General features: G+C 42.5%; 1 protein-coding gene and 1 pseudogene across 1 annotated transcript; both read left to right on the top strand.

The window, feature by feature from the left end:
* Nucleotides 1–28903: 28903 nt before the first annotated feature.
* Nucleotides 28904–29559, top strand: LOC132534777 (transcription initiation factor TFIID subunit 10-like; annotated as a pseudogene).
* A 20730-nt stretch (nucleotides 29560–50289) lies between these two features.
* Nucleotides 50290–51702, top strand: LOC132534685 (tripartite motif-containing protein 75-like). The gene has a single exon (XM_060179152.1). The coding sequence runs from the start codon at nucleotides 50290–50292 to the stop codon at nucleotides 51700–51702; it is 1413 nt and encodes a 470-aa protein (XP_060035135.1).
* Nucleotides 51703–72089: the final 20387 nt, after the last annotated feature.

Genomic DNA, 72089 nt, shown 5'->3' with positions numbered 1-72089 from the left:
CTGGCCTGTAGTGTTTGTATGGAGAAATCTACTGCTAATCTTATGGGTTTTCCTTTGTAGGTGACTCTTTGTTTTTCTCTTGTAGCCTTGAGGATCCTTTCTTTATCCTTATTCCTTTCCAATCTAAGTATGATATGTCTTGGTGTCTTTAGGTCTGGGTTAATTCTGTTTGGGACCCTCTGGGTTTCTTGAATCTTTGTGTCTTTGGTGTTGTCTAGACTAGAGAAAATTTCAGCTATTATGGCCTGGAGAATTCTTTCTTCCTCTCCTTCTCTTTCTTCCTCTGGTAAGCCAATAATGCATATATTGTTTCTTTTGAAGTCATCCCATAGGACTCTGTTGTTGTTTTCAGCATCTCTTAATCTCTTTTTGAGATCTCTTACTTCTTTTTTAGTTGTCTCTAATTCATCCTCAATCTTGCTAATTCTGTCTTCAGCCTCATTGATTCTATTCTCTCTGCCCTCTACTGCTTTCTGGAGTTCATCTATTTTGTTGCCCTGCTCTGATACTGTTTTAGCTTGTTCAGCTAGTTGCCTTCTTAGCTCAGCGATTTCAGCTTTCAGCTCTCTAATAACCATGAGATAATTAGAATTTTCTTCCATATTCTCATTTGTTGTTGCTGCATTTCTGATTACAATTTTTTCAAATTCTTTACTCACTCCTGTTATTATTTCCTTAGCTAATGTTTGGATGTTGAACTCGTTGTTTTGTGCTTCACCCTCTGGAGGACTTTTAGCTGATCTCTTGTCCTGGTTCGAGTCTCCAATATTTTTTTCTTGTTGTTTTAACCATTTTATATATTATGTTATGAGTTCCCTTTATCAGTACTTTTCAAATTATTGATAACTATTGCCTGGATTGACTTGTGTCTAAGTAATTTAATTAAAGGGTTTACCATGGTGGAAGTTAACAGTTTTTTCAATCCCTGAGTTGGAGCTCAGTGGTGTAAAAGCCTCTTTTTTTTTTTTTCTTCCCTGTAGTCTATGGGAGCCTGAGGGCTTTTAAACTGTCAATAGGCTTCTTAGCTTAATCACTGACTCCTGACCAAGAGATAAAGCAGAGTGTGGCAGAGATAATCCAGTGGTTATGCAAAGAGAATTTCACAGCCCCTCAGCTATGCCACCAAGGTATAGGTCTTCTCCTGAGTTTCCCGGTTAGATCTCTGTCCCCTGGTGTCCCTCCCTGTTGCTGCTCCAGATTCTGAGGGTAGTAGCAATGGAGACTCAGAGTTGCACTTGGTGAGTCTCTAGGGAGTCATTTCCTCCCTTAAGCTGTCCCCTTGTTGTGGAGCAGACTGGAGGTGGTGTCTCCACTGATAAACTGTCGAACTGTTAGCAGTCACTTAATCTCTCCTTAGGCCCCTCTCTCCTCTCTGTCACCAGCCACGCGTGTTTGTACTCACGGGTGATTTACTGGATTCCTGTGGTCATTCTAGTCCTGTCTTGTTTCGGTCCGGGTGGTCTCCTTTGGTATTCCTAGTTGATCCGGGAGAGGAGAGTCTGGTGTGAGATTGATTAACAATTAAACTGCTGATCTGAGGAGAGGATCCCATACGGCTTTGCAAATGCAACTGTGAGTCTTCATTGCTACTGTCCATGTAGGCTGGAGCAGTGGCAGAGAGGCCCTGTGCTGACATCATGGGCACAGACCTGTTTGGGCAACTCAGGAGAAGACATATTACTTCCAGTGGTCTGGAATTGGGACTCTATAGTGGCAGCCTTTGCACATTATTCTCCTTTTGAATTCAGACACATTCAATAATTTCCTCAGAAGCCACAAAGTACAAACAGGATTTGTTTAGAAATTCACAAGGCCAAGGCCTGCTGAATTTCTGGGTTCTGACTAATGTCAGAGAAAATGAATTGGGCCTGGGGCTTTGGACCCTTGGGGCATGGGAGTATCTTTGCATAAGCACTGTGCTATCTCTCCCCCACCCTGTTTTATCTTGAGATTAGGAGTGAATAATTAAACTAAAAATAATCTATTTATACTTTAGATTCTAGGCATCCATAGCCAACTGGGTGGATAAAGAACAAAAGAGGGTTTAACTGTCTCTGCTTGGCAGGGGTAGATAGCATAATGGTTATGCAAACAGACTCTCATGCCTGAGGCCCCAAAGTCCCAAGTTCAATCCCCTGCTCTGATAAAAAAAAAAAAAAGTCACTGGTTTCATCTCAAGGATTGAGACAACATTGAAGTAACTGTTAATTTGTGTAACTGACCTCTTTAAGGACATTACTTTTTCACAAGTCAATCTAGGCAAGTGTGTTTAGTGGATTGAATATTAGTGAGGAGTGACCTCATAAAATACCATATACGAGGAGACCACCTGGGACCGCAACAAGACAGGGATAGAATGACTTCAGGAACCCACACAATTACTTGTGAGTGCAAACACCTGTGGCTCCTGGACAGAGGAGAGCCTAGGGAGAGATTAAGTCTCTGATATAGTCTAGCAGTTTACCAGTGAGAAAACACCTACAGTCTGTTTCACCAACAAAAGACGGCAGAAGGGAGGACAAGACTCCCCTAAGACTCACCAAATTCAACTGTGAGTCTCCATTGCTACTGCCCTAAGAATCTGAAGCAGCAGTGTGGAGGTGAGGATGTGTGGTGGGGGAGGCCCTGTGCTGACACCAGGGGACTGAGAATATCTAAAACTCCATGTCCTTGTGGTGGGGCTGTGAGAATCTTTTTGCATAACCACTGGATTATCTCTGCCCCAGTCTGCATTACCTCTTGGTCAGGAGTCAGTGATTAAGCTAAGTAGCCTACTTATAGCTTAAAAGCCCTCAGGCTCCCACAGCCTACAGGGAAGAAAAGGAACAAAAGAGGCTTTTAAGCTACTGTGCCCCACAACTGTTGTGATTGAAACAACTGTCAATTCCCACAACTGTGAACCCTTTAATTACCTAACATAGACACAAGTCAGTCCAGGCAAGAGTGATCAGTAATTTGAAAAGTACTGAGTAAGGGACGGACCTCATAGCATACTATATAAAATGGTTAAACCAACAAGAAGAAAGATTGGACAAATGAAGCATGGCAAGATTCTAGCTAAAAGCCTCCCAAAGACTGAAGCACAAAACAATGAGGTCAACATCCAAACAGTAGTTAAGAGAATAATCAAAGGAGTTAGTAATGAATTTGAAAGAATTGTCACCAGAAATGCAGAAACAACAAAGGAGACCCCAGAGGAAAACACCAATTATCTCAGGATTATTAGAGAGCTGAAAGTTGAAATAGCTGAACTAAAACCACAATTAACTGAACAAGCTCAAATAGTATCAGAACAGGGTAACAAAACAGATGAACTTCAGAAAAAAAGTGGAGGGGAGAGAGAATAGACTCAATGAGGCTGAAGATCAAGGATGAATTAGAGACAACTAAAAAGGAAGTAAGAGATCTCAAAAAGATATGAAGAGATACTGAATACATTAACAGAGACCTGTGGCATGATTTCAAAAGAAATAATATATGCATTTTTGGCTTACCAAAGGAAGAAACAGAAATAGAGAAAGAAATTGTTCTTCAGGACATAGTAGCTGAGAAGTGCTCTAGTCTAGGCAACATCAAAGACATATAAGTTCAAGAAGCCTAGATGGTCCCAAACAGAATTAACCCAGACTTAAAGGCACCAAGCCACATCCTCTTGAGAATGGAAAGGAATGAGGATAAAGAAAGGATCCTGAAGGCTTCAAGAGAATAACAAAGAGTCACCAACAGAGGAAATCCCATAAGGTTAGCAGCAGACTTCTCCACATAAATGTTACAGGCCAGAAGAGAATGGCAAGATATCGATCAAGTGCTCAATGACAAGGGTTTTCAACCAAGACTACTCTATCCTGCTACACTGTCATTCAGACTAGATGGAGGCATAAAAACCTTCTCAGACAAGCAACAGTTGAAATAATCAACTATCATCAAACATGCCCTGAAAGAAGGCCTGAAAGGTCTCCTATAAACAGTCACACCACCATCAAAATGCCATCTATCAGAATGCTCCAAAAATCTACAAGAATGACACTAAAATATGTTTATCTTTGATATTAATAAATGTCAATGGCCTGAATTCACCTATTAAGTGTAAAACACATCTGTTAATTCCCTAAATATGCTGTATACATATTGAAACAAAATAGAAAATAAAGCTGAATCAATACAGCCCTCATACTACAAATGCTAAAAAAAACAAAGGGCAAGAGACTGACATCCTTTAGTGATGATTCTTTAGTCTTTACCAGTCCACCCAATCACCTGGGGCCCAGTTCAGGGAGCCCTGGGATTCCCACATAGATATAATAGGCCTATACCTCAAACAGATCTGTCTCGCCACTGTCATTGGTCATCTCAATCAGGGCTAACATACTGGACCCCTTTGTCAGCCCCTATAGGACCTTGCCCTCAATATGGATCAACAATGGTAGGAAGTGTTCCATTCCCCAAAGGGAGGTTGGACAACATACTCCCCCTATTGCCAGAGGACAGTGGGTCCTGAAATTTGTGCAGCCTAGAGTGTTCCTAGCCGTGGCCACAGAATGTAAGCTCAGACCTATAGGGATGCAGACTTTACATAGGCTTGTATGATGACTATGGGCTCCTGATCAAATTGATGGAGTTTACATTTACAAATAGTATATTCTTTCCCCAGAATTGGGAGCTATCTCTTTCCTGATCCAGCTCTCTAGTCCTTTTTCCAACTATGATACCATCTTCCCAGACAAAAACCTGGATCCACCTGCATATTGGATGTCAGGCTAAGGCAAACCCAGTAAACTCATGGGCCCTCTGGAACATACCTAAAACAGACCTACAAGTTTTTTGGTTTTTTTTTTTTTTAATTAGACCCCAAATCTTTATCATTAATATTCTTGCCGTTAGGCTCAAGATTAGTCAACAATTTGTTCTGCATTATATTTTTACTCTTTCTCAGCCATCAGGGTCCAGGTGATACTATGATGCCAACCCAACTTCTATGGAAAAGGCCCCCAGCATGTGTCTTGGAACCTCTCCTCCCCAGATTCCTGCCCCTCTAAGGAAAGAGAGAGACTTGCTGGGAGCTTGCCAATTCCTATGTTCAGAGGAGAAGCAATTACATAAGCCAGACCTTCCACCTTCTGCACCCCTCAGTGATCCTGGTTCCATACTCCCAGAGGGATAAACAATAGGGAAGCTATCAAGGGAAGGGACTGGATATGGAGCTCTGGGCGTGGGCATTATGTGAAAATATGCCCCTCTTAACCTATAGTCTTATCAATATTTCCATTTTATAAATCAAAAAATTAAAGAACAAAAACAGTCCTCATGATTTCATTTCAAATTAGTTTATTTGCATTTTTAATAGGTTTACCCAGAACTCTGCTCAGATTTTGTCTATGGTGCTGCTGGGGGGTTGAATGTGGGACCTGGAGTGTGAGTCATGATAGTCATTTGAAGAACCATTTTGCTGTCAGCCAAATCAGTGAACTTCCAAAGTTCTACTCTTACAGTGGGAGTCCTAGAATCGTCTAGGTGTTGTCTTCACATTACAGACAGCAAAGGAAGCCAAACCACAGTTCATCCAACCGACCCTCTTACAACACAGATTCTAATAGGATTAGTCTTGTCTCACAGAAGTCTTCAATGAATCCTGAGTATCACCTGTGTCAGATTGATGTTCTCCCCAGTTAATTAATGTTTTCTGCTATAATTAAAATTGAGTCAAGGCTATAGCATGGCATTATAACATCTTTCTCACTCCTGTGAATATTATTCTCAGTTCTGTCTCCCAAAGTACATATAAATAGAATTTATATCTTAATCAAAACAAAAAAAGGTAATAGACTATTATGTGTAGTGTAGAGTTGCTGACAGTTTTAGAAACAAAATATATGAGATAATAGTATTATATGATCTTTTAAGATTTTTTTCCCTTTAAATGAGAGATACAGAGAGAAGAGCGACAGACCAGAGCACTTCTCAGCTCTGGCTTATGGTCGTGCTTGGGACTGAGGGATTGAACCTGGGACCTTGGAGCCTCAGGCCTGAAACTTTCTTTGCATATCCTTTATGCTGTCTGCCCAGCCCTGTCGTATATGTTTCTTAACCTAGCAGGTGGCATATTATTTGATGCAATCAGTGAGCTATTGTTTATGTTTTGCACAACTTCTAAAATGACAACAAAGATGGATAAGTAAGAAGACTAATCAAACCAAATAAAGTGATGTAGCAGTGTTGCGGGAGGTAAGACTAAAAACAAACTTTGGAAACATTGTATTTTACTTAAGAGATGCTAATACCCCAATTGTCGGCAAAAATTTTGAGGTGAGAGTCCGCAAGGGGAGCATCACTAGTGGTGAAGCAGTGTGGAGGTGCCGTTTTTTCCCTCTCTCCCTATCTCTCCATTCTAGTTCAGTTTCTCTCTGTCCCTATACAGTAAGCAAGTAATATTTTCAAAGTGGAGATGTCTGTCTCCCTCTCCTTGCCCATCTCATAGATTCTGTTTCTCTTTCTTACGTCCCCCCCTTTCTTTCGCTCTTTCTCTATGAGACAAAAAAAAAAGATTACATAATTGGTGGATTGGTATCACAAGCTCTGTGCCCTAACAATAAGTCTGGTGTCAAAGATAAATGAAAATTATAGAAAAATATTAAGAAGAGCTTAAAGAACATAAAAGACTGATCATCTTTCATGTCATTTATATATGCCCAATCAGCTTATTTTAGAACTGAACTCAGCTACTTAATGTGATGGCATATGTTAGGTAAGTTTATGTTGAGCCCTGATCTAAGTAGTTTGCAAATAAATACTCCATCATGTGAAGGCACCTGGCAGGCATGCCTTTAGAAATGTTCTTTGGTGATATATCCATGAGCAAACAAACATGTACTTGGTCTGCATGCCACTATGGCTCTGGCCCATGGCTGTGCCCATTTGCCTGTTTGAACTATGAGTTTGTGGTGGTGTTCGGCGCTTTCCTAACTTTTTTTTAGGCGTGGCACCCTCTATCTGTGTTTGAAACAGTCACTTAGCTTCCTGGAAGACTGGAGTACTGGAACAGGGGGTGAGGTGCTTGGTTGACTGTACAGGTTACTATGCTGAAGGAACTGGGTGCAAGCCCGGGTCTCCAATTGCAGGGTTAACGAGTGGTGAATCAGTGCTTCAGGTGTCTCTGTCTCTCTCTTATTGCCAGCTTCCCTCCCACGTGCCGCGGTCTTTATCAAAAATAAGGGAATGAATTTAAGAGAGTTTGAAAGCACTTACAAATCTGGAAAATGTAGGACAAGAGGAGGTATGTTAGATCCATAAGTACCACTATAGTCGTGACATGAGAATTTCACTGACTCCAGTCAAAAGATCTTAAACATCTTCACATCTTATTTTCTCAACATTAATATTATTTATTGAGGTTAGGAAGGGATGTGTCCGAGTTGAAATAGAATAAAAACCAAAAAACATTTCCTAAAATTTAGTTAGGATGTCAGAGAGACAGTCATATTTTTAAGTTGATACATTTTTTAAGTAACAGAATACAGTGAAAAGATGAGGGGAAAAAGGAAAGAAGGGAGAAAGAAAGAAAGGAAGGATGGAAGGGAGAAAGAAAAAAGGAAAAAGGAAAGAAGCAAGGAAGGCAGGGGCAAAGAAAGAAAGAAAGAAATGTAAGTGAGAGGGAGAGAGGAATAAATAATGAGAAAAAGAGAGAACAAAGCACAGAAGAAAGAATGAAAGAGAAAAAGAAAATTGATTCTTATCCTCTAATATAGAGTGGAAAGGAAAAGAGGTGTGACAAGAACCTTACAGCCACATCTAGAATCTAGTACAAGGACAAACACCTAATGAGTGAGCATAGTGAATAAGGACACCAAAACATCTTCAAAAACCATCTAGGACATATGTAAAAGAATTAGTAAGGAGCTAAGAAAAAACCAAAGATGGGAAGCATTTGTATGATACTCAAGATATGCTGCTACCCCAACTACTGGCAACCATTCTGAGGTGAAAGTCAGGAGGGGGACATCACTACTGGTGAAGCAGTGTGGAGGTGCCTTTTTGTGCTCTATCCCTAGTCTCCATTCTAGTTCACTTTCTCTCTGTCCCCACAGGATAAGCAAGTCAGAAGGTCTTCAACATCTTCACTTCCACTTTCTCAACACTGATTTTATATCTTAAGGATATGAAGAAATGAGACCAGTGCCTCAAGCTGGGACATGTGATGCTTGGGAAGCCCTCAGGACTCAGTGTTGATTTATGTACCTGGACACTTGAGAGACTGCAGACACATTGATTTTTTACTACTGATTATTCCCAAATAATAGTCATCATGGAGAAATAGAACTAAAAAGCATTAAACGAACTCTAAATCTTTACTCGGTGTTGACATCAAACTTTAATTTAAACAATTTTATAGTTGAACACTTGACCAGAAGGATGTGGGAAGAGGAAGACAGAGCAGGATGGGGGAAAAGACATGGGATTGAGCAATTGGATGTCACTGCACTCAGCTGTGCGTGCGTGTCTTTAAGCTTGAAGAATGCAGGGCAGGTAACTCCTGATAGAGTTAACGTCCAAGACTCTTTATTTCCTGATCAGATGTTTAGAAAATCACTTCTAGAATGCTAACTGTTGTACAACTCACTATAAATCATCGCTATTTACAGGCAAATGAGGTAATTTCAGGGGTCATTCTTCACAACCTCCTGCTGCACAGAGTGTAAGAGGAAGAGAGTCTGGGCCCAGGCAGAAATAAGGCTTCAGTGAGTCATCAAATGTCTGCCAGACAGAATGGATGTGGGAGTTGTCACTCAAGTTGTAGAAGGAAATCTGCCCCAGCTCCCAGTCCAGGTAAACTCCAATGCCTCTGGGCTTGGTCTTCAAAGTCAGAACAGCAGGACGGGCACCTCCTGCCACATAGTCTCCATCCTGCAGTTGAATGGTCCAGCGCTTCTTCTGAAAGAGGGGGAGCTGCTGCAACCTGCCAGAAGGGGAGTGGCTACACACCCCTATGGCCCAGCTAGGCTTGTCCTCTACCTGCACCTCCCAGTAATGGCAGCCTCCGCAGAACTCTTCAGAGCCCAGGACTTCGAGATCAAATGGAATTCCCTGCTGTCTTTGGAGATGATCTTCACCCCTTTCCTTCAGCAATGTCACAGATTTCTTGTTCTTGGACACATGGAGATTAGGGTGTGCAGTGTGTGGATCCAGAGTCACATCTGCTCTGAATTTCTCCCTGATCTTCTCCATGGCTGACTGCAGTGGAGGCAGACCACACAGCGGCCTCCTTAGCTGGACAGAGTAAAGAGCTGGGGGCTTCAGGCTCCCATATCTGTCATGGATCCTCTTGACCTCGGTCAGCATATCCAGATCTGGCAGCACACTCTTTTCTGCTATGTCCTTGAGCAGAGCCTCAGTGCTAGAGATGTTGTCCTCAAAGGCAGTGCTGTTGGTGTTGTATCTATGCTGAACACTCTTCTCTTCCTCAGCTAGGCTGGAGAGAGCTGCCTCATGCTGCCTGTTCAGAAAGTCTACAGTGTGCTTTAACTCAGAGGCTAACTTCACCCTCTTCTTAGTCACTTGGTCTCTCAGTTCCTGGACTCTTCTGTTTTGCCTGTCTTCTTCTTCCTGGAATCCTCCTTTATACTTCGTCAGGAGACTGCTGTACTGGGTGATACACTGTCTGTAGTAGGGGGCAACCTCCTCCACAGACCCCACATGGTGGTCCTGGTGGTCAGGGGGCTGAACACAGTCAGCACACAGCATCTGTAAGTCCTCCTCACAGAAGAAGCTCAGCACCTGGTTGTGCCTCTCACACAAGTGAGGGCCCTGCTGCCTCATCTCGTTCCTGCTGCTGTGGAGGAGCTGGCAGGTGTCAATGATTTTTGCCAGCTGGCTGTTGGCAGTCCACTGCCTCTCTTGACAAGGGTACCTGCAGAAAGGGCAAGGGAATCTGTCCTGATGATCTTGCCATGATGCTTGCAGGCAGGCTTGGCAGAAGTTGTGCCCACACTCAATGGTGACGGGCTCTCTCATGTAGTCCAAGCAGATGGCACATGTGGTCTCGGCTTGGATTGCTTCCAAGATTCCTGATGCCTCCATTTCAGCTCAGTGGGAAGGGCTGGAACACACTCGTTTTCTTCACGGCCTTTGGCTCTGAGGTTTCTCTCAAGACACAGGCTCAGGCCTCTCTTTCCCGGTGCCGAGGATCTCTGGAACAAAGGCAGGCCCTGAAAGTGGCCTCAGGTGCCCAGCTTCGTGCTCAAAAATCTGTGCACCACCTACAGTTTAATTTCTGTGAGTTTGTTAAACTGTTGCAGTCATGTGAAATTCAGCTTAGCAATTCTCCTGGATGAAGGCAATCAGGACACCCAAGTCTCAACTCTACCTGAGGAAGAAAATTAAACAAAAATGGAGCTTTCTTTCTTTGTTTCTTTTTTTTGAAACTCCTCAAATATTAACTGAGGCAACCAGTGAAAGCTTCTCTCCTGCCCACAAGACAACTCCACTGAAAACAACCCCACAGTTGTGACTACATCTGAGGAAAGTAGATAGGCCTGGCCTGGAGACTTTGATTATATTACTGTAACTACTTGTTGAGGAATTATTCAGATGCAGTCTATGCCCCCATGTTTTACCACTTTTTACCACTTCCTGTGATATTCTCGCCGTTTTCAACCAATCCTGTCCTGACACGACACCCATGGTTGTTGCCCAATAAAAGCCCTCCCATTCCCCCCTCCTCGGCACCTGCCATCTCTCTCTCTCTCTCTCCGCCGGGTGGTGAGGTATCAGGGACGGCCATTTTCAGCTGACTCCACATGGCCTGAGCCACCCTCTCCTGATCCAATAATAAAGATTTCTGTAACCTATTTGCTCTAGATCTCCTCTCTCTCTTCTCCGCAGCACAACAACTACTCACTTGGTAACAACTACTCACTTGGTAATAATAATATATAATATAAATATATATATTTAATATATATAAATAATAGACAACTACTCACTTGGTAATAATAATACATAATAATAATAATAATAAATTCTTACTCATGAACCTTTGTCTAAGACTATAAGAAACTCTTTCCATTCCATTGCCTTTATTGACTTCCACTTAGGTCTCAGGAAAGTAAATGAGCTCTGGTACTTGATCCTCAGAGGCAAAATGAAATCTTCCACACTAATCTACACCCTGGAGCCATTTCCACCCACATCAACTACATAGTTCTTCTTTCCTTGCATAGTTGACCCTGGTATATTGCCTTTGTTGACTTCCACTTAGGTCTCAGGAAAGTAAATGAGCTCTGGTACTTGATCCTCAGAGGCAAAATGAAATCTTCCACACTAATCTACACCCTGGAGCCATTTCCACCCACATCAACTACACACGATGGGACTAGGTCTGAGGAAAGCAGATGAGCTTTGATTCATGAAATCTCCCATGAGAATGTACACCCTAGAGTCCTGGGGAAAGGATGGGAGCCCGAAGTTTCCACAGCCTCCTTACCTGGGCTGGTGACTCTTCTCTCTTCAAGGCAGGTCTTTGGCAGGCTCCTGAGCTGTGTTCCACAGGCTGGAAGTGATGAGGCAGTCTGGAACTGAAGTGTGCTCTCTTTGGATGTCACCAGAGTATTTATGTGTAACCAGTGGGTGGAGCTTGACACCCACCTTCAGTAGCTATTGGCTCAGCATCAGGGTGTGTGTGTGTGGCTGGCCTGAGACTGAGAGGATTATGAGTTTGGTTGTGGGAGGGATTCATTCCCCTGTATGGGGATCAGGCCTCCCTACAGATAAGGAGATTTACATAATACACCTTTGCATTTCTCCTTAATCCCCTCAATGCCCCTTAACACAACACCTTCTGGGATAGTATATGATATGATTAGGTCTCCCTGCAGCTATGGAGATCTACACAATCTTGTGGGCTTAGACACCTGAGAACCTTGTGCAGGTGGCCTGCACTAACCCCTTATGAGACCATCAGCATCTAGGGCAGTCTTTATCACGTTTCTCCACACCACAATCCTGAAGGCACAAAGACCTTTCCAATAACCTCTCTGGTGCCCAGGTATATAGCTGGAAATATGTTCGGGTTGGTCCAATGCTACAATCATTTGAATTTGATAAACAGAGATGAAATATGAGCTTATGTCAGGGAATCAACATGTTATTACCTGAGAATAATACACATGTTCCCATTTAAATTATAAACTCTATTACAACTTTTCCTCCAAATGTACTCACACTGAATTCCAGGTTAATTTTATATTATCTATAGCTGAGATGGACAATGTGCTGCTGTGTGTCTGTGTTACTTTCCACATGACATGACATTTTGGCCTGGCACTCAGAGCACAGCTTCTTCTTGTTGAATAAATGTGCAGTCAGCATAGATGCAAGACATAAAGAGAGAGAGAGAGAGAGAGAGGAAGTGAGAGAGATATACACAATATCATTCTTGCCTTAACAGGGTTGAAATGTGCAGAAGAATGAATCTGAACCACTTTATCTCACCAGAAACAAAAGTCAACTCTAAATGAATCAAGGGCCTGGATGTTAACCAGAAACTATCAAACACTTAAAGGAGAATATTGGCTTAACACTTCCCATCTAAACTATCTATCAAGGGCATCTTTGATAATTCAAACCCAATAGCCAGGAAGACAAAATCAAAAACAAATCATTTGGACTGCATCAAATTGAAAAGCTTCTGCACAGCAAAAGAAACCATCACCCAATGAAAGAGAGACCTCACAGAATGAGTGAAGTTTTTTTTATATTTATTTTATTTATTTATTCCCTTTTGTTGCCCTTGTTGTTTTATTGTTGTAGTTATTATTGTTGTTGTCGTTGTTGGATAGGACAGAGAGAAATGGAGAGAGGAGGAGAGAAAGACAGACACCTGCAGACCTGCTTCACCGCCTGTGAAGCGACTCCCCTGCAGGTGGGGAGCCGGGTTTCGAACCGGGATCCTTATGCCAGTCCTTGTGCTTTGCGCCACCTGCGCTTAACTTGCTGCGCTACAGCCCGACTCCCATGAGTGAAGATTTTTACAAGCCATACATCAGACAAGAATCTAACAACACAGATATATAAAGCGTTAACTAATGTCAGCTTCTAAATAGCAAATGATCCAATCCAAAAGTGGGGAGAGCATAACATCAGATAATTCACTACAGAAGAAAGACAAAAGGCCAACAGACATATGAAAAATTGCTCCAGGTCACTGATTGTCAGAGAAATGCACATAAAGACAACAATGAGAATCCACCACATCCATGTGAGAAGGCCAGGCATAAAAAAACCACAGCATCAACAAATGCTGGAGAGGTTGTGGGCACAAAGGTACCCTTCTGTACTGCTGTAGGGAAGGTAAATTGGTTAAACACCTGTGGAGTGCAATTTGGAGAACTTTGCCAGTCTTGAAGCTGACCTTCATAATGACCTAGTAATTCCTCTCATAGGGTTATATCCTAAGGACTCAATCAAAGGCATCCAAAAAGATACATACATTCACAGCTATGTTCATAGCAGCACAATCGGTAATAGCTCAAATCTGGAAGCAATCCAGGTGCCCAACAACAGATGAAAGCCTTAATCCACTCAATGCCCCTTAACACCAATTTTATTAGGACAACAGGAAAAATGAACCTGTGTGAAGGATTTGTTTTCTTCCCAGAATGTCTAGCTCCCTCCAAATGAGCTCTTTTCTCAGTCTTTCAATCCTCACAGTGGCCTAGAGATCTTTCAAACTATCTCCGTACACCTGAACATTCATCTCCAGGTTTCCTCAGTCACTGTCATCTGTTTCCACATCCAACTTGGTGTGTCCCTTTTATTTTTGAAACATGGGGTTTGAGTGAATTTGAAGAATCCATTCAACAAGAGCCAGGATTCACTATTTTTGAGGAAACTCAGTCTATCCAGATTGAAAAATCTAAAAGCTATAATTAGAAGATCACCTCATTTAAAGAACAACATCAACAGAAATTTAACTCACAAAAACAAAACTAACACTGCTAGAAAGACAAGGCTGTTACTACATCTGTCTTTCTTGTGCTAACCTACCAGAGGCTACTCTCCAGACAATTCTAATATATCAAGCTGTTCAAAGTTATCAAAAATCGCAGCCTCCACACTGGCTGGCTAGAGAGCCTCTGTGTCTGTATAATTGTACTCCACTAGGTGCGCTACCAACGGCCCCAAAACCCAACTCATTAATTCTAAGCTAAGAGTAATTCAGAAAACATAATCTATAAAAGAGCAAGATCACAGCTCCAGGGAGTGCTCAGTGCCATAGCTCTTCCCCATGCAGTGTGCGGTCAGCTGGGGATTACAAACAGTGCAGGTACCCTCACTACCAGGGAGTCAACTCTTTGTCCTTGGAATTTTATAAACCAAAAAGGAATGGGATCTCAGGTCTAAAATATAAAGATTAAATTATCAGTCCTTGTGTTAAATTAATATTTTCCTCAAAATAGGAAAAAATTTTTTTCAAGCAAAGTCTTATAAAAATTAATTTTAGGGTAGAATACAACCTTTTTTTTTTCCTTTTGCTTGACTGAATAGGGTGCTAAGAAAAATAATTTCTCGCATGATATGTTGAATTTCTGCAGTGTCTGTTGTGATATCTCCTCTTTCATTTACTATCCGATTTATTTGGGTCTTCTCCCTTTTTTGTTTTGTGAGTATGGCTAAAGGTTTGTCGATTTTGTTTACTCTTTCGAAGAACCAACATTTACTTTCATTGATCTTTTGTATGGTTTTCCTATTCTCAATGTTATTTATTTCTGCCCTGACTTTAGTGATTTCTGTCCTTCTGGTTGCTTTAGGATTCCTTTGTTGTTCTTCTTCTAGGTCTTTAAGATGTGCAATCAGGCTGTTTATTTGTGCCTTTTCTTGGTTCCTAATGTGTGCTTGTATAGCTATGAACTTCCCCCTTAGGACTGCTTTAGCTGTGTCCCAAATAGTTTGTTAGCTTGTGTCTTCATTTTCATTGAACTCTCGAAATATTTTGATTTCTTCCTTGATTTCCTCTTTGACCCAGAAGTTGTTAAGAAGTGTACTGTTGAGCTTCCACATTTTGGCACTGTTACTACTCTTTTGTTGATTGTTAAGTGTTAGTTTAATTCCACTGTGGTCTGAGAAGATGCTTGGGATGATTTCAATGCTCTTGAATTGGCTGATGCTATCTTTGTGGCCTAACATATGGTCTATCCTTGAGAATGACCCATGTGGATTTGAGTAAAATGTGTATTCCAGTTTCTTGGGATGAATGACTCTGAAAATGTCCAATAGTTCTAGTTTATCTATCTCTTCATTTAGCTCCATTATGTCTTTACTGATTTTCTGCCTGGATGATCTGTCAAGTTGAGAGAGTGGGGTGTTGGAGCCCCCTACTATGATTGTGTTACTGTTAATATATTGCTGTAGCTCTTTCAGTAGAAGTGTGATGTATTTAGATGGCTTCTCATTGGGTGCATAGATATTAATAATTGTTAAGTCCTCTTGATTGACTGATCCTCTTAGCATTAAGTAGTGTCCATTCCTATCTTTTTTAATATTATCTATTTTAAAGTCTATCATGTCAGATATGAGAATAGCTGTTCCTGCCCTTTTTTGTGGGCCATTGGCTTGAATGATAGTTTTCCATCATTTCCCTTTGAGTCTGAGTTTGTCTTGTTGAGTTAGGTGGGTTTCCTGTAGACAGCATATTGTTGGGTTGTGTTTTCTGATCCATCTTCCTACTCTGTGTCTTTTAATAGGTGAATTCAGGCCATTGACATTTATTGATATCAAAGATTGAAGATATTTTAATGCCATTCTTGTAGAGTTTTAGAGAGTTTTGATATATGTCCTATTTGTGGTGGTCTGGTTGTTTATAGGAGACCTTTCAGAACTTCTTTCAGGGCAGGCTTGGTGATGGTTGCTTCCTTCAACTGTTGCTTGTCTGAGAAGGTTTTGATGCCTCCATCTAGTCTGAATGACAGTCTAGCAGGGTATAGTATTCTTGGCTGAAAGCCTTTCTCATTGAGCACTCGATAGATATCTTGCCATTCTCTTCTGGCCTGTAGTGTTTGTATGGAGAAGTCTGCTGCTAATCTTATGGGTTTTCCTTGTAGGTGACTCTTTGTTTTTCTCTTGCAGCCTTGAGGATCCATTCTTTATCCTTATTCCTTTCCATTCTAAGTATGATATGTCTTGGTGTCTTTAGGTCTGGGTTAATTCTGTTTGGGACCCTCTGGGCTTCTTGAATCATTATGTCTTTGATGTTGTCTAGACTAGAGAAATTTTCAGCTATTATGGCCTGTAAAATGCTTTCTTCCTCTCCTTCTCTTCCTTCCTCTGGTAAGCCAATAATGCGTATATTGTTTCTTTTGAAGTCATCTCATAGGACTCTGTTGTTGTTTTCAGCATTTCTTAATCTCTTTTTGAGATCTCTTACTTCTTTTCTAGTTGTCTCTAATTCATCCTCGATCTTGCTAATTCTGTCTTCAGCCTCATAGATTCTGTTCTCTCTGCCCTCTACTGTTTTCTGGAGTTCATCTATTTTGTTGCCCTGCTCTGATACTGTTTTAGCTTGTTCAGCTAGTTGCATTCTTAGCTCAGGTATTTCAGCTTTCAGCTCTCTAATAACCATGAGATAATTAGTATTTTCTTCCATATTCTCATTTGTCGTTCCTGTATTTCTGATTACAATTTTTTTTCAAATTCTTTACTCACTCCTGTTATTATTTCATTAGCTAATGTTTGGATGTTGAACTCATTATTTTGTGCTTCACCAGGAATTTTAGCTGGACTCTTGCCCTGGTTCGAGTCTCCAATATTTCTTCTTGTTGTTTTAACCATGTTATATATTATGTTATGAGTTCCCTTTATCAGTACTTTTCAAATTATTGATCACTATTGCCTGGATTGACTTGTGTCTAAGTAAGTTCATTAAAGGGCTCACAGTGGTGGAGGTTTTAACAGTTGTTTCAATCCCTGAGTTGGAGCTCAGTGGTTTAAAAGCCTCTTTTTTTTCTTTTTCTTCCCTGTAGGCTACAGGAGCCTGAGGGATTTTAAACTGTCAATAGGCTTCTTAGCTTAATCACTGACTCCTGACCAAGAGATAAAGCAGGGTGAGGCAGAGATAATCCAGTGGTTATGCAAAGAGACTTTCACAGCCCCTCAGCTATGCCACTGAGGTATAGATCTTCTCCTGAGTTTCCTGGTTAGGTCTCTGTCCCCTGGTGTCCCTCCCTGTCGCTGCTCCAGATTCTGAGGGTAGTAGCAATGGAGACTCAGAGTTGCACTTGGTGAGTATCTGGGGAGTCCTCTCCTCCCTTAAGCTGTCCCCTTGTTGGTGGAGCAGACTGGAGGTGGTGTCTCAACTGATAAACTGCTGAACTGTTAGCAGTCACTTAATCTCTCCTTAGGCTCCTCTCTCCTCTCTGTCACCAGCCACACGTGTTTGTACTCACCGGTGATTTAGTGGGTTCCTGTGGTCATTCTAGTCCTGTCTTGTTTCGGTCCGGGTGGTCTCCTTTGGTATTCCTAGTTGATCCGGGAGAGGAGAGGAGAGGAGAGGAGAGGAGAGGAGAGGAGAGGAGAGGAGAGGAGAGGAGAGGAGAGGAGAGGAGAGGAGAGAAAGCAATCTGCTGCTTGTAGCTCCGCCTCTGGAAGTCGTATCCAAGTAATAATTTTTAAAAAGGTGGGGGTGTGTATCATAATGATTATACAGATATTCTTATGCCAGAGGCTCAAAAGTCCCATGTTCAATCCTCCAAACAATAGTAAGTTAAATCTGTGTAGTACTCTGGTAAACATACTCAAATAAAAAAAATTAAAAAATTAAAAAATAAAAATAAAATCTAAAACTTTCCAAGATGAATTATTTAATTCTTGCTGACAACCTATTGAGTATACTTAAATACTTTGTTTCTTGAAACTAAGCTGAGGGTGAGCATCATTAGCAAAATAATTACACAAAGAGACTCTCATGCCTAAGGTTTCAAAGCCACTAGTTCATCCTCTGCACCACAGTAAGCAAGAGCTGAGATATTAGAAAGAAAGAAAGAAAGAAAGAAAGAGAAAAAGAAAGAAGGAAGGAAAGAAAGAAGAAAAAGAAACTGATTGCAGTGTTAAGTAAAACATCATTTTTTACATAAGATAAATTGACACTTAGACATGATACACTAGTTCTTCAGTCTCCTTTATGTCATTTCTTCATCATCTATTGTTTGTTTATTTTTGTCATCAGTATTGTCTCTGGGCCAACAGGCCTGCACTAAGAATCTAGGTAATGCAGGAGTGGACTTTTTTTTTTTTTAACTTACTGGTTGAAAGAATAGGGAACTAAGAAAAATCACCTCTAAGCCAAAAAGGGGTTCATTGCATAAAAGTACCTGAAAACAGAAAAAAATTAAACAATCTCTTCTTGTTCTTTTTTCTTTTTTTTTTCTTCTAGAAAAAACAAATTTAAAAAGAAGATACCAGCTGTACAGTTCCACTCCACACCCACCACCAGATTCTGCGTTCCTGTCTACTCTGATAACCCCCATAGTTCTCAGAAGGTGTCAGACAGTTGAGTCTCTTCCTTCCTTCCTTTGGAAGTTTGTGCTGTCATTTATATTCCACAAGTGAATGAAACCATCTGGTGGTTACATGCTCCTTCGTGCATCAGTTCTGTCCCAAAGGACAGAATGCCATTTTTTTTCCTGAGAGATAGTTCCCCATAACTATGTGTGCCCCATAACATCTTAGTGCAGTCATCTGCAGGCAAACAACTATGGATTTATGGTCTCATTTATTCAATCTGGGAAAGAGCACAGCCTGGGAAAGTATGGGAAGGGGTGTGTCTAGAGATGAGAAATGTGCCTTGTGCTTCCCCATCTGCCATTCTCTGAGGTTGTCAGTGTCATATTTGTGCAGAGGCTGAGTCCTGTGTTAAGCCCTGACCCAGGCTCAGGAAAAGTGGGCAGCTTCTGCCACATGAGATTTGCCACAGCTCTAAAGACCCACAGAGTTCTCCTGTGTCTATGGGGCAGGATGGCTAGATACTATGAAAACAGGGAGGCAGAAGAACTGAAAATTGGCAACAGATTCTAGTTGCTCCTCATCCTTGGGCTGCAGGGAGCATTGAGGTTGCTGACTCTGGTCCTTTTGGGCCGAAAGACAGCTCACGGTGCCCAGGTGGGCCTGAATCTGCTCCTGGACATGCTCCCCATCCAGGAAATGAGTCCTGAGCAGGTCACAGAGAACAAATTTCCCAGTGCGGGAAGCCTTTCTATAGAGAATCCTGACAGCCTCATCCAGCACCTTTTCCAGATTTCTGGCATATTCCATAGCTCCCAGGACTCCCTTCCACTTTGGTAGAGTTCGATCATGCTTGGGGAATAGTACGTGGCCTCTGAGGTTTCCCTTCAAATACTTTAACAGCCTGGAATAACCTTCCTGCTTCTCTTCAGACAGCTCACACAAGGACATGCCCACGTCCTCCAGGACATCAAAGCTCTTCAGCAGATGCAGCCCTCGGAGCTGTAGAATCCGTAGGCCTGGTAGTGCAGGCATAAAGTTTTTTCCATATCTTTGTCCTCATCCAAGAAGTTGTAACCACGGATGTGTGGTGGCATGGCTCTTGATGCCAGGTTCTTTGCAGAGCAGATAGAGGATTCACTTCTTAAAGGTTACTTTGGAGGGTGGGGGAGATAAAGTGATAGTTACGGAAAGAGATTCTCATGCCTGAGCCTACAAAGTTGTGTCATCAGTCTCTTCTATTACCATAGTCCAGACCTCAGAAGTGCTTTCTTAAAGAGAAAGAAAGGGAGAAAGGAAGGAAGGAAATGATGCTGTGGAAAGTTACCAGGGAGCGTCCCCCCTCACCCCCCACACTGAAGCAGGAGGTGTGGGGTCCTGTTCCTCTGAAGACCTGGAGCCTCAGCAGACCAGAATCTCTTCTTTATCTTAATCTCTTTTAAAGAGAATTGAACCATGGGTCTGGGGAGGTAGCATCATGTTTAGGTGAATGACTTTCATGCCTGAGGCCCTGAGTTTCCAGGTTCAATCCCCAGCACCACCAGAAGCCAGAGCATGTGCCTGAATGCTCCAAGCTTTGTGTGTGAGAGCTGCTACCATATATGAAAGAGGCACAGACAAAAACACATTGAATTCATGGAGTCATGCTTAGGTGTTGGCGTTTTTCATTGTCTCTGATAGAAAACCACGGTTGAGGGGTCGGGTGGTAGCACACCTGGTTGATTGCACATGTTACCATGCACAAGGACCTGGGTTCAAACCCTCAGTTCCCATCTGAAGGAGAAAAGCTTCCCAAGTGGTGAAGCAGTGCTGCAGGTGTCTCTCTGTGGCTCACCTTTTCTATCCCTTCCTCTCAATTTCTGACTGTCTTATCAAATAAAGATAATAATAATAACAAAAATAGTAGAAAAGTCACAGTTAAGGGAGAATGGAGGGTGGGGGTAGATAGCTTAATGTTTAAGCAAAGAGACTCTCAAGCTGAGACTCTGAAGTCCCAGGTTCAATCCCTTGCATAACCATAAGCCAAAGTTGAGCAGTGATCTGGAGTTTCTTTCTGTGTCTTTATATTACTGCTTGTCTCTCAAATATAAAAAAAAAATACTTAAAAATAAAGGGCAAGGGGGTTGGGTAGTTGCGTACCTGGTTGAGTTCACATGTTATAGCGCGCAAGGACCTGGGTTCGAGTCCCTGGCCGCCACCTGCGTGGGGAGAGCTTCACAATTGATGAAGATTTACTGCAGGTGTCTCTGTACCTCTCTATATCCCCTGTCCTGTCAGTATCTGACTGTCTCTGTCTCTGTCCAATAAGCAAATAAATATAAAAGGGGGGAGCACAGAGTGAAGTTGATGCCATGTTAATAAGATTGTATGTGAAAGCAGGTTCTGAGTTCAATCCCAGTGTCACATTGTGCCAGAGTGATGCTCTGGTTCTTTCAATCTCTCTATTCCACTAATGTTAACATATAATTTTAAAAAATATTTTGAAAGTTGAATTAAGGAGGTAGGTCATCAGAAGAGCACATGACTCACTCCCATGCATGAGTTTCTGAGTCCTATCTTCCACCAACATGTATAAAAACAGGGACTACTTAAGGGAGAAATCTTAATACTTTTTTTTTTTTTTTACAGAATTCAGTACAGACAGTTTTGGAAGTAAAATATTTGAAGAAATAACAATTTATTTTTATAAGGTTCTTACCCTAATATGTGGTATATTACTTCATGTAAACAGTATAAAGTTAAAGAGAAATGCCATAGGCCTAACAAGGATGATTCGAGTCTGTCACAAAGAAGGGCACCTAATATGTGTAAGAGAAATAATAAGATAAAATAAATACATTTGGAAGTGAGAATATACAGGGAAATATAAAAGAATTCCTAAGATGGTAGGTCTGAAAACAAACGTGGGGCCAGATGGTGGTGTATCTGGATGAACATACACGTTACAATGCATAAGGACCTGGGTTCAAGCCCCCAATCCCCACCTGTGGGGAGGGAGCTTCAAAGTAGTGTAGCAGGTCTGCAGGTGTCTATCTCCATGTTCCTCTCAATTTCTGGCTGTCTCTATCATTATATAAATAAAGATAATTTAAAAAAATCAAAGCAAACACATGTACTATCTCTATTTACCTTAGGGTATGATAATGAACTAATGGGAAAATAATGTGGTCTGGGAGGTGGCATAGGGGATTAAGTGTTGGAATTTCAAGCATGCTTCCTAAATTCAGTTCACAGCATTACATGGGGCAGAGTGATGTCCTGGGTCCCTCTTCATTCTCCTCCTCCTCCACCTCCTCCTTTCTCTTCCTGTCTCCGCAGCATCTCTCATCCAAATGAAGACCCAAGGTCTCTCTACTCTCTACTCTCACAAGTAAATAAGAATAGGAACTGAGCACGTGATTGGGTTTATTTTGTATAGGATATGGACTGTTCTTCATAAAGGAGGGAGGGGCCAGGCAGTGGTGCACCTGGTTAAGTACACACATTACAGTGCACAAGGACCTGGGTTCAAGTGCCTGGTACCTCCCTATCTGCAAGGCGAAGTTTCACAAGTGGTAAAGCAGGGCTGTTGGTGTCTCTCTGACTCTCTCCTTCTCTACCTCCTCTTCCCTCTCAATTTGTCCCTGTCTCTATCCAATAATAATACACAAGAAATAAAATAGGGAGTGGAAGAGGGAGAGAAAGTGTAGTAGCAGGAAGAGGATAGACCCTAGAATATTCTTCTTTTTTTTCTCCTTTGAGATGTTTATTATTATTATTATTTTAATTTATTTTTTATTTAAGAAAGGACAAATAAACAAATCCATAGGGTAGGAGGGGTACAATTCCACACAATTCCCACCACCCAATCTCCATATCCCACCCCCTCCCCTGATAACTTTCCCATTCTCTATCCCTCTGGGAGCACGGACCCAGGGTCGTTGTGGGTTGCAGAAGATGGAAGGTCTGGCTTCTGTAATTGCTTCCCCGCTGAACATGGGCGTTGACTGGTCGGTCCATACTCCCAGTCTGCCTCTCTCTTTCCCTAGTAGGGTGGGTCTCTGGGGAAGCAGAACTCCAGGGCACATTGGTGGGTTCTTCAGTCCAGGGAAGGCTGGCCGGCATCCTGATGGCATCCGGAAGCTGGTGACTGAAAAGAGAGTTAACATACAAAGCCAAACAAATTGTTGTGCAATCATGGACCCAAAGCTTGGAATAGTGGAGAGGAAGTGTTAGGGGGTTACTCGCTGCAAACTCTAGTGTACTTTTGCTTTCAGGTATATATTTTGCAGTAGTTTATGGATAGGTGTGAAGATATGCTCTCTCTTACAGAAACTGGTGTATATCTAGGTTTTGGGTCTTTGTTAGAAAGTGAACCACCTGCGATGGAATTAGAGACTACTATGTAAAGAAAGGTCTCACCCGAGTAATGAAGCTGAAGGGTTGTCATTCCACACGTGAAGTCTCTGGACACAGTCTGAGCTGAAGCATGTTGAGGTGGCAATTGTTGTGTTGATTAGGTTGCGATTGGCAGATGCAATGTTATTTGATATGGATTGGGAGAGGCATATGGGAAAGTGGGCCCTATCCAAAGGTTCAAGGACTGGGGGAAGTAGAGGCTCTATAGTGGAGATGTGGGACAGTGGGGGGGGTGGGAGTGGGTGGGAGGGATGGGTCACTGTCTTTTGGTGGTGGGAACGGTGTTTATGTACACTCCTAGTAAAGTGTAGTCATATAAATCACTAGATAATTAATATGAGATGGGGAAAATTAATTGTATGTCTCAAAGTTTTTAAAACACAGACTGAGTCTTTTTAATATATAGGATGTGTATTTGATGTGCGGACTCCCTCAGAATATTATTCTACCCCATGTAATGCTGGGATTGAACTCAAGATACTTGCTTGAAATCCCAACACTATATCCCAGACCACATACCTTGTCTCTCAACTGGTTCATTAGCATCCTTTTACTAAAATAATATTATGACAAGTGTTTGGCTTTAGACCTTCATCTTAATGCTGCTTTTATATTTACTTTGTATGTTCTCCTTTCCAAATGGATTGATTTGATTTATTTCTCCTACACTCGTTAGGTGTTCATCTTTGTGACACACTCCAGAAGTACTTGTTAGGCTTATGGCATTTCTCTTCAACTTTCTACTGTTTACATGAAGTAATATAACACAGACAGGGTAAGAATCCTACAATAGGAGCTGGGTGGTCACAGTATGCAAAGACCCAGATTCAAGCCCCCAGTCCCTACCTGCAGAGGGAAAGCTTTGTGAGTGGTGAAGCAAGGTTGCATGTTTCTCTTTCTCTCTCTCTCTCTCTCTCTGTCTCTCCCCCTTTCCTCTTGATTTCTGGCTGTTCTATCCAATAAATAAGATAAAGATAATTAAAAAATACTTTAAAAAGAACCCTGCAATAATGTAATTTTATTTGCAATAATGTAATTTTATTTCCTCATGTGCTTTGTTTCTCAGTTGTTAGTATTCAATATTGTACAAAAATATTGTTAACATTTCTCCCTGTTCTCACCGTTTTTTTGTATATGTTATGTGGGAAACAGAACTCAGAATCCCATTTGTAGGAGGGAGTCAGTTGTTCATTTTTTTATGGTTTTTATTCCTGCCTCCAGGGTTATGACTGGATTTCAGTGCCTCCATTATGAATCCACTCCTGGTGGCCATTTTCTCCATTTAGTGCTCTTGATGTTGCCATTGTTGTTGTTGGAAAGGATAGAGAGTAATTCATAGAAGAGAGGAACACAGAGAAGAGGAGAGAAAGACAGATACCTGCAGACCTGCTTAACCGCTTGTGAAGTGACTCCCCTGCAGGTGGGGTGCCAGTGGCTCGAACCGGGATCCTTATGCCAGCCCTTTTGCTCTGCACCACGTGCGCTTAACCTGCTGCCACCCAGCCACTGAGTCATATGGTTTTATACTGATATACCCCTTTAACTCAATTTAAAAAATAATTTTAAGATTATATATTCACTATGGGATGATCTCACTCTCAGGCAGACATTGAAAATCAAGATCACAAGAGGAAACAGAAATGGAACCTGAACTGGAACTGGAGTACTGGGGGAGTACCTAGCGGGGGTTGAATTGTTATATGGAAAACTGGGAAATGGTATGCATGTACAAACTATTGTACTTACTGTCGAATGTAAAACCTTAATTCCACAATTAAAAATTTTTTTAAAAAAGAAAGAAAAAGAGAGATACCTACAGCACTGATTTACCTCTTAAAAACTTTTCTCCCAGGGGCCAGACAGTAGTGCAGCTGGTTAGCACATATTGTGCGAAGCTCAGGGACCACCGTGGGGATGCCAGTTTGAGTGCTTGGCTCCCCACTTGTAGGGAGGTCGCTTCACAAGCGATGAAGCAGATATGCAGGTGTCTATCTTTCTCTCCCCTTCTCTGCCTCTCCTTTCTCCATTTCTCTCTGTCTTATCCAAAAACAACAGCAATAACAACAATAATAATAACAACAGCAATGATAAACAACAAGGGCAACAGAATGGGGAAAAAATGGCCTCCAGGAGCAGTGGATTTGTAGTGCAGGCACCAAAATAACCCTGGAGGCAAAAAAAAAAGGTTCTATATTCACATGAGAGAGGGAGAAAGAGAGAGAAAGAGAGAGAGAGGAACACCTGGACATATGTGATACAGAGATTGAACTCGGAACCTACTTTATTTATTTATTTAACCTGAACACTGTTAAGCTCTGGCTTTTATTGGTGCAGTGGCTTGAACCAGGGACGTTGGCACCGCTGGCAAGAGAGTCTATTTGCATAATCACTATGCTATCTACCCTCCTCCCAGAACTGACTTTCTCACCCATACTGTCACCATGATGCCAACTTCCATTCTCCCTTAATTGTGATTTTATATCAGAGAGAACGATAGAGATAAAAACCTAAGGATGAGACCATCATCAATGTCTTTGACTTGCTTTTGTCTTTGTTGCCTTCATTCATACTTGGGGTCAGTTCTCAGACACAAAGCTTGGAGGATTCAAGCATGTGCTCTGGCTTGTGGTTCTTCTTCTAGCGTTTGCCCTTCTTCCGTAGCCAGTCAACAGCGTCAGGTTGAGCCTGATGTAAAGTTTCGAGACCTCCCTTGAATCTGGAGAGGTGGCAGTCGTTGACTATGTGGGTCATAGTCTGTCTGTAGCTACAGGGGCAGTTCGGGTCGTCTCTGGCTCCCCAGCGATGGAACATAGCGGCGCACCGGCCATGGCCTGTTCGATAGCGATTGAGGAGGGCCCAATCACAATGTGCTAGGTCAAAGCCGGGTTGACGCTTGCAGGGGTCTGTGATGAGGTGTTTGTTCTTTACCTCAGCTGACTGCCAACTCTGTTTCCAAGAGTCTGGAACAGAGAAGTTCAGTGTAGGTGTAGGGGACCAGATTGGATGACGAGACGTCAAGCGTTGGACAGGGTGGGCGAAGATATCTGCGTATATTGGCAGGTCCAGTCGAGCGTAGACATGGGAAATGAACTTAGATGATGCCGCATCCCGACGAATATCTGGCGGGGCGATGTTGCTAAGAACTGGCAGCCATGGAACCGGGGTGGAACGGATGGTTCCAGAAATTATCCTCATGGAGGAATATAATTTGGAATCGACCAAGTGGACATGGGGGCTACGGAACCATACTGGGGCACAGTATTCTGCAGTGGAATAGCATAATGCCAGAGATGATGATCGTAGTGTGGAAGCGCTCGCGCCCCATGAGAAGCTGGCCAGTCTTGCAAGATGTTATTCCTCGCGCCCACCTTTGCTGCAGTTTTTATGAGATGTTTGTGAAACGACAGAGTGCGATCGAGAGTAACGCCAAGATAGACTGGCTGGGCTTCATGCCGGATTCTCATATCGCCAAGCTGCACATTAAGCTCACGTGAGGCCGAGGCATGGTGTAGATGGAAAACAGATGATACCGTTTTTGCAGTGCTAGGGATTAGTCGCCATTTTTTACAGTAATCAGGCTTGTGGTGATGCTGGGAATTGAACCTGGGAAGTCAGGGCCTCAGGCATGAACATCATTTGCATAAATTTTATGCTATCTAACCTATGGATTAATTATCTTTCAAAGAGATTAATAAAAAGCAGATTTTTTTTTAATTTCCTTATTGGCGGATTCATGGTTCACAGGTATCAGTAAAATGCAGTAGTTCGACATGTATAACATTTCTCAGTTTTCCACACAATAATTCAACTCCCATCTGACATAATGTTTTAGGACCTGGACTCTCACACCACCCCAGAGTCTTTTCCTTTGGATCAATATACTAAGTCTAGTCTAAGTAAAAGCAAGTTTTGTTGTTGTTGTTGCTTTTGTTCTTGTTTTTTTGTAAGCTATTATACATTTCATTGTCTTAGAAATTCATTTTCTAGGTACCTTATAAAAATGGGTCTAGCCTAAAATTATTTTTTATAGGAATTTGCCTGAAAATATTTCTTCCAATTTTGAGGAAAAAAATTGACCCAAAAAACTTATAGGCATCTACTGTAATCCTTATATCTTAGACCTGAGATATCATTGTGTTGTGGCTTATAAAATTCTCATGGATCCTTAGGAGATGCCTGGGTGAGGCTGCCTGCACTGCAGTGTGGTCCTCACTGTGAGCTCTGACACCACAGAGAAGGGCTGTGGCACTGAGGACTTTCTGGTGCTGGACTCTCTCTTTTATAGTTTATCAGTTTTCTGAATTACTCTTACTTTAGAATTGATTACTATTTGCCACCTTTTGCACTGAAAGTGAAAAACCACTGTTTACCTAGTTAAAGTATGACACTCTCTGAGCATAACTGATTCCATATTCACCTGAACCTGTGCAACTGCTTTACTCACCAGAAAAGATCTTCAAGTGCTGTGTTCATTGATTAGATGCTGACTGATTCCATAACAGTCTCCCTGACCACAGTAACAGATCGCCCCAAACACTGCATGCTGGCTTCTGTAATCTAGCTTGCTTCCTGCACCTGCCCCAACAAGTAACTGTGCTACAGTGAGCAGGGGACTGAACTCTGAGCATTGCCATAGCTGTGAGTGTAATCACCAGCCTGCTGAATAAAGACTAAAATTTGGCTGAACTGGTCTTGGTTGGTCTCTGATATGTACCTCATAATAAAATTAAACTTAAAGATACTATATGTAAATATACAGAATGACAAGTTAAAAAAACAATAACTTTTTCTAATATTTTACTATTTATTTATTTATTTATTTATTTATTTATTTATTTATTTATTACCAGAGCACTGTTCAGCTTTGTTTTATTGTGGTGTTGGGGGTGGAACCTCAGACTTTGGAGCCTCAGGCATAAAGTATCAATCTAACCACACACACCCTTATGCTGAACCAATAGCTACTGCAGGTGGGTGTCAAGCTCCACCCACCTGGAGATACACAAATACTCTGGTCTCATCAGAAGAGAACACACTTCAGTTCCATACTGCCTCACAGTTCCTGCCTGTGGAACATAGCACACAGACCAGCAAAACACCTGCCTTAAAGAGAGGAGTCACCAGCCCAGGTAAGGAATCTGTGGGGACACTGGGGGCCCATCATGTCCCCAGGACTCTAGGGTATCCACGAAGTAGATTCCCATGGGAGATTTTATTGTAATTTTACAAATTAAAGACTTACCACAGTGTGCTTGGGCTTGGATTTAGAACAATCAAGGTTGTTACATGGTGGTGATGAGGGGGTTTACAGTGTGGCTTGGCAAGGGTTTAAAACAATCAAGGTTTTATTATGGCAGTACAATAGTATGGAAAGATGTATTTTAGGTACAGCAAAGACTATGCCAGGCACATGAGTCATAACTTAATGACTACATGTTCAGATCCACATATTCATTTTTTCTGGCCAGAAGAAGCATAGCGGGTCCTGGGTAGAAAACCAGGATCCATCTGAGCAGGAGAAGGTACCAGGGGGAAAAGAGATTCATTTCCTGCCACGTGTGTTTAAGTTTGTTACGATGCGCTCACAATCCCTTGTGGTTTGTGTCAAATTCATACTGCGCACCATAGGCTGCCATCAGCCAAATGCTAATTAGAGCCCCAGCCATTTACATCCTACAGTCTTTCCTTTGCAACAACAGATTTTACTTACCCACTAGGGATCATGTGTCAAAGCTTTCCACAGACCTAGTCACTTCTAGATGTGGGTGGAGATGGCGTGGGAGCAGGAGAGAAGCTTCAATGGAGAATGAGCAGGGTCTGAACCAATCCCTGAGCATTTTCAAATCTGTGATCACATCTCTCCTATAGGTGGAGTGGCTACTTTGGAGGACTGGCTGCCTGCAATCAGAATTGCTAAACTGAGCTCAATAGAATAGTCTACCGATTTCTGACAATCCTGCTTCCAACAGTGCTGGGAGGAACCTCAGGACAAATTGTCTTACCCTGTGTGTCAGCACCCATGTCAGAAGAGGCACTGAAGTTTGCCTCGGCCTCTCCCACCACCCTGATGAGTTGCAGCATCCTTGGCGCGGACCCCGAGGCAGCAAGGATCTCAGCCCCAGGCCTGGTGTCCATGGTCTGGACTCCTACCACACTGCCTGCCAGCCCCACTGCAGGAAACAAGGCCAGCCCTGTGGGGACAGCGGGGTGGCCCAGGACTGGAGCCGCGGAGGGGGGCTTGAGACCTGTGGAGGTGCAGGCAAGGGAGCCTGCAGAGCAGCATGAGGGGGGCTTGTCTAAGGGTGACTACGACCTGCTGAACATGGCCGAAGGTGGCATGAGGCCTTTGGTGTCCAGCACTCCGCTGGTGGACTTCTTGATACAGCTGGAGGACTACACGCCTACACTCCCAGATGCAGTGACCGGCTACTACTTGAACCGCGCAGGCTTTGAGGCTACAGACCTACACATAGTACGGCTCATCTCCCTAGCTGACCAGAAATTCATCTCAGATATTGCCAGAGATGCCCTTCAGCACTGCAAAATGAAGGGCGCAGCCTCTGGCAGCTCCAGAAACAAAAGCAAGGACCGCAAGTACACTCTAACCATGGAGGACCTGACCTCTGCCCTCAGCGAGTATGGGATAATGTGAAGAAGCCACACTACTTCACCTAAGCCACCCACCGGAAATTTACTTGTGTGTCCCCTTGTCCCAACACCAGCCTGTTTTTTCACAATAAACTTTATTGTGACAAAAAAAGAGAGAGAGAGAGAGAGAAGAGGCACTGGACTGAAAACAGGCAGTTAACAAGGATAACTGATATCACTGAACTCGTCCACAGCAGCAGCAAGGAGGTAAGTCAACAAGAGGAGAATCTGTGTGAGAGGCGCAGCTAGGTGCTGAGTCTCTTCTGTGAGGAGGACCTGGAGGTGCTCTGTCCTGGCTGTGTTCAGCTCCATGACCACCAGGGCCACCAAGTGAGGTCTCTGGAAGAGGCTGCTACCTGTTACAGAGACATGATAAATGGCTATGCCACACTTCTGACAAAGCACTTAGGGGAATTAAAAGAAGTGGAAGAGAGGCATGGCATAAAGTTCCAAAAAGTGAGAGACCAAAAGAGAAAACAGAACTCTAAGTTGGCTTCTATCTTAGAGCACTTAAATGAATTTATGAAGACACAGAAAGAGGCAGCTCTCTCCACACTAGCTCAAGAAGAAAATGACATTCTGCAGAGAATGGAAATCAATGTCACTGCTTTTAAAAACCACATCTCCACGACTGAGGCTCTGCTCCAGGAAGTTTCCAAGAGGAGTGTGATGCCAGACATGAACATTCTGAGCGAGGGCAAGAACTTTAGTCACAGCTATGAGAGCCGGGAGTTCCCAGCTGTGTGCTTCTCCCAGCTAAGGAAGGAGGTATATAGTCTTCCTCCACTGGATTCAGCCCTAGAGAAGATTCAACAGAAATTCAGAGTAGGAACCCAACACATGCATCCAAAAAGATCTATGTACACATATGTTCTTGGCAGCACAATTTGTAATAGCCAAAACCTGGAAGCAACCCAGGTGTCCAACAACAGATGAGTGGCTGAGCAAGTTGTGGTATATATACACAATGGAATACTACTCAGCTGTAAAAAATGGTGACTTCACCGTTTTCAGCCTATCTTGGATGGACCTTGAAAAACTCATGTTGAGTGAAATAAGTCAGAAACAGAAGGATGAATACGGGATGATCTCACTCTCAGGCCGAAGTTGAAAAACAAGATTAGAAAAGAAAACACAAGTCGAACCTGAAATGGAATTGGAGTATTACACCAAAGTAAAAGACTCTGGGGTGGGTGGGTGGGTGGGTGGGGAGAATACAGGTCCACGAAAAATGATGAATGAAATAGTGGGGGTTGTATTGTTAAATGGGAATCTGGGGAATGTTATGCATGTAAAAAAAAAAAAGAAGAAGAAGAAGTAGAAACGCAAAGCAGAAATTGACTGAGTTTGGAGTATGGCACCAAAGTAAGAAAGCAGAAGTACACTAGAGTTAGCAGTGAGTACCCTCCCTAACACTTCCTCTCCACTTTTCCAAGTTTTGGGTCCATGATTGCTCAACAATTTGTTTGGCTTTGTATGTTAACTCTCTTTTCAGTCACCAGGTTCCAGGTGTCATCAGGATGCCGGCCAGACTTCCCTGGATTGAAGACCCCACCAATGTGTCCTGGAGCTCAGCTTCCCCAGAGACCCACCCTACTAGGGAAAGAGAGAGGCAGACTGGGAGTATGGACTGACCAGTCAACTCCCATGTTCAGCGGGGAAGCAATTACAGAAGCCAGACCTTCTACCTTCTGCAACCCACAATGACCCTGGGTCCATGCTCCCAGAGGGATAGAGAATGGGAAAGCTATCGGGGGAGGGGGTGGGATATGGAGATTGGGCGGTGGGAATTGTGTGGAGTTGTACCCCTCCTACCCTATGGTTTTGTTAATTAATCCTTTCTTAAATAAAAAATAAAAAAATAAAAAAAAAGATTTAAATAAAAAATATTTAAAAAAAAAAAAAAAGAAATTCAGAGTAGAGGTGATTCTGGATCCACATACCACAGAACCTCATCTATGTGTGTCCAAGGACAAAAGATCAGTGACAACGAAGAAGAGGAGTGAAGTTCACCAGAGACAGCAGACTATTCCCTTTGATCTTGTAGTCCTTGTTCCTGAAGAATTCCATGCTGGTCGCCACTACTGGGAGGTGCATGTGAATGACAAGCCCAGTTGGGCCATAGGGCTTTGTAGCCACTCCTCCTTCCAGCAGGGGGCAGCAGCCAAGGTCTGGTCTGAAGAGGCTCTGGACATAATCACCTGTAAGATGGAGACTATGTGACAAGAGATGGATGTCCTGTTGTTCTGACCTTGAAGAGAAAGCCCAGAGGCATTGGAGTTTGCCTGGACTGGGAGCGGGGGCAGCTTTCCTTCTACAACTTGAGTGACAACTCCCACCTCCATTCTTTCCAGGAGACATTTTCCCACTCACTGAAGCCTTATTTCTGTGTGGGGCAAGATTCCATTCCTCTCTCCCTCTGCGACTAGCTGATCTTTAGAATGCTGTATAATGGTGTTGGATTCTTTTTCTGAAATTTTTAAATGTCTCATGTAGAAGAACTGAGTCTACTGCCTTGCTTGTATGAAAACTTACAACTCTGTACAGGAAAACTGCTTATACTGAAACCTACATTCAATCACATCATGCTTTGTGCTAATAAATGTTAAAATTTATGTGTTATGCATGTAAAAAACTATTGTATTTTACAGTGGACTGTAAAACCTTTAGCCTCCAATCAATAATTTTTTTAAAATTATGTAATCATCCAATACGTTTTTGTTTTTCTTTTTGAACTTCCTTTTTTAAAATAAAAATTATTTATCAATGAGAAAGATAGGAGGAGAGAAAGAACCAGCCCTCACTCTGGCACTGTTGGTTATTATGCCAGCCCCCTGCATTGCTTAAAGCTGTGGTGTATTTACATAATCATTGTTTTGTCTGAGACCCACCCTGCCTGCAGGACATTGGTTTAATCCCCACTGCTTAGAACCTTCTCCACAGCTGGAGACCCACCCTGAAGGGCATTAGTTTAATCCCCACTGTTTAGATGAAAGCATTGCTACCTTCCTGCTCTTTTTCTGCTCTGCCCCCTCTCCTGCTCATAGTCATTTCCTTTTTTCCGACCTGCCACTTCCATCTCAGAAGGTGTAAAGGCAGATAGATTCTTTTCTGATCAATGAAAGCATTCCATTGCATTCCTCCTCAGCCACAAGAGTTCCTGGTTTCTCCCCCACATCGCTGAGTAAGCAGCAGCCTAGGATGTCTCTGGCAGAGTTCTCTCAAACACAGAGAGCATGTTCCTGGGAAGAAACACCCTCTGGCTATCCCTGCATGGTACATTTGTTGCCAGTGATTGGACTATGGACTTTATACATGTGAATACAAAGCTTTATTCACTGCACCATCTCCCGGACCACAGTTTTCACTTTTCGTCATTGTGACTGGTGCTGTATGTAAACTTTTATAACAATGAGCTGCTTACAGCCTCTCAGCAGGCAAAGTGGAGAAACCCCTTGCCTCATCAGCACTGGCTCCTGAGTTTGGGCCCCACCATTGCATGGATGAGTCCTGTTCTCCAGTTTCATCTCCCTTAGTAAATAAAATAAACTGGAAGGAAAAGATATTGAAGTTTTTTTTTTATATATGCTCTAATGTGAGTATGGAGTATTGCAATTCCATGACTAGAGTGGTTCTCATGTATCCTATACACTCCCCCTTTCTACACCTGTTCCTGATTTGTACATAACTTGTATCTTCCATGTTAGAGCAAAGTGAAAATTTCACACACAGTTCTAAGGGGGTCTCTCCAACCACTCTAATGTTTTGTAGGGATGGTGGACCACCCCAGATTCGCACTTCAGATGTTACTATTGTTGTTGTTATTGTTGTCATCATTGTTGGATAGGACAGAGAGAAATGGAGAGAGGAGGAGAAGACAGAGAGAGGAGAGAAAGACACCTGCAGACCTGCTTCATCACTTGTGAAGCAACTCCCTACAGGTGGGGAACCAGGGGCTCGCACTGGCATCCCTATTCAGGTCCTTGTGCTTTGCACCATGTGCACTTAACCCATTGCGCTACTGCCCAACTCCCCCTATCCAGTTTTCTAGCCATTTTTCCCAGCCATGTCATCATCTCCCCAGATAATAATGCGGTTCCACCTGCATATCACAGTCAGGCTCAGGCATAAACTAAGAAAGTCATGTGTCCTTTCAAATATAAGTAAATTAGACCTTCTAGCTATTTCCAAAATGAAGATCCCAAATATTCATCTGCAATATTCCAGCCTTAGGTTCATGATTAGTCAACAATTAACTCTGCTTTATATCTTAACACATTTTCAGTCACCATGTTCCAATGCAACCATGGTGCCAACCAGGTGTCCCTGGGCAGATGAATCCCACCAATGTGTCCTGGAGCTCCATCACCCCAGAGCCTTGCCACACTAGAGAAACTGAGAGAGAGGCTGGGAGTATGGATCAACCTCTCAACAACCATGTTCAACAGGGAAGCAACTACAGAAGCCAGATCTTCAGCCTTCTGCACCCCATAATGACCCTGAGTCCATTCTCCCACTAGGAAAGCTATCAGGGGAGGGGATGGGATACAGAGTTCTGGTGGTGGGAATTGTGTGGAGTGGTACCCCTCATATCCAATGGTCTTGTCAGTTTTTCCATTTTAAAGAAGAATAAATAAAAAGAGCAGGGAAGCTATAAAGGGAGGAGATTGGATGTGGAGAGCTCTGGTGTTGGGCACTGTGTGGAAATAGACTCCATTTTTCCTATACTCTTATCAATATTTCCATTTTCTAAATAAAAAGAAAAAGAAAAAGACATACTGGTGAGCAGGGCCCAATCATTCCTGACTCATATTAATTTATTTATCCCCTTCCTTTCATTTTATTCTCCCCAACTGACTTCAGACTCAGAATGTCTAAATTCGGCATCAGGGCTGAAATTCCACCTAGGTGCCCCAGGGTGTCTGGCAACACAAGAGAGGCAGGCTGGGCAAGAAAGTTGCTCTCCTTGAAGAGCAGGGCAGAGTGGACAAGGGAAGATGATTTCCTGATGGCTAGAGCTTGGACTACTGTGAGCTGCACTGGGAATAGTCAGGACAAGAGGTGACATTGGAGTGGGAGCAGGGCTAAAGAACAAGCCTTGAGGATCCTTTCAGCACTACTGGAGGCAGAAGCAGCAGGTGTTGTGCCCACATTCAGTGATGATGGGGTGTTTCATGCCATTGAAACAAACAGAACACTTGCATTGCTTCCAAAGCTGCCGATGCCTCCATCTTGCTGAGTGCGGAGATCTGAACAGCAGGATCTCAGTCCCGAGGTTCTCTGTCATAGGATGTCCCAGGATCAGACTGCTGTCCTTTGTGCTGACTGTGTCTGGGAATCAAAGGCACCCTCTGAAGTACAAGAAAAGTGGCCTCAGCTGCAGGGGTCTGCACACACCTCCTGCAGCTCAGAACAGGTGTGTTGCTTTAGACAGCTGGAAACAGGTGAAGCTCAGCTAAGAGTCTGTTATCCTGAATAAGAGGCGGGCAGTAACCACATCATCTAAGGAGAGAAAACATCTGTGCAGGGCAAAGAGGATGATAGCAGGCAGGCTAGTTAGCATAATGGGTATGCAAAGAGACTCTCCTGCCTGAGGCTCTGAAGTCACTGTCACTGAAGTCACTTTCACACCACCAAAAGTAAGAACTAATCAGTGCTCTGATACACACTCACACAATCACAGTCTCTTATCTTTTTCCACACCACACTTGAGGCAGCCACTGATTCTCTTCTCCCCAAGATTCACCTCCACCCACAATCTAACCCTCAGGAACCACATAGTACTGAGAGAAAGTTTATAAGCTTTGGGTCAGGGTACCAGGATATATAAAAATTACTGTTGAATTCACCTAGACTTGAGTGGACTAGAGAAACTTCTTGTGATCAAATCAAGTGCTAGTTTGAATGAGACTAAAAACACACCTAATGAGGTTGTCTTTCCTCTGAGGTGGATCTCAGGAGCTGCAGAGAGTAGGAGCCAGGAAGCCACCGCAGGGACCTCCAGTGCCCATGAAGTCCTGTCTCCCTAGATCAGTGGCTCTGCTCCTTCAGGACAGGTGTGGGGTGAGTGTGCTTGGCGAGATCTCATGTGAGTTTCCATGCAGTTTGTGAGCGGGTCTGGAAAATAATCTGGTGTCAGCTGTGCCAAGGACCTCTGCAGACACTGTGTGGGTGGGGCTTAGAACAAAACTTTCAGAGTGAGGAACAAGTAAGCATGGGTTGAGATATCCCGGGATTGAGAAAGGGATCCACATTGATTAGATTTTCCTAACTATATAGTAATGGGAATCTGCCCTTAACCCTTTCTAAGTCCCTTCATCACATTTGGGAGTGAGGAGAACTGAAACAAATGTCTACTTGAGGCTAATGCTCTTTCTCACCATGGCAGTGTTAAAAGCTCTCTAAATGTCTCCATTCCTTCATCCTCTGAATGTGTTGACAGAGCCGCTGCAGGATTTTGAAATTACTTTTCTCAGAGGAGGTGGTGGTGTACCTGGTGCAGTGCAGAAAGTCCCAGGTGCTCACCTGCATGGGGAATCCTGAGAGTGGTTAAGCTGTATAGCAGATGTCTCTCTATTTAACTCCCTCTCGATCACCCCTCCTCTCTCTAATGCTGGCTGTCTCTACTCAACAAGTGAGTAAAGATAATGGAGTAGATTGAAGTCATTTTTATTTTTCTTGTTAAATATTTATTTATTCCCTTTTGTTGCCCTTTGTTGTGCCCAGAAGTTCAGGTCCTGATCTCACGCAAAGAAACCAGAATCACATGCAATAGCAAGAGCCTTTATTGTCAAGCTTAAGCCTGGGCCGCCGACACCCTTCCAAGCAAACAGAGTCTGCGACTTCGACCACTTCTTGTCCCACCTTTCTATAGTTATCACATGGTGGGCACAGGTGGAAACATCCACAGGAAACAAGGAACAATTGGCCTTGGGCCAATAGCTGCTCTCAGTATTTGGGGCCCCCCTCAAGCCCCAGATTCCCCCCTTGTCCTTTTGTAACTTTTAGGGCCCAATCTTTTGCCACTCTGTTTCTGACTACTGTCCCGGTATCAATGGGCCATGAGGAGGAGGAGGAGTAGCAGGAACGAAGATTAGAGTCACCAGCAGAGAAAGAATCCACAGGGTCATGAGCAGACCAACTAGAATTTGAGTGGGCGTTTGGGAACAGACTTGAGTTGCCATCTGGTCCTGAACTCCTCTGTCTCTGCTGCATGGACGTGGGAGTGGTGGACGCATGAGCCGATACCATCCACCTTCAGGTCCATGGGGGTGGCTAAGATGACAGACAGTAAATGTACTGTCCTTTCCACTGGGGCTCAAATGTGTCTTTTTGGTGGCGTCTTACCAGGACTGAGTCTCCCGGCTGGACGGGATGAGGGTTTGGAGGGGTGCAGCTTCATATATTGCTCTCAGTCTTGGCCACACACACTTTTGAACTTGAGCTATTATCTGGAAGGATGTAAGCAGGTTCTGATCATTAATATCAGTGAGCAAGTCTGATCTGAAGGCTGGGATTATGGGAGGGGGATGACTGAACATGATCTCGAATGTGTCAGCTTTGCAGTAAAGGGGGTATTTCTAATTCTATAAATGGCAAAGGGAAGGAGAGTGACCCATTCTACGCCAGTCACCATAGATAATTTTGTTAAGGTCTCCTTTAGAGTTCTATTTCTCCTTTCTACCTGTCCTGAGCTTTGGGGCCTGTAGGCGCAATGTAATTTCCATTTTGCCCCAAGGACACCTACCAAATTCTGGGTTACCTGGGAAATGAAGGCTGGACCACCATCTGAAGCTACCTGAAGGGGCATACCAAACCTGGGAAAAATCTCTTCAAGTAGTTTCTTCACCACTGCTGGGCCATCTCCCTTTTGGTCCGGAATGCCTCAGTCCATACTGAAAAGGTGTCTACAAACACTAACATATATTTATACCCATATTTTCCAGGTTTCACCTCAGTGAAGTGTATCTCCTAGTAGGCACCTGCTCTGGTTCCTTTCTCACACACCCCAAGTATTTTCAAGTATTGTCAAGTATTTTCCATTTCCCTAGGTTGAGAGCTTTTGTGAGGGCAATTAATTCAAGTTTTGGGGTCGAAGTCCCTGCAGGTAGGGCAGCTGCCCACTCAGTCTCCTGTTCAGTAGTTACCTCGGCTCCAGAATACCTTACCCCATCTCTGATGAAGCTGCTCCTGCCAGTACACCAGTTCACTTCTGCTCCCTCCAAAGGCTGGTCCCTCAGGTCTTCCCGGGGGCTAGATGTGCAGCTCAGAATCCCAGAGCAGCCATGCAAGGGAGCATCCAATTTGGGGTCACGGAGCAAGGCAGCTGGGTTCAAGGAAGCTTCATCAGCCAAATTCAAGGCAAGGATAGGAACTGGCATGGAGCTGGTGGTCACAACTACTGGTTCTTGGGGTTGGAAAGTAATGGTTGCTCCCATCTTACAAAGCAGGTCTCTCCCAAGAAGGGGGTAGGGGCATTTGAGAATAAGCATGAAAGAATGAGATACTTGTCCTTTCCCCAAGTCTACAGTCCTCTGAGTAGTCCAGGAATATTGTTTCATGCTGGATGCTCCTTGTACCCAGGTCTTTTGTTTGGATAGTTTGCCCATGGACTGGGTTAACACTGAATGTTGAGCCCCCATATCTACTGAAAAGCTAACAGGTTTTCCCTCTATTGTTAAAGTTACCCTGGGTTCGGGGAGGGGACCCGAACCCCGTCATCCCTAGTCACCCAGTTATAGGATTTTTGTCTCAGTGTCTTTTTGTCTCCCTTTTCTTCTAGGACACTCTCTGGCCTAGTGTCCCATTTCTCAGCAATATGCACACTGATCTTCAAGGAGCTTCTTTTTTCCCTCCCCCTATGGACCTCTGCTTTTTTCAAGCCTTTGGGGAGGATGGGCCTTTCAGCCTTTCAAACAAGGGTCTTCAGTGGTAGCTGCCAACAATACCTCAGTGAGGCTGTGAGTCTGTCGCTCCTTAGCTGCTATCACTGTCCACAATTGTTGCTCCTGAGGTGTTTCTCGGTTGCCAAAGACTTTCTCCACTACTGCCAATAGTTCCTGCAAACACTTATCTGCTATATCAGGGGAAGATTGGTCTATAAAAGCCATAATTACTGCTGACTTATTTACTGGAGCTTCTGGATCTAGAGGAGTGAACATTCTATATGCCTCCAGAATTGTTTCTAAGAAAGCAGCTGGGGTTTCTGTCTTTTCTTGTTGCACACTGCTAACGCTTGCTAGATTAGTGGGTCGACGTGCTGCCGCCCGAAGACCACCCATCACACTCTGGCGATAGACCCGTAACTTCTCCTTACCTTCAGGTGAGTTAAAATCCCAGGTGGGTCTTATCAGAGGAAAACCAGCATCTATCTGGGCTGGGTTTAAGGTAGGGTTCCCATCCGCCCCAGGCACAAGCCTCCAGGCCTCCAAGAGGATCCTTTCTCTTTCCTCTGTGGTACAAAGGATGTGTAAAAGCTGCTGGCAGTCATCCCAGGTGGGCTGATGGGTAGAAACAACAGAATCTAGTAGACCAATAAGTGCTGCTGGCTTTTCTGAAAACCCAGGGTTCTGCATTTTCCAATTATAAAAGTCACTAGTGGAAAACAGCCAATATTGCATTAATTGTTCGCCATTCTCATTCAGGGGTCCTAGGGCTCGGAGAGGCAGGGCCACTGAGTCAGGGGTTCTCTGGGCTGTACGGGCTCTCATACGAGGAGGGCTCCGTAAGTCTTGGCCTACTGCCGGGGGTTCCTGTGGGACTGGGGAAGGTTGAGGTTAGTAGGGAGCAGGGTACTCTAGGAGGTCTTCCTCAGGACAACCTTGGAGAATAGGGTAGGAGAGAGAAGAGAGGGGGGTGCGGAAGGGACAGTAGGCTGACATTAAGAATCCTTTAAAGTAAGAATGGCGGATCTCGAACCCTGTGGAGGAAGAAAAGGCTTTAACCAAGAAGGGGAATTTTCTACCAGATCCTGCCAAGTAAAGATATAAGAAATCTGGTCCGAGTGTCCTGGGTGTCCTAAGATGACATCTTTGCTGGCATAGATAGTAGGCAGGTCCCAGGTTCCTTCTGGGGGCCAATTGGTAGAGAAGGCTGGCCACTTATTTTGGCAATAAGTGATCATCCGGTCTTGTTTTTACCTCTAGTTCCAATTTGTGAGCTCTTTTTAAAAATTTTCTAAAATGATTCAGAACCATAGTCAGAGGAGTCGAAATAGCCTGACTCCTGACTTTGGACTTAAACACAAAACTGACAGAGACAATACCCACAAGTAATATACAGAAGCAACACACACAAAAAAGACAACATACTCAAAGAAAACTCCAGCAGCCCAGCCACCAACACTCTGAACCAACAGATGGGAGGACGGCCTCTTGCTGCTGCTTCCCTACAGATGGGAGGATGGCCTCTTGCTGCTTCCCTACAGATTACAGATGGGAGGACAGCCTCTCATGCCGCTTCGTGGGAGCCACCCACTCTCCCCTTCCAAATTTGCAAGGGGGATCCAATCCCCTACAGCAGAGCCTGAGACATCTCCCAGGACCCTGGACCTGGAGCTGCCCAGCACTTCCACCTTCAACTCCAAGGGTCTCTCGCTACAGGCTGATCCTGAAGGCTCAGTGAAGCTGGCGTTCTTCTAGTGAGATGGGGATCCCGGACAAGGCCCCATATGTTGTGCCCAGAAGTTCTAGTCCTGATCTCATGCAAAGAAGACCACAATCACATGCAATAGCAAGAGCCTTTATTATCAAGCTTAAGCTTGGGCCGCTGACACCCTTCCAAGCAAACGGAGAGTCTACGACTTCGATCACTTCTCATCCCACCTTTTTATACTTATCACAGGGTGGGCACAGGTGGAAACATCCACAGGAAACAAGGAACAGTTGGCCTTGGACCAACAGCTGCTCTCAATATTTGGGGCCCCCCTCAAGCCCCACACCTTGTTGTTCTGAAGTTATTTTTCTTTATGTTTTAAGGATAATGTCCTGTGGTCCAGGAGGTGGCTGAATGGATAGAACCTTAGACTCTGTGATCCCTGTCTTCACAGATACTCAGCTGTTTCTCTGATTCTTTTTGCTCCTTTATAAGTAACTATTTCTTCAAAATTACCTCCTAATGGTTTAACAAATCTTACTTGCTCTTAAAAACACCACTATTAGGGACTGCAGGGCAACAAACACTGGGTTGTAATGAGGGGCCACTACAAATAACTTAATGAATGACCAATCATGTGTCTGATCAGCTGGAATACAGAAGTGCTAGTGAGAGGGCGTCCTCCATAAGGTGCTAAGACCTGAGCATCCTGACACAGAACAAAAGGCAAAGTGTCACTAATATTAGTGATGAAATTTGTCTAAACTATCATTGATCAGCTTAATAACTCCAATTCTTTTAGCCCAATAAAAAGGGGCTCTGCTTGAGATCAGATGAGATTGTGCAGAACTGGAAAAAACAAACAAACAAAAAACTGCTAAATCCCAAAGAGCAGGATGAATGTGATTATCTACCACATTGCCAGCAGTTAAAGAACCTGAAAGAGGAAAAACCATAGTATAAGAGGGGTACAGCTTCTCACAATTCCCAACACAAGACCTCCATATACTATCCCCTCCACTGATACCTTTCCTATTCTTTAACCCTCTGGGAGTATGGACCCATGATCATGGTGGGATGCAGAATGTTGAAGGTCAGGCTTCTGTAATTGCTTCCCTGCTGAGCATGGGCGTTGACAGGTCGATCCACACTCCCAATCATTCAAACGATTTCTCTTTCTAATCCAAACTGTAGATGTGCAAAATGCCATCTTCAGCACTGTAAACTTCTATTTGAGGCTGAGTCATGAAAAGTAGACAAAATGCCCACTCCTGCATCATCTGGAGTAGCAATGTCAGATTGATTTGTTTGTTTGCTTGCTTTTTTTTGACTAGAGCACTGGTCAGCTCTGCTTTATGTTGGTGTGAGGGACTTCAGGGACTTCAGAGCCTCAGGCATGACAGTATGTTTGCACAACCATTGTGCTATCTACCCCTGCCCAGCCAGTAGTGTTAACTTCCTAAAGCAGTCCCTGAGCCAAAGAGATAATGCTGATGGCAAAAATAAATGAATAACAAGAGATGAAGAAATGACATATAAGTGACTGAAGAGCTTGTGTATCATTTCTATGTGCCCAAAAGAAGAGACAATCAAAAACAAATCAGTGGGACTGCATCAAATTGAAAAGCTTCTGCACAGCAAAAGAAACCATCACCCAAACAAAGAGACCCCTCACAGAATGAGAGAAGATTTTTACATGTCACACATCAGATAAGAGGCTAATAACTAAAACATATAAAGAGAGAGACAGAGTGGTAAAGCAGGGCTGCAGGTCTCTCTCTATTTCTCTCCCTTTCTATCACTGCCCCCTTCCTCTTGATTTTTGGATGTAAAGAACGGAAAAAAAAAAATGAAGAATCAAGAAAGAAAACCACACCTGAAAGTCCAGTGGTAGCACAGTGAATTAAGCGCACATGGCGCAAATTGCAAGAACCTGTATAAGGATTCTGATTCGAGCCCCCCTGGCTTCACCACTCATAAAGTTTTCACCCTGCAGGTGGGGGACTGGGGCTGGAACCAGGTTCCTGTGCATTCTAATAAGTGCACTCAGCGAGGTGCACCAGGACCCTGCCCCTAGTTGTGGTTTTCTTTCTTTTTTTATTTATTTTATTTTCTTTTATTTATTTAATTATTGTCACCAGGGTTATTGCTGGGGTACTACAAATCTACAGCTTCTGGTGGCCTTTTTTTCCTCAGTTTTCTTTCTTCCTTTAAGAAAGGAGATATTAACAAAACCATAAGGTAGGAGGAGTACAACTCCACACAATTCCCACCACCCAATCTCCATATCTCATCCCCTCCCCACTAGCTTTCCCATTCTCTATCCCTCTGGGAGTATGGACCCAGGGTCATTGTGGGTTACAGAAGGTGGCAGGTCTGGCTTCTGTAATTGCTTTCCCGCTGAACATGGAAGTTGACTCAGCCAGGTGCACCACCTCCAGGGCCCCACATGTGGTATTCTATCCGAGAGAATGAAAAACACCTAAACCTAAGCGTAACTCCATGAAATCCATATGTTTTTGTCTGTGCTGGTATCAACTGTGGTCCCAGCTCTCAGATACAAAGCTTGGAGCATTCAGGCACATGCTCTGTCTTCTGGTGGTGCTGGGGATTGAGCCTGGAAACTCAGGCCCTCAGGCATGAAAGTTATTTGCATAGACATGATGCTCTCTCTCCAGCACAGGTTCAATTCTCTTTCAAAGAGATTAAGAAAAAGAAGAGATTGGTGGTGGGAATTGTGTGGAGTTGTACCTTTCTTATCCTATGGGTTTATCAATGTTTCCTTTTTGTAAATAGATATAAAAGAAAAGAGAGATTGCTTAATTTCTTGCTGTTTTCAGGCATTTCATATCAATCACATTTGTGCTTAGAAATTATTTTTCTTAGCACCCTATTCAGTCAACCAGAAGGAAAAAAAAAAAGGTTGTATTCTAGCCTGAAATTAATTTTTATAAGACTTTGCTTGAAAAAAATGTTTTTTCCGATTTTGAGGAAAATATTAATTTAACACAAGGACTGATAATTTAATCTTTATATTTTAGACCTGAGATCCCATTCCTTTTTGGTTTATAAAATTCCAAGGACAAAGAGTTGACTCCCTGGTAGTGAGGGTACCTGCACTGTTTGTAAGCCCCAACTGACCGCTCACTGCATGGAGAAGAGCTATGGCACTGGGCACTCCCTGGAGCTGTGATCTCGCTCTTTTATAGATTATGTTTTCTGAATTACTCTTTTTTAAATTTTTTTAAATATTTATTTTATTTATTTTTTTACCTTTTGTTGCCCTTGTTGTTTTATTGTTGTAGTTATTATTGTTGTTGTCGTTGTTGGATAGGAAAGAGAGAAATGGAGAGAGGGAGGGGAAGACAGAAAGATAGACACCTGCAGACCTGCTTCACCGCCTGTGAAGCGACTCCCATGCAGGTGGGGAGCTGGGGTTCGAACCGGGATCCTTATGACGGTCTTTGTGCTTTGCGCCACCTGCGCTTAGCCCGCTGTACTACAGCCCGACTCCCTTCTGAATTACTCTTAGCTTAGAATTAATGAGTTGGGTTTTGGGGCCGGTGGTAGCGCACCTAGTGGAGCGCACATGTTACAATGTACAAGGACCTGGGTTTGAGTACTCAGTCCCCACACACAGATGGAAATCTTCACAAGTGCTGATGTAGTGCTGCAGGTGTCTCTCAGTCTCTCACCTTCTCTATTCCTCCCTTCCCTCTCAATTTCTGACTGTCTCTATCTAATCAATCAATAAATATAATATATTTTTTATTTTGTTGGGTATTTTTTTTTTAATTTTTTTATTTTACTTATTTATTCCCTTTTGTTGCCCTTGTTGTTTTATTGTTGTAGTTATTATTGTTGTTGTCATTGTTGGATAGGACAGAGAGAAATGGAGAGAGGAGGGGAAGACAGAGAGGAGGAGAGAAAGATAGACACCTGCAGACCTGCTTCACCGCCTGTGAAGCGACTCCCCTGCAGGTGGGGAGCCGGGGTTCGAACCGGGATCCTTATGCCAGTCCTTGTGCTTTGCACCACCTGCGCTTAACCTACTGCACTACAGCCCGACTCCCCTTGTTGGGTATTTTTGACACTTTTTTCATTGAAAGTGAAAAAAATATGCATTTGCACACTTAAATAGCTAATAAAAAAATCAACACACAGTATATAGACATCCAGAATGAGAATTAAGAAAAATAACATTCTCTAAGATTTTCATTGAGATGTCTACAGAGAAAGTCTGATACTGAGTTTGAGATGGGAAGACAAAAGAAAAGAATAAAGAAGGGAAAATATATGGCTCTGGAAACTGAAAAATACTAGAGGTGAGAAGCCATTGTAGTAATCCTGGCAAAAATTAGTTCTGAATCTCTTTCTCTCTCTCTCTTTCTCTCACACTCTTACTCCCTCTCTCTCCCTATATCTCTATCCATTTCTCTTATCTCATTAGTATATTTTTAAATAAAGTGGAAATCCCCAGATCTCTTTCAAAAAATTACTATTGATTATCATAATATTCATATTATATAAACAATTAAGAACATGTTCTTCATTTTGGACAATAATGAGTATATTCCCTATAGTTACCTTGCAGAGGTCCGCTGGGAGAATACAACACTTCCAGGAGTGAGGTTCCGAGTCCAATCCTCAGCACCTCATGTGCTGAGTTCTAAATCTCCCTAACCATCTCCCACTCATTCTCCCTCCCTTCTTGTAATTAAATCTTTAAATGAAGCTGAGAGCTACACATCCATCTAACATAGATCTATATTACAACTCATCTTCATACTTTTGCTACTAAAAATGCAAAATAAAATCTGAATGTCTAACTCACTGGTATTTAGAGGCATATGCATTGGGAGAAGCTGAATAATAGTTTAAGTACAATTATACAGACACAGAGGCTCTCTAGCCAGCAAGTTTGGAGGCCATGGTTTTTGATAACTTTGAACAGCTTGATATATTAGAATTGTCTGGATAGTAGCCTCTGGTAGGTTAGCACAAGAAAGACAGATGTAGTAACAGCCTTGTCTTTCTAGCAGTGTTTGTTTTGTTTTTGTGAGTTAAATTTTTGTTGATGTTGTTCTTTAAATGAGGGGATCTTCTAATTATAGCTTTTAGATTTTTCTTTCTTTTTTTTATTTAAGAAAGGATTAATTAACAAAACCATAGGGTAGGAGGGGTACAACTCCACACAATTCCCACCACCCAATCTCCATATCCCACCCCCTCCCCTGATAGCTTTCCCATTCTCCATCCCTCTGGGAGCATGGACCCAGGGTCATTGTGAGTTGCAGAAGGTAGAAGGTCTGGCTTCTGTAATTGCTTCCCCACTGAACATGGGCATTGACTGGTCGGTCCATACTCCCAGTCTGCCTCTCTCTTTCCCTAGTAGGGTGGGTCTCTGGGGAAGCGGAGCTCCAGGATACATTGGTGGGGTCTTCAATCCAGGGAAGCCTGGCCAGCATCCTGATGGCATCTGGAACCTGGTGACTGAAAAGAGAGTTAACATATGAAGCCAAACAAATTGTTGAGCAATCATGGACCCAAAGCTTGGAATAGTGGAGAGGAAGTGTTAGGGGGTTACTCGCTGCAAACTCTAGTGTACTTCTGCTTTCAGGTATATATTTTGCAGTAGTTTATAGATACGTGTGAAGATATGCTCTCCCTCACAGAAACTGGTGTATATCTAGGTTTTGGGACTTTGTTAGAAAGTGAACCATCTGAGATGAAATTAGAGTATACTATGAAAGGAAAGTTCTCACCCGAGTAATGAAGCTGAAGGGTTGTCATTCCACACGTGAAGTCTCTGGACACAGTCTGAAATGAAGCATGTTGAGGTGGCAATCGTGTTGGTTAGGTTGTGATCGGCGGATGCAATATTATTTGATATGGATTGGGAGAGGCATATGGGAAAGTGGGCCCTATCCAACGGTTCCAGGACTGGGGGAAGTAGAGGCTCTATAGTGGAGATGTGAGGTTCCTGCTGTCTTAGGGTTTAAAAAGACAATCGATAGTTAATGTTGTCATCACATTATTTGGTAATTGAGTTAACTTTGAAAAGTCCTTTTGTTATGGTTTGCTGTACAGTACCCGGTATCTTGTATATAGCTGTGCTATTGAGAGTATATAGCTCTAGGCTTTTGAGAGAGTCCGCATATCAAATACACAGCCTGTATATTAAAAATATTCAGTTTGTGTTTTGAAAAACTTTGAGACATACAATTGATTTTCCCCCTCTCGTATTAATCAACTAGTGATGTATATGACTACATTTTACTAGGAGTGTACACAAACACCATTCCCACCACCAAAAGACTGTGACCCATCCCTCCCACTGAGTTTCCTCAAAAATAGTGAATCCTGGCTCTTGTTGAATGGATTCTTCAAATTCACTCAAACCCTATGTTTCAAAAATTAAAGGGACACACCAAGTTGGATGTGGAAACAGACGACAGTGACTGAGGAAACCTGGAGATGAATGTTCAGGTGTACGGAGATAGTTTGAAAGATCTCTAGGCCACTGTGAGGATTGAAAGACTGAGAAAAGAGCTCATTTGGAGGGAGCTAGACATTCTGGGAAGAAAACAAATCCTTCACACAGGTTCATTTTTCCTGTTGTCCTAATAAAATTGGTGTTAAGGGGCATTGAGTGGATTAAGGCTTTCATCTGCTGTTGGGCACCTGGATTGCTTCCAGATGTGTGCTATTACCGATTGTGCTGCTATGAACATAGCTGGACATGTATCTTTTTGGATGCCTTTGATTGAGTTCTTAGGATATAAGCCTAGAGAGGAATTACTAGGTCATTATGAAGGTCAGCTTCAAGACTGGCAAAGTTCTCCAAATTGCACTAAACAGGTGTTTAACCAATTTACCTTCCCTATAGCAGTACAGAAGGGTACCTTTGTGCATGTACAAACTATTGTACTTACTGTTGAATGTAAAACATTAATTCCCCAATTAAGAAAAAAGAAAGAAAAAAAAAGGGTACCTTTGTGCCCACAACCTCTCCAGCATCTCTTGATGCTGTGGTTTTTTTTATGCCTGGCCTTCTCACATGGTTGTGGTGGATTCTCATTGTTGTCTTTATGTGCATTTCTCTGACAATCAGTGACCTGGAGCAATTTTTCATATGTCTGCTGGCCTTTTGTCTTTCTTCTGTAGTGAATTATCTGATGTTATGCTCTCCCCACTTTTGGATTGGATCATTTGCTATTTAGAAGCTGACATTAGTTAACGCTTTATATATCTATGTTGTTAGATTCTTGTCTGATGTATGGCTTGTAAAAATCTTAACTCATGGGAGTCGGGCTGTAGCGCAGCAAGTTAAGCGCAGGTGGCGCAAAGCACAAGGACTGGCATAAGGATCCCGGTTCGAACCCCGGCTCCCCACCTGCAGAGGAGTCGCTTCACAGGCGGTGAAGCAGGTCTGCAGGTGTCTGTCTTTCTCTCCTCCTCTCTCCATTTCTCTCTGTCCTATCCAACAACGACAACAACAATAATAACTACAACAATAAAACAACAAGGGCAACAAAAGGGAATAAATAAATAAAATAAATATAAAAAAAACTTCACTCATTCTGTGAGGTCTCTCTTTCATTGGGTGATGGTTTCTTTTGCTGTGCAGAAGCTTTTCAATTTGATGCAGTCCAAATGATTTGTTTTTGATTTTGTCTTCCTGGCTATTGGGTTTGAATTATCAAAGATGCCCTTGATAGATAGTTTAGATGGGAAGTGTTAAGCCAATATTCTCCTTTAAGTGTTTGATAGTTTCTGGTTAACATCCAGGCCCTTGATTCATTTAGAGTTGACTTTTGTTTCTGGTGAGATAAGGTGGTTCAGATTCATTCTTCTGCACATTTCAACCCTGTTAAGGCAAGAATGATATTGTGTATATCTCTCTCACTTCCTCTCTCTCTCTCTCTCTCTCTTTATGTCTTGCATCTATGCTGACTGCACATTTATTCAACAAGAAGAAGCTGTGCTCTGAGTGCCAGGCCAAAATGTCATGTCATGTGGAAAATAACACAGACACACAGCAGCACATTGTCCATCTCAGCTATAGATAATATAAAATTAACCTGGAATTCAGTGTGAGTACATTTGGAGGAAAAGTTGTAATAGAGTTTATAATTTAAATGGGAACATGTGTATTATTCTCAGGTAATAACATGTTGATTCCCTGACATAAGCTCATATTTCATCTCTGTTTATCAAATTCAAATGATTGTAGCATTGGACCAACCCGAACATATTTCCAGCTATATACCTGGGCACCAGAGAGGTTATTGGAAAGGTCTTTGTGCCTTCAGGATTGTGGTGTGGAGAAACGTGATAAAGACTGCCCTAGATGCTGATGGTCTCATAAGGGGTTAGTGCAGGCCACCTGCACAAGGTTCTCAGGTGTCTAAGCCCACAAGATTGTGTAGATCTCCATAGCTGCAGGGAGACCTAATCATATCATATACTATCCCAGAAGGTGTTGTGTTAAGGGGCATTGAGGGGATTAAGGAGAAATGCAAAGGTGTATTATGTAAATCTCCTTATCTGTAGGGAGGCCTGATCCCCATACAGGGGAATGAATCCCTCCCACAACCAAACTCATAATCCTCTCAGTCTCAGGCCAGCCACACACACACACCCTGATGCTGAGCCAATAGCTACTGAAGGTGGGTGTCAAGCTCCACCCACTGGTTACACATAAATACTCTGGTGACATCCAAAGAGAGCACACTTCAGTTCCAGACTGCCTCATCACTTCCAGCCTGTGGAACACAGCTCAGGAGCCTGCCAAAGACCTGCCTTGAAGAGAGAAGAGTCACCAGCCCAGGTAAGGAGGCTGTGGAAACTTCGGGCTCCCATCCTTTCCCCAGGACTCTAGGGTGTACATTCTCATGGGAGATTTCATGAATCAAAGCTCATCTGCTTTCCTCAGACCTAGTCCCATCGTGTGTAGTTGATGTGGGTGGAAATGGCTCCAGGGTGTAGATTAGTGTGGAAGATTTCATTTTGCCTCTGAGGATCAAGTACCAGAGCTCATTTACTTTCCTGAGACCTAAGTGGAAGTCAACAAAGGCAATATACCAGGGTCAACTATGCAAGGAAAGAAACACCAAGAAAGAAAAGGAGATACTTGGAAAATATGGGACTTAAAGGCAATGGAATGGAAAGAGTTTCTTATAGTCTTAGACAAAGGTTCATGAGTAAGAATTTATTATTATTATTATTATGTATTATTATTACCAAGTGAGTAGTTGTCTATTATTTATATATATTAAATATATATATTTATATTATATATTATTATTACCAAGTGAGTAGTTGTTACCAAGTGAGTAGTTGTTGTGCTGCAGAGAAGAGAGAGAGGAGATCTAGAGCAAATAGGTTACAGAAATCTTTATTATTGGATCAGGAGAGGGTGGCTCAGGCCATGTGGAGTCAGCTGAAAATGGCCGTCCCTGATACCTCACCACCCGGCGGAGAGAGAGAGAGAGAGAGAGAGCGAGATGGCAGGTGCCGAGGAGGGGGGAATGGGAGGGCTTTTATTGGGCAACAACCATGGGTGTCGTGTCAGGACAGGATTGGTTGAAAACGGCGAGAATATCACAGGAAGTGGTAAAAAGTGGTAAAACATGGGGGCATAGACTGCATCTGAATAATTCCTCAACAAGTAGTTACAGTAATATAATCAAAGTCTCCAGGCCAGGCCTATCTACTTTCCTCAGATGTAGTCACAACTGTGGGGTTGTTTTCAGTGGAGTTGTCTTGTGGGCAGGAGAGAAGCTTTCACTGGTTGCCTCAGTTAATATTTGAGGAGTTTCAAAAAAAAGAAACAAAGAAAGAAAGCTCCATTTTTGTTTAATTTTCTTCCTCAGGTAGAGTTGAGACTTGGGTGTCCTGATTGCCTTCATCCAGGAGAATTGCTAAGCTGAATTTCACATGACTGCAACAGTTTAACAAACTCACAGAAATTAAACTGTAGGTGGTGCACAGATTTTTGAGCACGAAGCTGGGCACCTGAGGCCACTTTCAGGGCCTGCCTTTGTTCCAGAGATCCTCAGCACCGGGAAAGAGAGACCTGAGCCTGTGTCTTGAGAGAAACCTCAGAGCCAAAGGCCGTGAAGAAAACGAGTGTGTTCCAGCCCTTCCCACTGAGCTGAAATGGAGGCATCAGGAATCTTGGAAGCAATCCAAGCCGAGACCACATGTGCCATCTGCTTGGACTACATGAGAGAGCCCGTCACCATTGAGTGTGGGCACAACTTCTGCCAAGCCTGCCTGCAAGCATCATGGCAAGATCATCAGGACAGATTCCCTTGCCCTTTCTGCAGGTACCCTTGTCAAGAGAGGCAGTGGACTGCCAACAGCCAGCTGGCAAAAATCATTGACACCTGCCAGCTCCTCCACAGCAGCAGGAACGAGATGAGGCAGCAGGGCCCTCACTTGTGTGAGAGGCACAACCAGGTGCTGAGCTTCTTCTGTGAGGAGGACTTACAGATGCTGTGTGCTGACTGTGTTCAGCCCCCTGACCACCAGGACCACCATGTGGGGTCTGTGGAGGAGGTTGCCCCCTACTACAGACAGTGTATCACCCAGTACAGCAGTCTCCTGACGAAGTATAAAGGAGGATTCCAGGAAGAAGAAGACAGGCAAAACAGAAGAGTCCAGGAACTGAGAGACCAAGTGACTAAGAAGAGGGTGAAGTTAGCCTCTGAGTTAAAGCACACTGTAGACTTTCTGAACAGGCAGCATGAGGCAGCTCTCTCCAGCCTAGCTGAGGAAGAGAAGAGTGTTCAGCATAGATACAACACCAATAGCACTGCCTTTGAGGACAACATCTCTAGTACTGAGGCTTTGCTCAAGGACATAGCAGAAAAGAGTGTGCTGCCAGATCTGGATATGCTGACCGAGGTCAAGAGGATCCATGACAGATATGGGAGCCTGAAGCCCCCAGCTCTTTACTCTGTCCAGCTAAGGAGGCCGCTGTGTGGTCTGCCTCCACTGCAGTCAGCCATGGAGAAGATCAGGGAGAAATTCAGAGCAGATGTGACTCTGGATCCACACACTGCACACCCTAATCTCCATGTGTCCAAGAACAAGAAATCTGTGACATTGCTGAAGGAAAGGGGTGAAGATCATCTCCAAAGACAGCAGGGAATTCCATTTGATCTTGAAGTCCTGGGCTCTGAAGAGTTCTGTGGCGGCCGCCATTACTGGGAGGTGCAGGTAGAGGACAAGCCTAGCTGGGCCATAGGGGTGTGTAGCCACTCCCCTTCTGGCAGGTTGCAGCAGCTCCCCCTCTTTCAGAAGAAGCGCTGGACCATTCAACTGCAGGATGGAGACTATGTGGCAGGAGGTGCCCGTCCTGCTGTTCTGACTTTGAAGACCAAGCCCAGAGGCATTGGAGTTTACCTGGACTGGGAGCTGGGGCAGATTTCCTTCTACAACTTGAATGACAACTCCCACATCCATTCTGTCTGGCAGACATTTGATGACTCACTGAAGCCTTATTTCTGCCTGGGCCCAGACTCTCTTCCTCTTACACTCTGTGCAGCAGGAGGTTGTGAAGAATGACCCCTGAAATTACCTCATTTGCCTGTAAATAGCGATGATTTATAGTGAGTTGTACAACAGTTAGCATTCTAGAAGTGATTTTCTAAACATCTGATCAGGAAATAAAGAGTCTTGGATGTTAACTCTACCAGGAGTTACCTGCCCTGCATTCTTCAAGCTTAAAGACACGCACGCACAGCTGAGTGCAGTGACATCCAATTGCTCAATCCCATGTCTTTTCCCCCATCCTGCTCTGTCTTCCTCTTCCCACATCCTTCTGGTCAAGTGTTCAACTATAAAATCGTTTAAAATAAAGTTTGATGTCAACACAGAGTAAAAATTTAGAGTTCGTTTAATGCTTTTTTGTTCTATTTCTCCATGATGACTATTATTTGGGAATAATCAGTAGTAAAAAATCAATGTGTCTGCAGTCTCTCAAGTGTCCAGGTACATAAATCAACACTGAGTCCTGAGGGCTTCCCAAGCATCACATGTCCCAGCTTGAGGCACTGGTCTCATTTCTTCATATCCTTAAGACATAAAATCAATGTTGAGAAAGTGGAAGTGAAGATGTTGAAGACCTTCTGACTTGCTTATCCTGTGGGGACAGAGAGAAAGTGAACTAGAATGGAGAGTAGGGAGAGAGCACAAAAAGGCACCTCCACACTGCTTCACCAGTAGTGATGTCCCCCTCCTGACTTTCACCTCCGAATGGTTGCCAGTAGTTGGGGTAGCAGCATATCTTGAGTATCATAAAATGCTTCCCATCTTTGGTTTTTTCTTAGCTCCTTACTAATTCTTTTACATATGTCCTAGATGGTTTTTGAAGATGTTTTGGTGTCCTTATTCACTATGCTCACTCATTAGGTGTTTGTCCTTGTACTAGATTCTAGATGTGGCTGTAAGGTTCTTGTCACACCTCTTTTCCTTTCCACTCTATATTAGAGGATAAGAATCAATTTTCTTTTTCTCTTTCATTCTTCTGTGCTTTGTTCTCTCTTTTTCTCATTATTTATTCCTCTCTCCCTCTCACTTACATTTCTTTCTTTCTTTCTTTGCCCCTGCCTTCCTTGCTTCTTTCCTTTTTCCTTTTTTCTTTCTCCCTTCCATCCTTCCTTTCTTTCTTTCTCCCTTCTTTCCTTTTTCCCCTCATCTTTTCACTGTATTCTGTTACTTAAAAAATGTATCAACTTAAAAATATGACTGTCTCTCTGACATCCTAACTAAATTTTAGGAAATGTTTTTTGGTTTTTATTCTATTTCAACTCGGGCACATCCCTTCCTAACCTCAATAAATAATATTAATGTTGAGAAAATAAGATGTGAAGATGTTTAAGATCTTTTGACTGGAGTCAGTGAAATTCTCATGTCACGACTATAGTGGTACTTATGGATCTAACATACCTCCTCTTGTCCTACATTTTCCAGATTTGTAAGTGCTTTCAAACTCTCTTAAATTCATTCCCTTATTTTTGATAAAGACCGCGGCACGTGGGAGGGAAGCTGGCAATAAGAGAGAGACAGAGACACCTGAAGCACTGATTCACCACTCGTTAACCCTGCAGTTGGAGACCCAGGCTTGCACCCAGTTCCTTGAGCATAGTAACCTGTACAGTCAACCAAGCACCTCACCCCCTGTTCCAGTACTCCAGTCTTCCAGGAAGCTAAGTGACTGTTTCAAACACAGATAGAGGGTGCCACGCCTAAAAAAAAGTTAGGAAAGCGCCGAACACCACCACAAACTCATAGTTCAAACAGGCAAATGGGCACAGCCATGGGCCAGAGCCATAGTGGCATGCAGACCAAGTACATGTTTGTTTGCTCATGGATATATCACCAAAGAACATTTCTAAAGGCATGCCTGCCAGGTGCCTTCACATGATGGAGTATTTATTTGCAAACTACTTAGATCAGGGCTCAACATAAACTTACCTAACATATGCCATCACATTAAGTAGCTGAGTTCAGTTCTAAAATAAGCTGATTGGGCATATATAAATGACATGAAAGATGATCAGTCTTTTATGTTCTTTAAGCTCTTCTTAATATTTTTCTATAATTTTCATTTATCTTTGACACCAGACTTATTGTTAGGGCACAGAGCTTGTGATACCAATCCACCAATTATGTAATCTTTTTTTTTGTCTCATAGAGAAAGAGCGAAAGAAAGGGGGGGACGTAAGAAAGAGAAACATAATCTATGAGAGGGGCAGGGAGAGGGAGACAGACATCTCCACTTTGAAAATATTACTTGCTTACTGTATAGGGACAGAGAGAAACTGAACTAGAATGGAGAGATAGGGAGAGAGGGAAAAAACGGCACCTCCACACTGCTTCACCACTAGTGATGCTCCCCCTGCGGACTCTCACCTCAAAATTTTTGCCGACAATTGAGGTATTAGCATCTCTTAAGTAAAATACAATGTTTCCAAAGTTTGCTTTTAGTCTTACCTCCCGCAACACTGCTACATCACTTTATTCGGTTTGATTAGTCTTCTTACTTATCCATCTTTGTTGTCATTTTAGAAGTTGTGCAAAACATAAACAATAGCTCACTGATTGCATCAAATAATATGCCACCTGCTAGGTTAAGAAACATATACGACAGGGCTGGGGAGACAGCATAAAGGATATGCAAAGAAAGTTTCAGGCCTGAGGCTCCAAGGTCCCAGGTTCAATCCCTCAATCCCAAGCACAACCATAAACCAGAGCTGAGAAGTGCTCTGGTCTGTCGCTCTTCTCTCTGTATCTCTCATTTAAAGGGAAAAAAATCTTAAAAGATCATATAATACTATTATCTCATATATTTTGTTTCTAAAACTGTCAGTAACTCTACACTACACATAATAGTCTATTACCTTTTTTTGTTTTGATTAAGATATAAATTCTATTTATATGTACTTTGGGAGACAGAACTGAGAATAATATTCACAGGAGTGAGAAAGATGTTATAATGCCATGCTATAGCCTTGGCTCAATTTTAATTATAGCAGAAAACATTAATTAACTGGGGAGAACATCAATCTGACACAGGTGATACTCAGGATTCATTGAAGACTTCTGTGAGACAAGACTAATCCTATTAGAATCTGTGTTGTAAGAGGGTCGGTTGGATGAACTGTGGTTTGGCTTCCTTTGCTGTCTGTAATGTGAAGACAACACCTAGACGATTCTAGGACTCCCACTGTAAGAGTAGAACTTTGGAAGTTCACTGATTTGGCTGACAGCAAAATGGTTCTTCAAATGACTATCATGACTCACACTCCAGGTCCCACATTCAACCCCCCAGCAGCACCATAGACAAAATCTGAGCAGTGTTCTGGGTAAACCTATTAAAAATGCAAATAAACTAATTTGAAATGAAATCATGAGGACTGTTTTTGTTCTTTAATTTTTTGATTTATAAAATGGAAATATTGATAAGACTATAGGTTAAGAGGGGCATATTTTCACATAATGCCCACGCCCAGAGCTCCATATCCAGTCTCTTCCCTTGATAGCTTCCCTATTGTTTATCCCTCTGGGAGTATGGAACCAGGATCACTGAGGGGTGCAGAAGGTGGAAGGTCTGGCTTATGTAATTGCTTCTCCTCTGAACATAGGAATTGGCAAGCTCCCAGCAAGTCTCTCTCTTTCCTTAGAGGGGCAGGAATCTGGGGAGGAGAGGTTCCAAGACACATGCTGGGGGCCTTTTCCATAGAAGTTGGGTTGGCATCATAGTATCACCTGGACCCTGATGGCTGAGAAAGAGTAAAAATATAATACAGAATAAATTGTTGACTAATCTTGAGCCTAACGGCAAGAATATTAATGATAAAGATTTGGGATCTAATTAAAAAAAAAAAAAAAAAAACCAAAAAACTTGTAGGTCTGTTTTAGGTATGTTCCAGAGGGCCCATGAGTTTACTGGGTTTGCCTTAGCCTGACATCCAATATGCAGGTGGATCCAGGTTTTTGTCTGGGAAGATGGTATCATAGTTGGAAAAAGGACTAGAGAGCTGGATCAGGAAAGAGATAGCTCCCAATTCTGGGGAAAGAATATACTATTTGTAAATGTAAACTCCATCAATTTGATCAGGAGCCCATAGTCATCATACAAGCCTATGTAAAGTCTGCATCCCTATAGGTCTGAGCTCACATTCTGTGGCCATGGCTAGGAACACTCTAGGCTGCACAAATTTCAGGACCCACTGTCCTCTGGCAATAGGGAGAGTATGTTGTCCAACCTCCCTTTGGGGAATGGAACACTTCCTACCATTGTTGACCCATATTGAGGGCAAGGTCCTCAAGGGGATGACAAAGGGGTCCAGTATGTTAGCCCTGATTGAGATGACCAATGACAGTGGCGAGACAGATCTGTTCGAGATATAGGCCTATTATATCTATGTGGGAATCCCAGGGCTCCCTGAACTGGGCCCCAGGTGATTGGGTAGACTGGGAAAGATGAAAGAATCATCACTAAAGGATGTCAGTCTCTTGCCCTTTGTTTTTTTTTAGCATTTGTAGTATGAGGGCTGTATTGATTCAGCTTTATTTTCTATTTTGTTTCAATATGTATACAGCATATTTAGGGAATTAACAGATGTGTTTTACACTTAATAGGTGAATTCAGGCCATTGACATTTATTAATATCAAAGATAAACATATTTTAGTGTCATTCTTGTAGATTTTTGGAGCATTCTGATAGATGGCATTTTGATGGTGGTGTGACTGTTTATAGGAGACCTTTCAGGCCTTCTTTCAGGGCATGTTTGATGATAGTTGATTATTTCAACTGTTGCTTGTCTGAGAAGGTTTTTATGCCTCCATCTAGTCTGAATGACAGTGTAGCAGGATAGAGTAGTCTTGGTTGAAAACCCTTGTCATTGAGCACTTGATCGATATCTTGCCATTCTCTTCTGGCCTGTAACATTTATGTGGAGAAGTCTGCTGCTAACCTTATGGGATTTCCTCTGTTGGTGACTCTTTGTTATTCTCTTGAAGCCTTCAGGATCCTTTCTTTATCCTCATTCCTTTCCATTCTCAAGAGGATGTGGCTTGGTGCCTTTAAGTCTGGGTTAATTCTGTTTGGGACCATCTAGGCTTCTTGAACTTATATGTCTTTGATGTTGCCTAGACTAGAGCACTTCTCAGCTACTATGTCCTGAAGAACAATTTCTTTCTCTATTTCTGTTTCTTCCTTTGGTAAGCCAAAAATGCATATATTATTTCTTTTGAAATCATGCCACAGGTCTCTGTTAATGTATTCAGTATCTCTTCATATCTTTTTGAGATCTCTTACTTCCTTTTTAGTTGTCTCTAATTCATCCTTGATCTTCAGCCTCATTGAGTCTATTCTCTCTCCCCTCCACTTTTTTTCTGAAGTTCATCTGTTTTGTTACCCTGTTCTGATACTATTTGAGCTTGTTCAGTTAATTGTGGTTTTAGTTCAGCTATTTCAACTTTCAGCTCTCTAATAATCCTGAGATAATTGGTGTTTTCCTCTGGGGTCTCCTTTGTTGTTTCTGCATTTCTGGTGACAATTCTTTCAAATTCATTACTAACTCCTTTGATTATTCTCCTAACTACTGTTTGGATGTTGACCTCATTGTTTTGTGCTTCAGTCCTTGGGAGGCTTTTAGCTAGAATCTTGCCATGCTTCATTTGTCCAATCTTTCTTCTTGTTGGTTTAACCATTTTATATAGTATGCTATGAGGTCCGTCCCTCACTCAGTACTTTTCAAATTACTGATCACTCTTGCCTGGACTGACTTGTGTCTATGTTAGGTAATTAAAGGGTTCACAGTTGTGGGAATTGACAGTTGTTTCAATCACAACAGTTGTGGGGCACAGTAGCTTAAAAGCCTCTTTTGTTCCTTTTCTTCCCTGTAGGCTGTGGGAGCCTGAGGGCTTTTAAGCTATAAGTAGGCTACTTAGCTTAATCACTGACTCCTGACCAAGAGGTAATGCAGACTGGGGCAGAGATAATCCAGTGGTTATGCAAAAAGATTCTCACAGCCCCACCACAAGGACATGGAGTTTTAGATATTCTCAGTCCCCTGGTGTCAGCACAGGGCCTCCCCCACCACACATCCTCACCTCCACACTGCTGCTTCAGATTCTTAGGGCAGTAGCAATGGAGACTCACAGTTGAATTTGGTGAGTCTTAGGGGAGTCTTGTCCTCCCTTCTGCCGTCTTTTGTTGGTGAAACAGACTGTAGGTGTTTTCTCACTGGTAAACTGCTAGACTATATCAGAGACTTAATCTCTCCCTAGGCTCTCCTCTGTCCAGGAGCCACAGGTGTTTGCACTCACAAGTAATTGTGTGGGTTCCTGAAGTCATCCTATCCCTGTCTTGTTGCGGTCCCAGGTGGTCTCCTCGTATATGGTATTTTATGAGGTCACTCCTCACTAATATTCAATCCACTAAACACACTTGCCTAGATTGACTTGTGAAAAAGTAATGTCCTTAAAGAGGTCAGTTACACAAATTAACAGTTACTTCAATGTTGTCTCAATCCTTGAGATGAAACCAGTGACTTTTTTTTTTTATCAGAGCAGGGGATTGAACTTGGGACTTTGGGGCCTCAGGCATGAGAGTCTGTTTGCATAACCATTATGCTATCTACCCCTGCCAAGCAGAGACAGTTAAACCCTCTTTTGTTCTTTATCTACCCAGTTGGCTATGGATGCCTAGAATCTAAAGTATAAATAGAAGAAGGATGAATATGGGATGATCTCAATCTCAGGCCGAAGTTGAAAAACAAGATTAGAAAAGAAAACACAAGTCGAACCTGAAATGGAATTGGAGTATTACACCAAAGTAAAAGACTCTGGGGTGGGGAGAATACAGGTCCATGAAAAATGATGAATGAAATAGTGGGGGTTGTATTGCTAAATGGGAATCTGGGGAATGTTATGCATGTAAAAAAAAAAAAGAAGTAGAAACGCAAAGCAGAAATTGACTGAGTTTGGAGTATGGCACCAAAGTAAGAAAGCAGAAGTATACTAGAGTTTGCAGTGAGTACCTCCCTAATACTTCCTCTCCACTTTTCCAAGCTTTGGGTCCATGATTGCTCAACAATTTGTTTGGCTTTGTATGTTAACTCTCTTTTTAGTCACCAGGTTCCAGGTGTCATCAGGATGCCGGCCAGACTTCCCTGGATTGAAGACACCACCAATGTGTCCTGGAGCTCAGCTTCCCCAGAGACCCATCCTACTAGGGAAAGAGAGAGGCAGACTGGGAGTATGGACCGACCAGTCAACGCCCATGTTCAGCGAGGAAGCAATTACAGAAGCCAGACCTTCTACCTTCTGCAACCCTCAAAGACCCTGGGTCCATGCTCCCAGAGGGATAGAGAATGGAAAGCTATCGGGGGAGGGGGTGGGATATGGAGATTGGGTGGTGGGAATTGTGTGGAGTTGTACCCCTCCTACCCTATGGTTTTGTTAATTAATCCTTTCTTAAATAAAAAAAATAAATAGATAAAAAGTATAAATAGATTATTTTTAGTTTAATTATTCACTCCTAATCTCAAGATAAAACAGGGTGGGGGAGAGATAGCACAGTGCTTATGCAAAGATACTCCCATGCCCCAAGGGTCCAAAGCCCCAGGCCCAATTCATTTTCTCTGACATTAGTCAGAACCCAGAAAGTCAGCAGGCCTTGGCCTTGTGAATTTCTAAACAAATCCTGTTTGTACTTTGTGGCTTCTGAGGAAATTATTGAATGTGTCTGAATTCAAAAGGAGAATAATGTGCAAAGGCTGCCACTATAGAGTCCCAATTCCAGACCACTGGAAGTAATATGTCTTCTCCTGAGTTGCCCAAACAGGTCTGTGCCCATGATGTCAGCACAGGGCCTCTCTGCCACTGCTCCAGCCTACATGGACAGTAGCAATGAAGACTCACAGTTGCATTTGCAAAGCCGTATGGGATCCTCTCCTCAGATCAGCAGTTTAATTGTTAATCAATCTCACACCAGACTCTCCTCTCCCGGATCAACTAGGAATACCATAGGAGACCACCCGGACCGAAACAAGACAGGACTAGAATGACCACAGGAACCCAGTAAATCACCCGTGAGTACAAACACGCATGGCTGGTGACAGAGAGGAGAGAGGGACCCAGGGAGAGATTAAGTGACTGCTAACAGTTCAACAGTTTATCAGTGGAGACACCACCTCCAGTCTGCTCCACAACAAGGGGACAGCTTAAGGGAGGAAAGGACTCCCTAGAGACTCACCAAGTGCAACTCTGAGTCTCCATTGCTACTACCCTCAGAATCTGGAGCAGCAACAGGGAGGGACACCAGGAGACAGAGATCTAACCGGGAAACTAAGGAGAAGACCTATACCTCGGTGGCATAGCTGAGGGGCTGTGAAAGTCTCTTTGCATAACCACTGGATTATCTCTGCCACACCCTGCTTTATCTCTTGGTCAGGAGTCAGTGATTAAGCTAAGAAGCCTATTGACAGTTTAAAAGCCCTCAGGCTCCCATAGCCTACAAGGAAGAAAAAAAAAGAGGCTTTTACACCACTGAGCTCCAACTCAGGGATTGAAAAAACTATTAACTTCCACCACGGTAAACCCTTTAATTAAATTACTTAGACACAAGTCAATCCAGGCAATAGTGATCAATAATTTGAAAAGTACTGATAAAGGGAACTCATAACATAATATATAAAATGGCTAAAACAACAAGAAAAAAATATTGGAGACTCGAGCCAGGACAAGAGACTAGCTAAAAGTCCTCCAGAGGGTGAAGCACAAAACAACGAGTTCAACATCCAAACATTAGCTAAGGAAATAATAACAGGAGTGAGTAAAGAATTTGAAAAAATTGTAATCAGAAATGCAGCAACAACAAATGAGAATATGGAAGAAAATTCTAATTATCTCATGGTTATTAGAGAGCTGAAAGCTGAAATCACTGAGCTAAGAAGGCAACTAGCTGAACAATCTAAAACAGTATCAGAGCAGGGCAACAAAATAGATGAACTCCAGAAAGCAGTAGAGGGCAGAGAGAATAGAATCAATGAGGCTGAAGACAGAATTAGCAAGATTGAGGATGAATTAGAGACAACTAAAAAAGAAGTAAGAGATCTCAAAAAGAGATTAAGAGATGCTGAAAACAACAACAGATTCCTATGGGATGACTTCAAAAGAAACAATATATGCATTATTGGCTTACCAGAGGAAGAAAGAGAAGGAGAGGAAGAAAGCATTCTCCAGGCCATAATAGCTGAAAATTTCTCTAGTCTAGACAACACCAATGACACAAAGATTCAAGAAACCCAGAGGGTCCCAAACAGAATTAACCCAGACCTAAAGACACCAAGACATATCATACTTAGAATGGAAAGGAATAAGGATAAAGAAAGGATCCTCAAGGCTACAAGAGAAAAACTAAGAGTCACCTACAAAGGAAAACCCATAAGATTAGCAGCAGACTTCTCCATACAAACACTACAGGCCAGAAGAGAATGGCAAGATATCTATCGAGTGCTCAATGAGAAAGGCTTTCAGCCAAGAATACTATATCCTGCTAGACTGTCATTCAGATTAGATGGAAGTATCAAAACCTTCTCAGACAAGCAACAGTTGAAGGAAGCAACCATCACCAAGCCTGCCCTGAAAGAAGTTCTGAAAGGTCTCCTATAAACAACCAGACCACCACAAATAGGACATATATCAAAACACTCTAAAACTCTACAAGAATGGCGTTAAAATATCTTCAATCTTTGATATCAATAAATGTCAATGGCCTGAATTCACCTATTAAAAGACACAGAGTAGGAAGATGGATCAGAAAACACAACCTAACAATATGTTGTCTACAGGAAACTCACCTAACTCAACAAGACAAACACAGACTTAAAGTGAAAGGATGGAAAACTATCATACAATCCAATGGCCCACAAAAAAGGGCAGGAACAGCTATTCTCATATCTGACATGATAGACTTTAAAATAGATAAGTTTAAAAAATATAGAAATGGACACTACTTAATGCTCAGAGGATCAGTCAATCAAGAGGACTTAACAATTATTAATATCTATGCACCCAATGAGAAGCCATCTAAATACATCAAACTTCTACTGAAAGAGCTACAGCAATATATTAACAGTAACACAATCATAGTAGGGGACTTCAACACCCCACTATCTCAACTTGACAGATCATCCAGGAAGAAAATCAGTAAAGACATAAGGGAGCTAAATGAAGAGATAGATAAACTAGAACTATTGGACATTTTCAGAGTCATTCTTACCAAGAAACTGGAATACACATTTTACTCAAATCCACATGGATCATTCTCAAGGATAGACCATATGTTAGGCCACAAAGACAGCATCAGCCTATTCAAGAGCACTGAAATCATCCCAAGCATCTTCTCAGACCACAGTGGAATGAAACTAACACTTAACAATCAACAAAAGATTAGTAACAGTTCCAAAATGTGGAAGGTCAACAGTACACTTCTTAACAACTTCTGGGTCAAAGAGGAAATCAAGAAGAAATCAAAATGTTTCGAGAGTTCAATAAAATGAAGACACAAGCTATCAAAATATTTGGGACACAGCTAAAGCAGTCCTAAGAGGGAAGTTCATAGCTATACAAGCACACATTAGGAAACAAGAAAAGGCACAAATAAACAGCCTGATTGCACATCTTAAAGACCTAGAAGAAGAACAACAAAGGAATCCTAAAGCAACCAAAGGACAGAAATCACTAAAGTTAGGGCAGAAATAAATAACATTGAGAATAGGAAAACCATACAAAAGATCAATGAAAGTAAATGTTGGTTCTTCGAAAGAGTGAACAAAATCGACAAACCTTTAGCCAGACTCACAAAACAAAAAAGGGAGAAGACCCAAATAAATTGGATAGTAAATGAAAGAGGAGATATCACAACAGACATTGCAGAAAGTCAACATATCATGCGAGGTTTCTATGAACAACTATATGCCACCAAACTAGAGAACCTGGAAGAAATGAATGATTTCCTAGATACCTACCAACTTCCAAAACTAAGTAAAGAGGAAGTGGATAACATGAACAGGCACATCACAGCTAATGAAATTGAAACAGTTATCAAAAATTTTCCAAAAATAAAAGTCCTGGACCAGATGGTTTTACAAATGAATTATACAAAACCTTCAAAGAAGAACTAATACCTCTACTTTTAAAAGTCTTCCAGAAGATTGAAGACACTGGAATACTCCCTGCCAGCTTCTATGAAGCCAACATCATCATGATACCAAAAGCAGACAGGGACACAACCAAAAAAGAAAACTACAGACCAATATCTCTGATGAGCATAGATGCGAAAATATTGAACAAAATTCTAGCCAACCGGATACAGCAGTATATCAAAAAGATTGTTCATCATGACCAAGTGGGGTTTATCCCAGACATGCAAGGTTGGTTTAATATATGTAAGTCAATCAATGTGATTCACCACATCAACAAAAGCAATACCAAAAACCACATGGTCATATCAATAGATGCAGAGAAAGCCTTTGACAAAATACAACATCCCTTTATGATCAAAACACTACAAAAAATGGGAATAGATGGAAAATTCCTGAAGATAGTGGAGTCTATATATAGCAAACCTACAGCCAACATCATACTCAATGGTGAAAAACTGGAAGCATTTCCACTCAGATCAGGTACTAGACAGGGCTGCCCACTATCACCATTACTATTCAACATAGTGTTGGAAGTTTTTGCCATAGCAATCACGCAGGAGCAAGGAATTAAAGGCATACAGATTGGAAGAGAAGAAGTCAAACTCTCCTTATTTGCAGATGACATGATAGTATACATGGATAAACCTAAGGACTCCAGCAAGAAGCTTTTGGAAATCATCAGGCAATACAGTAATGTGTCAGGCTATAAAATTAACATTCAAAAGTCAGTGGCATTCCTCTATGCAAACACTAAGTTAGAAGAAATTGAAATCCAGAAATCAGTTCCTTTTTCTATAGCAACAAAAACAATAAAATATCTAGGATTAAACCTAACCAAAGAAGTGAAAGACTTGTATACTGAAAATTATGAGTCACTCCTCAAAGAAATTGAAAAAGACACAAAGAAGTGGAAAGATATTCCATGTTCATGGGTTGGAATAATTAACATCATCAAAATGAATATATTACCCAGAGCCATCTACAAATTTAATGCTATCCCCATCAAGATCCCAAGCACATTTTTTAGGAGAATAGAACAAATGCTACAAATGTTTATCTGGAACCAGAAAAGACCTAGAATTGCCAAAACAATCTTGAGAAAAAAGAACAGAACCGGAGGCATCACACTCCCAGATTTCAAACTGTATTATAGGACCATTGTCATCAAAACTGCTTGGTACTGGAACATGAACAGATACACTGACCAGTGGAATAGAATTGAGAGCCCAGACATGAGGCCCCATACCTATGGACATCTAATCTTTGACAAAGGGGCCCAGACTATTACATGGGGAAAGCAGAGTCTCTTCAACAAATGGTGTTGGAAACAATGGGTTGAAACATGCAGAAGAATGAAACTGAATCACTGTATTTCACCAAATACAAAAGTAAATTCCAAGTGGATCAAGGACTTGGATGTTAGACCGGAAACTATCCGATACTTAGAGGAAAATATTGGCAGAACTTTTTTCTGCATAAATATTAAAGACATTTTCAATGAAACGAATCCAATTACAAGGAAGACTAAGGCAAGTATAAACCTATGGGACTACATCAAATTAAAAAGCTTCTTCACAGCAAAAGAAACCACTACCCAAACCAAGAGACCCATCACAGAAAGGGAGAAGATCTCTCTTTACATGCCATACATCAGATAAAAGTTTAATAACCAACATATATAAAGAGCTTGCCAGACTCAACAACAAGACAACAAATAACCCCATCCAAAAATGGGGGGAGGACTTGGAGAGAATATTCACCACAGAAGAGATCCAAAAGGCCAAGAAACACATGAAAAAATGCTCCAAGTCTCTGATTGTCAGAGAAATGCAAATCAAGACAACAATGAGATATCACTTCACTCCTGTGAGAATGTCATACATCAGAAAAGGTAACAGCAGCAAATGCTGGAAATGGTGTGGGGTCAAAGGAACCATCCTGCACTGCTGGTGGGAATGTCAGTTGGTCCAACCTCTGTAGAGAACAGTCTGGAGAACTCTTAGAAGGCTAGAAATGGACCTACCCTATGACCCTGCAATTCCTCTCCTGGGGATATATCCTAAGGAACCCAACACATCCAACCAAAAAGTTCTGTGTACACATATGTTCTTGGCAGCACAATTTGTAATAGCCAAAACCTGGAAGCAACCCAGGTGTCCAACAACAGATGAGTGGCTGAGCAAGTTGTGGTATATATACACAATGGAATACTACTCAGCTGTAAAAAATGGTGACTTCACCGTTTTCAGCCGATCTTGGATGGACCTTGAAAAAATCATGTTGAGTGAAATAAGTCAGAAACAGAAGGATGAATATGGGATCATCTCACTCTCAGCCCGAAGTTAAAAAACAATATTAGAAAAGAAAACACAGGTCGAACCTGAAATGAAATTGGAGTATTACACCAAAGTAAAAGACTCTGGGGTGGGTGGGTGGGTGGGGAGAATACAGGTCCATGAAAGATGATGAATGACATAGTGGGGGTTGTATTGTTAAATGGGAATCTGGGGAATGTTATGCATGTACAAACTATTGTATTTACTGTTGAATGTAAAACACTAATTCCCCAATAAAGAAATAAATTATTTAAAAAATAAAAAAAATATGCTCCTTTCTTTCTTCAAATTACAATGAAATTCAAATTACAATGACTGAAGAAAAAAGTATGATACTAGAAAATTGAAAAAGGGGGCTGGATGGTGGCACACCTCGTAAAGAGTAAAAAAAAAAAAAAAATCTCACACCAGAGGAGGTACCTCAACTGGCAATCTGCAGGACTGTTACTAGTTGCTCCTGAGTAGGTTCCAGCTCTCAGCCCAGGAATTTCTCCTAAGGCCCTTCTCTGTCCACAAGCCACACATGTTTGCACTCACCCATGACTTGGTGGGTTTCAGAGTCTTGTATTGTGTTCTCAGGTGATCTTTGCTATTCTTATTTGACTGCGTGAGGAAAGAGACACAGCTTTTGGTACTCTGTAGCCTCACCTCTGCAAGTCTCAACACCTTGAATTTACCTTTACAATGTCCTCACTGCACTTATTCCATGTCACCTTAGGAAAAAGCTACATCATGGGAGGGCGGATGGTGGCAGACCTGGTTGTGCGCCCATGATACAGTGCACAGGGATCCGGGTTCAAGGCCCTGGTCCCCACCTGCAAGGGGAAAGCTTTGAGAGTGGTGAAGCAGGACTACAGGTGTCTCTGTGTCTCTCTACCTCTCATCTCCTTCCCTCGCAATTTCTGGCTGTCTCTAACCAATAAATAAATAAATAAATAAAGTAATAAAATCTATATTGTGTGCATATCACACAAATTTATTTTACTCATTACTCTGGGTTTGGTATTCTAATTGAATTCTGGCTATTTCTTGGTGTAAGCATGGATTTGTGTAAACAAAACTTTAAGAGTGATCAATGACACTGCTATAGTTTAAACCAGAAAAAGAAAAGAAGGAAAGTTTTGGAATGAGGGACTTTTTATTTTTCTTATTTTTCACAAGTTTTAATTATATACAGATGAGACATAGTGAGAGGAATGAAAACCAGAGCACAAGCCTGAAATAGACAAAACCAAGGATCGAACTCATGACCTCACACAGTCGCTCTCTTATAGTTCAGAACAGAGCCCAGGCTGATGTCTTCTATGAACTAAACTACAACCTCCTAGAATATGGCCTTCCGGCTTCGGGAGATATCATAATAGTTATGACAAAAGTCTTTTATGCCTGAGGCCCCAAGGGTCCAGAGTTTAATTCACAGCACTGCCATAGGATAGGACACTGATTTACCTAGTCCTGTTTGATTTGTTCTTTTTTTTTTTTTTTTTTGAGAGTGGTAAAGCAGGGCAACAGGTGTCTGTGAACAACAAAATAGACCCCTTTGTGGGCCCCCCATGGCACCTTGCCCTCAACTTGGATCAAGAACGGTAGAGAATGTTCCATCCTCTGAAGGGAGGCTGGACAATATAATCTATGTTACACCTGAGGAAGATGGGTCGATATTGGGGAAGCTTGGAATGTTCTTACTTATGACCATAGAATGTGAGCTCAGATCTATAGGGATGCAGTGGTCACATAGGCTCCTAAATGGTTAGTTTGAAGTTGGGGACACCAGCAATCAGAATGGTTTAGGCTCTCATTCTGCACAGATGTTGTGCTAGGAGCTTTAATTCTGCAAAGATGAGAGAGGGGGGGAGGTAAGGAGGGAGGGTGAGAGAGAGAGAAAGAGAAGGAAAGGGAGGGAGAGGCTGGGTGGTGGCACACCAGATTAAGTCACATAGTACTAAGCACAAGGATCCATGCAAGGATCCTGATGCGAGCCCCTGGCTCCCCACCTGCAGGGGAGAAGCTTCACAAATGTCAAAATAGGTCTGCAAGTGTCTATCTTTCTTTCTCTATCTCCCCCTCCTCTCTCAATTTCTCTCTGTCCTATCCAATATGAGAGTGGGGAGGGAGAGAGAGAGAGACCTGGGGAGAGAGAGGTTTGGGTGTTTCTGAAGCTCACCTAGTGCTCAGCCAGGACTGAGAATTTTGGGATTTGGGGTAAGTCTGGGGTTCTTCTGATGTGTTTATTGGGGTTCTGTCTGAAAGCCAGCATCATTACTAAGCACAATCATGTGCAGACATTGTATTGCAAGAACTGCATAAGAAATCTCATTTTAGTCTAATAGCTCCATGTGTAGGGTTCAAGTGCTATGGATAGTAATTTTTTTTAGATCTCTTCTTTTTTTAAATTTTTTTTATCTTTATTTTTTGGATAGAGACAGCCAGAAATTGAGAGGAAAGGGGAGAAAGGGAGACAGAGAGACACCTGCAGCCCTGCTTTACCACTTGTGAAGCTTTCCCCCTGCAGGTGGGGACCGGGACCTTGAACCCGGGTCCTTGCACACTGTAACATGTGCGCTCAACCAGGTGTGCCACCACCTGGCCCCCTGGATAGTAATTCTAAAAGCCTGAAACTCCAAAGAGTTTCTGGTCCAGAAAGCTGGATCAGGGAAGAGGTAGCTCCCAAATATGGGAAAGGTGTATAAATATTGTTGATTGTAAACTCCATCAATCTGATGTGATCTGGGGCCCATATTCAGCTTAGGAACCTCTGCATCCCTGTAAATCCGAGTTCACATTCTGTGGTCATGAGTAGGAACTCCAGGCTGCCCCAGTATCAGTACCCATCTTCCTCTGGTGTAGCATAGAGTATGTTGTCCAGCCTCCCTTTGGAGGATGGAACATTCTCTACCATTGTTGATTCAAGTTGAGGGCAAGGTCCTATGGGTGCCCACAAGGGGGTCTATTTTGTTGTTCCTGATAGAGATGACTGGTAACAATGGAAAGAGATCCAGCCATGACACCTCCATCACATCTCCCCAGACAATAACATGGATCCACCTGCATGTCAGATTTCAGGCTCTGGGTAAAAAAAACAAAAACAAATAAACAAAAACCTAATATAGCCACAGGCCCTTTGGAATATAACTAAAACATGCCTACTAGCTATCTGCAAAATGGAGAAACGCCCCCCCCCCCAACTCTTCATCTGCACCACTCCAGCCTTTAGGTTCATGATTGGTCAACAATTTGTTTGGCTTTGTATGTTAACTCTTTTTTCAGCCACCAGGTTCCAGATGCTACTATGATGCCACCCAGACTTACCTGGACAGACAACCCCATGTGTCCTGGAGCTCTGATTCCCCCAGAACCCCGCCACACAAGGGAAAGAGAGGGGCAGGCTGGGAGTATGGATCGACGTGTCAACACCCATGTTCAGTGGGGAAGCAATTACAGAAGCCAGACCTTCCACCTTCTGCACCACATAATGAGTCTGGGTCCATAACTCCCAGAGGGTTAAAGAATAGGAAAGCTATCAGGGGAGGGGATGGGATACAGAGTTCTGGTGGTGGGAATTGTGTGGAGTTGTATGCCTCTTATCCTATGGTTTTGTTAGTGTTTCTTTTTATAAATAAAATAAAAATAAAAAGAGTTTCTGGTCCACATTTCCTGGGAAATCACGTGGTTTCATGGGATCTTTGCCCGAACCTTAGGGACCTAGGAGGACTTATTTCCCTAAGGTGTGGTTTCACCATCTCTTAAGTCATGTGTTCAGATGAGGTGATTTTCTAAATATATGAAAATCATGGTGGGAAGAAATACGTCAAACTAAGAGCCACTGAATGCAATGCTAGTATATTCTTGGTGACTGGTGCTTTTCTATTTCTACCTCCACTGCAAGTGTTACTGCTTTTGATTCTCACTCAGCTCCCTGGAGTGGTAGAGCAGGATGGCTACTACCTCATCATCCCTGGGAATGTTATTCTTCCTATAGGGTTTCTACAAAAAGAACAGTCCAGTTTTGTGTGGGGGGTTTGTGTGTGTGTGTGTGTGTGTGTTTTCTTTTTCTTTCTCTTTGTGGCAGCATGAGGCAGTGGGAAAAGTAAATGAAAGGTTCCATGATTGCTAAAACAGACATACAAAGAAATGTAAAAAAAGCTTGACTTTTCCACTATGCATTGCAAACATTTTACAGGTTTTCACTTTACTAAGGAAGAAAATCATGTGAACAGTTTCTCTCTGAAATACTCTACTTGAAAAGGCAATTTGGTCTCTTAGCAACCAACAACTCCTCCAAATGAGTAAAATGTCTGCAGGAAGGGAGAAACCATAATTACACACAATGCACACAGGAGAATTCTCAGGGGCCTTGGAGAGCATCACAAAGGGAAGCTCAGCCCACTTCCATTCTCCCAGCTTCGCTTTCCGGGCTCCTCAGAGACACCAAACAGGGTCCCCAGCAAGGTCAACTGCTGTGACCTACCTATGCCTGGTGTTGGGGCCTCTTTCTTTCCCACCCTCTTGGAGTAGATTTTTCTTCTTACAAGAATTGCAGTTTTTATGGGCAAGGTCCTAGAAATCCTGAGGAATAAATTGATATCCAGGAGCCAAAATGATAGCCAGGAACCTCGTTTGGCTATTTAGTTTCTTTGTTTTAAATTAAACTTAAACACATTAAATTGAAGTAAATTGAAAGTGCCTTGCTCATACAAAAGTCATTTTTAGGGCTTCACAGCCATGTGGTAGTCTAGGCTGCCATACTGGAAAGCTCAGAGAGAACTTGCTCATCATCACAGGAGTCCAGAGAGGACTGCTGGAGGGTGGGTCTGAATGGAGTCTCTTCAGTGAAGAAGGGAGGGAAAGTTTGGCTGTGTGAGGCACCTTGACTATTCTCCCTGAGTTTTACTTCCAGGTTCTAGGTTTTCCTTATCCAAATTAAATATTAAATATTTGCTTGCCCTCTCATCCTCTCTGATTGGAAGAAAAACTTTGATGACTAGCTATTTGTGTTATAATTATGATTAAGGGCTTCAAAGGAAATCACATACATCATCACCATTATCATTATTATTATTTTATCAGAACATTGCTCAGCTCTGGTTTATAGTGTTGCGGGGGATTGAGCCTAGAACTTTGGAGTCCTGGTCATGAGTTTTGTGCATAACCACTGACTGTGCTATCTCCCTGGCGTGAGAATGTATTTTTACATCAAGCATATTCTTTTTCTCTTTTTTTTAATTTACAGTCAAGCAATTTATCCCCCCCTCCCCCACAGATTTAAATCTTCAAGTTCATGGTAGTAAATAGGAATAGCAAGTCACAAAATGTACTCACGCTCAACTAGATACAGTCTTAAGAGCCTTAGAAGTGACTGTTTCCCATTCCAAGTTTTGGCTGTCTCTCCTTGGCTAAGACATGAGGTTATTTTTGAATTCATGCTTAAGAATGAACTAGGATCTAAAAAGATCCATTAGGGGTTTCTTCTAGATTTCACCATCCATCTATCCCCCCTCCCTTCCTCTATCCACATCTGTCTTTCTATCTTTTTTCCTGTCCTTTCATTTTTTTCTCTCACCCACTTTCCTTCCTATCTTCCTTCGATCCTTCCTTCCTTCCCTCCTCCCTTTTTCCCTTCCTTTCTCTCCTCCTCTCTCTCTCTCTTTTCCCTTCTTATTTTCCATTCTTTCTTTCTTATACACTGACTTAATCAATTCCAAAGAAGCAACTTATTTAGGGCCAGAGAGATAGAAGTGTAGAGGTGGTGCAGTTCTATATTCTGAATACATTTGAGCTGACAGCAGATCACCACCACAAACCTTCCAACTTGTGCTAACTCTCCTGTGGATGTGGTGGGAACAACAGAGCCAATATGTACTTGTCTAAAACAAGACACTCTCCTTGACAACACTACATTTTGGATGGGGATGCTTCCAGCAGTGCTATAATAGGTAACTCAGCTGAATTCCCAGGTCATTATAGAAACTTTTTACATTCCCATGTCAGGCCTTTAGGCCAAAAAAAAAAAAAAAATGTAACAAAAAAAAAAAAAACATTGTCCTGTGCCATTGTCCTGTGCAAAGTATTGTCAGATTGATAGTTCCTTTTTTATGTGACTGAAATTTTTTTCTCTAAAACTATTCTTTTCACATGAATTCTTTAGAAGATTTTTTTCTTTTCTCTCTCCATTTTCTTTATTAAGGATATTAATGGTTTACAGTCAACAGTAAAATACAGTATTTTGTATATCTGTAACATTTTTCAGTTTTCCACATAACACTCTATACCCCTCTAGGTCCTCTGCCATCATGTTCCAGGACCTGAACCCTCCCCCAACCCCAGTCTTTTTCTTTGGTGCAATACACCAAATCCAGTTCAAGTTCTGCTTTGTATTTTCCCTTCTGTTCTTATTTTCAACTTGTGTGTGTGTGTGTGTGTGCGTGTGTGTGTGGTGTGTCTTATCTTTCTTTAAAAAATATTTTTTCCTCCTAGTTTTTAGTTGTAGCTTTGTGCCTGCATGATTCAACTGCTTCTGGTAAACTCTCTCCTCTAGTCCATCTAGATGATGAAAAGACAGAGAAAGAGGAGAGACACCACAACATTTCTTCACTGTAGGGAAATTGTGAGGATGTGGTTGAGCTTGGCAGGGATTGACCTGAGGGGCAAATCCATCCTGTCTGTCTCTCTCCACTGAGAGGTCAACTGAGGAGGAACAGGAGACCCCTCCAAGGTTTGCCTTGTCTTATCAGACTCCCTGCCTCACAAAGCACTCTGCATTCCTGATACTATGGCCTGTTCCCTTATTATTTACATAATCATTGTTTTGCCTGAAAGATCCCCCCCATTTCTCCACCCACTCCATTCCTTTGATCTATCTTCTTTCTACCCTCAGACCCTCCCTGCCTGCAGAAT

The sequence above is a fragment of the Erinaceus europaeus genome, chromosome 19, assembly GCF_950295315.1.
Source record: "Erinaceus europaeus chromosome 19, mEriEur2.1, whole genome shotgun sequence".
NCBI lineage: Eukaryota > Metazoa > Chordata > Mammalia > Eulipotyphla > Erinaceidae > Erinaceus > Erinaceus europaeus.
Note: the sequence above shows the minus strand (reverse complement) of the source record. Positions and strands in the feature narration are given on the sequence as shown.

What these genes read in the sequence shown, in the direction of transcription:
- LOC132534685 (XM_060179152.1), top strand. Translation starts at nt 50,290, where the DNA reads ATGGAGGCATCAGGAATCTTGGAAGCAATCCAAGCCGAGACCACATGT.